At 39.5% G+C, this 60,948-nt stretch overlaps 1 protein-coding gene, 1 long non-coding RNA gene and 2 pseudogenes across 2 annotated transcripts in view; 1 reads left to right on the top strand and 3 right to left on the bottom strand.

The window, feature by feature from the left end:
• LOC145501452 (uncharacterized) overlaps positions 1-20 on the bottom strand; it is an 828-nt gene extending 808 nt beyond the window's left edge. Inside the window, exon 1 of the mRNA XM_081480928.1 lies at positions 1-20. This exon is cut by the window's left edge and continues 808 nt beyond it. Coding sequence (XP_081337054.1) covers positions 1-20 — 20 coding nt within the window.
• A 790-nt stretch (positions 21-810) lies between these two features.
• LOC145501184 (uncharacterized) lies at positions 811-6,492 on the bottom strand (annotated as a pseudogene).
• Positions 6,493-30,894: 24,402 nt separating this feature from the next.
• On the top strand, positions 30,895-41,062 carry LOC145499759 (uncharacterized; annotated as a pseudogene).
• A 7,390-nt stretch (positions 41,063-48,452) lies between these two features.
• On the bottom strand, positions 48,453-59,814 carry LOC145499754 (uncharacterized). The gene is made up of 3 exons (XR_014050979.1): positions 56,361-59,814; positions 56,163-56,252; positions 48,453-56,078 (listed from the first exon to the last, which is right to left on the bottom strand). It is a non-coding gene; the product is annotated as an uncharacterized LOC145499754 (long non-coding RNA).
• Between the last annotated feature and the right edge of the window lie 1,134 nt (positions 59,815-60,948).

Consider the following 60,948-nt stretch of genomic DNA (forward strand, 5'->3'; position numbering starts at 1 on the left):
ACAGGGGCCTTGAGGGACATGAACACCCGTAGCAGAGTGCTAAAGCTAGATAAACATGCCAATTTAGACCATTCGGCAATGAAGAAGTCGTCCAGGATGTGAATAACATGCTGGAGGCCATAGTTACTTTTAAGGATCCATTCAAGCCCATCCGACAGCTGATTTAAAAGGATTGCCAGTGGATACCCAGCAAGCTCCAGTCCTCCGGATGAATTGGTATCAGGCGGAAGGCTGATTTAAGATCAGTCTTGGCCATGAAGGCTCCCCTTCCCAGGGACTGGAGAATATGGATGGCATCGTCGACCCGGACATAATTAAGGGAATAGGGGTCCTTTGGAATGTAATCGTTAATGCTATCACCCTGGGGGTAGGAGAGGTGGTAGATAGTGCGCCAGTCAGTTGAATGTTTTTTGGGAACCACGCCCACCGGGTGACACTGAAACTTGGGTAGGGGCAGGGAGTGGTAGGGACCCGCTACCCTCCCAAGAGCTACTTCCTTTTGCAGATTCAAGGAAACTACATCCGGGTGCTGTACTGCCGAAATAAGGTTAGGGGAGACCCGGTCTGAACGCGGCCCGGAGTAACCAATGCGAGCGCCCTCCTTAAGCGTACTTAGCAAATTAAAAACAAAATTACGATCAGGATGATTAGTTAACTCTAATTCTAAGCGAGAAATGACAATAGGGGAGGATACTAGTGGCTTCTGCTGGCTCCGTTGCTGCTCTACTTTACTTCTTGCTACTCTCGCTGGGCTTCGTGGTCTTGCTAGTGGGGCTGGACTGTTGCCTGGTGCAGTCTGGGGCGATGTGGTTACTGGAGTAGCAGCGGCGACACGTGAGGGTAGCTGCAGTTGCGGTGCCGGGAACCGGAGGACTTGTTGAAGTCGAAGCACACGGTTTGGGAAGTACGCGGTTTTCTGTTGAGTTCAGCAGAAGGACAGACATCCTCAGCGTGATAAGGGCTGGAGCAAACGTTGCAGTGGGGCTTAGCCAGGCCCGGGAAAGTCACCGTCCAGAGTTCAAGGTAGACCTTATCCCAGCTTAGGGATAAGTTGTATGCCGCACGGCGACGGAATTGCTGGTCGTACGATAGCCAGGCCAAGCCCTTGAATTTGGCAACCGCTCTGCTAATAATTTGCTGATATTTAATCAGCTCGAGTGCCCTTCGCGGGTAGGCAGTGACGAGGACGATCATGTACACCATGAATGCGTTGAGCCACTTGAAACGTATCGACAACTGGTTTTTTCCTTCTAACCATGGTGACAGGGGAACCCATGGGGCCTGGGGACGGGTCGTCCAAGCGGAGCTGGATTTCAGGGGTCTGGGATTGATATTGATTGTCTGGCAAAAGCAAGGCAAAGTCAATGTACTCACCCCTGAGTATCTTGTCCTCCAAGCTTTTATCTACTGGCCTTGAGAGACCCAGAGGAGAAGCCATGCCAGGAGTGAATGGGCTTGGAGTTGTTGCAGGCGGTGTTCAGAACGCGGAGAATGCAGAGTGTACCGATTGTGTCACAATGGCTTTGATCGCTGAACGCTGGACGGGACTGAAGCCGGTGTCCTGTTGGGAACTTGGTACAATTGGGATGTCCGGCTCGGGATCGGACTCCAACATCTCCTTGATCGAGGACAAGGAGGCTCTGTCTTCCTGCTTGTGCTCGAGGCTTGATGGCACATTTCGCCTGCGTAGAAGGTTTACAGCTTCATCAGATGGTTGCGACTCGATGGCGGTCCTTTTCGCTGAACGCCCACGCCGAGCTTTGGCCTGAGACAGACGTTTTTGTGGCTTTCGCTGTGGTGCAGCCGCATTACCCAGCGTAGCCCGCTTGAGACGGCCTTTAGAGCCCGTGATTGGAAGATTGAGGGCCTGTAAACGGAGTTTGAGGACTTCGCTGGAAAGCTTTGAGAGATCCTCTCCCGGGTTTGTGTTCAAAGCACGGCGTGAGCGGTGAGCCATGAAAAAAAAAAATTTTTAACAATAGTATAGCAAGTGCTAACTGCGCTGTACAACAGAACACCAAAGTGAACTCTGAACAGTTTGTTTGAGCTTTTATAGCGAGACGCTTGTCTGCTGGGAAAGCCAGTAGAAAGAGCTGTACTACCGGACAGCTTAGCATTACACGTGTATACTCTTAGCCATGAATAGTGCTTTAATATTTTTGGCCAATGCTATCGGTCATTATAATATGCTAGAGGTAACAAAGCCATAATGTTTGAGCTAGAATACAATGTATCTCAGAGTCTGCTTGGCCTTGGGAGCTTGCCTACACAATAGCTTAATTGAAAACAACGCCACCATGAAAGGCTTACTGATTACGAGCGTCACGTTCCATTAACTATATTTTACTGACGTGACAGTAAAATTGCATTTATAACTTGTTTTTTAACATATTTATGGCTATATGCTAATTTAGCAAATTTTACTCACTTGAAAATGACCTTGGAGAGGTAGAAGCGTCGTGACTTTTTAGCGCTAGTTTTTATTTCAAAATCGATTTCTAAGAAACTACTTTTTAACATACTGCATTTCTATACCTAAATAAGAAAACCGGTTTTTGATTAATATGATGCAAATGGATTTCTCTATAAACTCACTTCCTTCAACTTAATGTCTGCTGATTTTTCATGCAAATAGCAAACCACTAGTGGTGATTGCAGTTACCTGTCTCATTCTACATAGCAGTTTTCAATTTGGTTTCAAAATTAACTTGCATTTGGGTTTGCATCACTGTGCTCTGTTTTGCATCCTGTACTTTCTTTGTTGTGTTGTTTGTAATATTGTTAATACTCTGGTTCTGGTTTCAAGGCACTTCAATGAACTGTTCAGACATCACTTACTTCCTATATGAGATGAAGTAATACAGTACATGTCATTTTTGGTCTGGGACATTGATGGGGATTCCTGGACAGGCTCCCAGAGGAGCTCCCATCTGCTCTCAAAATTATATCATTAGGCTAGCAAAACTAGTGCCAGTCCCAAACCCCGCATTAGAATTTAAAATCCTTAAAACTCGTAGTCTTGTTGTTATTGGGATAAGATGTTCTAGGTTCCGAACTACTGTGTCTGAAATACCTCACAAGATTAGAAGCCACAGATTTAGGAAAGCCATTCCCTAACAGGAACGTTTTAATCATTGTCCTTTGTTTCTGAAAGAGAGAGTCTATTTCACATATACCAGAAGCCTGGTGCAACAAGGCTCTAACCCAAGCAATTTTGTGAAGTCAACATTCATGACTAGAAAACAGGACATTCTGTCCAGTGTTTGTGTGATTCCTATAAATGTCAATGGATGTTCTTTTCAGAGAAATGTTAAAGTTAATTTGGCTAATAATTCCTTTCTATTTAAATATATGTTGCTTGAAAACTGTGATCTGGTGGCCCTGGATGTAATTTGAGTTTTTCTGTAATTTTAAAAAGTTAAGCCCCACTGTTTGTTATTGTATCAAAAGGATAACACCATTCTTATCATGGTTATTCTATTGATTCCATTTCATCATTAGTTAAGGTGGCTCTGCCGTTATTCTGGGCACACTCACCCATGTCAAAGTTTGCAACATAAATTTTGAGGCTTTGAAGTGTTGGTTAAGAAATTTTGGAAAATATTTTGTCTTTCACTTGGTGATAATGTTACTTAATTCCATGTACTGGGGATAATATTTATATTCTCACTGGTGTTTGACTGGACCCCATTTTTTGGACAACAACACTACCAGGAAAAAATTTGCTGGCATACTTTTACTCAGTTTCTGGAACCAGCTTATTTTGACTTAATACAAACCATGCCCAAGTTTTGCGGAAATCATTTGAGCAGAAGTTCGGAAGTATTAAGGTCAAAGACATGTAAACTCAACTCTAACATTCACTGAAAGTTTCTACATAGTTGACTCTCATTTCCGAAACAAGCCACGAACCCAAATTTTGTGAGAAGCTTGCTCCAGAGCTTGCTAAATCAAAGTGGCTGGTTGATTAGTGATCGTGCGAACCATAAAAAGTATTAATCCCTAGTTCTAAAAACACTATAAAATGCTTGATAACCTCCTTGAATTTTCAAAGATGCATTTTGCAACAGTACTTGGAAATAACTTTTGTGTCAAAGTCTTTCCACACAAATTGCATGGTACTGCAATATTTTGGCTACAAGTTTTACTGTTGTGACTCGAAAAGAAATGGGGCACTGTTGTCAGGATTGTAAGTTACTCCTGACTGATCTCTGGTGAGGCAGAGAAGCAGTTTCATTAATCTATGATTACAAATACAAAATGGGTACTACAGGCACAGGCTGAGCCATCTTTTTGCAGTTCCTTAATATATATTTAAAAAGACAATAATTAATAATAACAATAATAATAAATAAAAATAGCAATAGTAAAAACAACAATGATAAAAATAATAATAATATTAATGATAATAGTGTGCTTCAGGGCATGAATTATGTTTTCATTCATGACCGTTGGTTCATCGTATTTGACCAGTAAAAGTGCTTCACTGGGTCTGTTTGTCAGAAAGGTGGAGTCTCATCAAAATGTGTGGGCACAGTTCGTGGATGTTTAAAATCTTGTGAGGGATGTGCTCCATGACTGATTAACCACCCAATGAATCACTGTTGCAACACCAAAACAAGAAGGGAAGTTTACAAAAAAGTTGAGCATTTCTGCAAGTTGAAATTTTCTCATGAGTGCTAATGGGCAACAAAAGTCTACTAGGTAGGCAACTAAAGATACATGGGGAACCAACAAAAACAGAACTAGTTACCCAAAGGGCAAATTAGCAAGAAAGCTAGTGTCGAACACTGCATTAATAGCCGTCAAGCTCATTCTAAGAGCTTTGCGGCATCCAAAAGTTTTCTCTACTCTGCCTCCTCGACTCCTCAACCTCTCAATTCATTTATGTTTGCTGTACCCCAAACCATTGCAGGAAAGAAAGTGAGTGCTTTGCAGGCGGTAAGTATACATGTAGAATACAATAGGGGCAATTGTACATGTATGGTTTACCAGTTTTGTCATTTAAGTGCTGTTGGTTACTTTGTAAATGGCACTTCAAAAGTTAAGTTTGTTATTTGCTAACAGAGAAAGCTTAACTTGCTACAAGCTGTCTTGTTCACAGCTTTTGGGGTTTTAAATAAGAGACACAACAAAGAATAGAAAAAATATGTGCACGCGACAAATGCTTAAGTAGCTACATATGATATATGCAAATATTTTCTGTGTAACATGCAGCAAAAATTGGTTGTATCACTGCCATACATCTACACCTTAACCTATAATATACCACAGAACCTCCCAAACTACTGGTAAGTTGAGAATTGTATTTTATATCAATTTTAAAAACAAAATTATTTTGTTCTAGTGGGGACAATGGGTTGTTGACTAGTTTAATTTATACACAAGGACATTAAGCTATGCATTAAAGTAGTACTGTATCACTTCTTCCTTAAGATTTTGAAACTCCATCTACTAAACACTCCCTGTGCTAAATTTTAGGCCTTCATAGCAGGGATGAAAAGGAATTAAAAATTAGAAACTGGCTAATTTATCCAGGTTCAAAGAAGGTGTGTTTTGAAAAAAAACCAAAACTATAAGTTGGCTTTCTCTAACGCATTTGGTTTGCAATGTTCTTCTTAGTATTGCTGGAGTACTTGGGTGTCTGGAAAACCCGAATAGTGAATAGCGAATAGTCCCGAATAGTCCTGAATAGTCCCGAATAGCGAATAGTACAAATAGTGCGAATAGTGGCGAACAGTCTCGAACAGTGGCAAATAGTAGCAAATAGTGGCAAATAATAACAAATAGGGTACCCAGCATCTCGCAGTTAACCTCGTAGCACCTTAGGATGGGATTTTTCCGCTAGAAAGCACAGACGCTTATCAGGACAAAAGGTGTTTCTCGACGTAATTTCTTCTGTTTTAACCACTGCAAAAGCATAAATACGTCTTTATTAGGTTATCCTTGTGTTTTCTGTTTTCTTAATGTCGGTGATGGACAGCCTACTAGCCTGAGTCTGGAGAAGAAAAGGTAATAAATTCACTGAAATTCTGTTGCTTATTTGGATAATTAATTAACGCTGGATATTAGATCTAAAGCGGTGACTATTGACGACTATTCGTCACTATTTGCCACTTTTCGCGACTGTACGCCACTCTTCGCACCATTTGAGACTATTCGCACTATTCGGGACTATTCGCTATTCGGGACTATTCGTTATTCGGGACTATTCGCTATTCGGGACTATTCGCTATTCGCTATTCGAGTTTTCCAGACACCCGGAGTACTTAGTGTACAAGAGAAAACTCATAAGGTAACCAGATATTGAAGCATAATATAAGTTAGGACATAAGCCCTAAAATTCTTGAGAAAGTGCTGCCATTACAATTAAGACCCATTTACGTACAGGTAACAAAAAAATGAATTATTTTGGCAAGACACAACTCTAAAAAAGTTATCAACACATGGCAACTGATACATATCATAGTAAGGGCTGATGCTCACCATCCCTAGTCCCTTCTCTACTAAGACTTTCTTTGGTTTGTGTATGTTTTCCCTCGTCCAACCCAGGATGATCATCCATTACTGCAAAAACAGAAATTCAAAGCATTATTATTAAACACAAAATCACACAAATGCAATTATGTTTTAAGTTAGACTGACTGTTTTAAAGTAACATACAGCCTTGTAGATTAAAAGCTGTTCCTCAGTAAAGGGAAATTTAAAAGAAAACAAAATTCAATCAGAAACAACTGCAAGAGTAAGAGTAAGGTTTTTAAAGTCTTGTTCAACTGACAATGAAACCAAAACAGAACAGACTGAATCTCTAGTGGCAAAGTTTAGCTGGTGAGAACTACATCATATTTACCAAGTGATAAAAGACATCATTGAGAACAAAAATACAATTAGATAAACAAACCGTTTTCCCCTTCTGTAATTGTTTTTACATTAAAAAAACAAAAAACCTGAGCATCCAAAAACATGAATAAATTCCCCAGAAGATAACAAGAATGGCAATGGTCCTCACACAAGAGCTGACACAAAGAGATAATGGTAATGCCACCTAATGAAGACATGACAAGGCATTGGCATGTATCCCTATTATGTACTAATTGGACCAGCTGCGCATATAGAAAAGGAAACCTAGGCAAGCACTTCTTGAAGCAGCCTCATATGATGACTATATACACCGGGTGTCTAAAAAACATTGCTTCGTAATAAGTTGAGTGAAAATTTGCTCTGTCGGCATGACAGCGTTTCTCTATGCCCTTGACAGAAGCAGATCTTAATTGCAAAATACAAAACACAACAGTGTGGACTATACAAACTAGTACCAGCTTAGTTCGTGCCGCTTGAAAGCAACACGATCAACGATACTTAGGCCCAGTTCAGATGCCGGACTTTTCATGAGCCGAACTTAATTTGAATGTGGACCGACCCAAGTTATCAAAACTACACCTGTTGATTCAGACGTTGAACTTCAGTTCGCGGAACTTTGTTTAGTTTAAACCAAATTACATCGAAAATGTCAGCAATTTTCAGGCAAAGTAAAAACTGCTTGTAAAATACGTTATAATAATTTATGCATTAGGTTCAGGTCATGAAAAGTTCGACGTCTGAATCAAAGCTGTTCCAAAGCCGAAATTTCCAGCTGAGCTAGGCGGGAAGAACGTTCCAAATTCAAATAGCCATTCTTAACTGATTCAAACGCCAAACTTTTCATGTACTTAATTCAATGTATTTGGTTCGGCTCATGGAAAGCTCGGCGTCTGAACTGGGCCTTAGATTGCTAATGAACATGTCGAAATGGCTTCGTAATTAACTTGAGCCATTTAAAATTACTCACTCCATTACTACAGACAACATAAAACAATACACTACACTTCACAAAGCTTCTTACCAACAATATTAAGCTTCAAAGGCAGCTGTAAATGTGATTCGGAACCTGCAGAAAGATCCAGTAAAACACCCTGACGATAAAAGTCACAATCAATGGGTATCGAGCTTTCACCTGGCAAACACCGTCCCGTCCCCTAGTAAAATAATCTGAGGACACGATCAACACGCATTTTCATTGGAAGAAACAGCGACACGTACAATTGGTCAAAAGGTGTCTGCCATGCGGGACAAAAGTGCAACGCTATGGCTGTTGACCGGTCAGATTGCAGGAAAATTTGAATGAACCAATCAGAAGGCAGATTTTGCCCACATGACCAACAAAATGGCTATCTTGACACCCTCAAAGTCCCTCTCTGTCACAGTTGGCTGAGGGCCAAGGTCTGGTTCCCAGTCCCCTGAACAAAAGAAAATGAGTGAAATATTCAAAAAAAGGTTTTAATGTGGATTGAACAGTTTCACAAAGTGGTTTCCTTTTCCAGTTGGCTTCAGGTCCAGAAACCATTGTGTATCCAGGACTGAAACTTGGCAGTCGCCAGGTCGCCAGTGGCAACTTAAACATAACTGGGCGACTAAAAATTCAGCTTAATGTATTGCCATTGCAGTTAAACCCCACCCAACCACCACCCCTTTATTATGACCACTTTTTTTATGGCCGGGGCAGAAGTCCACTCATTCTCCTATCTGAAAACCCCATTATTACATCGAATGACCACCTTTTGGAGTGCTCGGTCCTTGTGTTCTTTATAAAATTATCCCGTTAATACGACCGGTTAAATTGACCAGTGAGGAAGCTGAATGAAGGCAGACACAATCTGACAGATAAAGGCTCTAATGGACATTTCACAAGAGGCCATATCCTGTTGAGGAACTGAAAGACGTCATTGCTTTTTCGCATTTCATGGAATCAGTTTTGTTCAGTTGCAATGAATTGCTGTTGTAAAAAAAGAAAAAGTGAAGCCTTGGAGCTGACTGGCTCATAGCTGCTGGAGCTTATGGCGGTTTCTGTATCGTGAAGTGGCTAGGAGTATTTCTTCTCCCTCTGGATGGGATGCTAGTCCATCGCATGTCACTCCCCTGCAGTTTGTTAGGTTTCCCCAGGAATTTGCCGGTACCCATTTATACTCCTGGGTGGTGAGAGGCATTGTTAGAGTAAAGTGTCTTGCCCAAGAGCACAACACAGTGTCTCCGGGCCGGGCTTGAACCTGGACCACTCGCTCCGGAGTTGAGTGCACTTGTTGTGCCTCCACACAAGGTTGTAAGGTTGTAAGGTTGAAGAATAATATTAAGAAGGTTGATTTATAACGGACTTAAAGGTATTCATGTGCAATACATGTTTAAGGCGTGCTGCATCATAATGTGACCCAACCCCATTAATACGACCAATTTTCCACTGTCCAAAGGTGGTCGTATTAAAGGGGTTCCACTGTATGAACTTGAAGTAAAATATAAGAACAAGTTGTTTATTTGGACTACTTTTCTTTTCTTTCCCCTTACTCCAATTTCTCCGAGTTCTGTGAACTTTTAGAACCAATACGTGAGATGACATTTTGATTTTTCTGTTGCCACATGATTCCAGTCTTTCCCAGAGTACCTTGCTGTCTGTATTGAATGTTGTCGCTTTCACATGCACAACAGTTTTGGAAAACTAAATCAGCAGGAAAAGAACAACAAAATGTGGAGATTTCTCTCTGGTTGCAAGCTGCCTTCAATGGAAAAAAAAGGTCCGTAAAGCGTACTTGCGTGGGCTTAGATTTACTTTTATTCCATTCGGTTGGAAAGCTAGTTTTAAATGTCAGTATTCAGGAGTTAAAGTACTACAAGTGAATAGGCCATCACTAGAAAGATAAAGGTATACATTTAAATAAATAAGGTAATATTGATCATTAGGTATCAACATAGGTAAGTTGTTATTAATTTTATTGAAGACTGTTTACAGATATCAAATTAACTTGTACATGTACTGTCAAGAGGGTTTGCTGTGATATCTAAGCCAGTTACAGAATAGACCTTTTTCATAAATGGCTGCCAATTATAAATTCTTTTGTAAGTATTAAAATTAGCCCGACTAACCTCGTTCTTGAGTTGATAATTCCAAAGAACTTTTACTCCCAAACAAGTTTACTGAGGCTAATTTAAATACATACAAAAGAATTTCAAATTGGCAGCCATGTATGAAAAGGGTCTATAAAGTCATCAACTGAGAATTCAACAGTTCGTCCCAAATAGACACCTTGTCAATGGTGTCAATTCCACTGAAGCTCTGAATATGTTTTGTCATGACTGGAAAGAAATATTGTCATGTGGAATAAGAATAATCAATTTGCATACAGGATGTAGGTTCTTTTTTTGATTGCCAGCTTTAAGATGATGCAAAATGCTGTAAAATGTTACTGTAAATGCAGTTAAAACAATGTAAAAAAACATATTGTTCATACAGTCCGTATGCTTCTTTTGATACATGTAGATCCTTGTGATGTTAATAGTATATGTTGATGATTGACTAGTAGTTTGCATAATAATTTCTGGATAGAAGAGTGCATCCATGTTTGTTTCTGGATTCAATATTAATCTTGAAGTGGCTGTTAGCATACAGTTGTATAAAGAGTTGTGTAATAATAATAATAATAATAAAGTTTTTTGGGCGCATTTAAAACACTCAATAGAGCTTCCAACAACTCACATGAAAAGTATACAGTACAGGTTTATCAGCTGGAACTTGATAAAAAGTCATTGCTACATGACAAGCATCAAAATTATGTCTAAAGGAGTGTTCCACATTGCTCAGTGTGCCTCACTCTGGTTTACCAGGTTCTTATGCTCACATGACCTGTTACAGATGTCTCTCATTGTAGGTGTTGTAATTGTTTTGTCAAACCCAATACTACTTTAATCAGTTGGATCTGTTTTAAAATACAATAAGATAGTAACATATTTTTTATCATGCTATTCACAGTGGGAAGTTAATTAAATGTCGTTTGCAGAACATGATGTAACTGTTATCAGCTTTTTTAGGAGGATTTCTTGTACACAAATTCATTCACTGTAATCACATTCCTGGTCGTGTTGAAGTTGTTGCATATCAGTTTGACAACCACAAATCAAGACATGTGCAGTACACCTTTCATTTTGAAAGGACCAGTCCATTTTTGTGAGTAAGACAATTGCAAATATAATAGGTTTTTAAGCTCTTCAATGCTGACCAGAGTGTATATCCCAAATGAAAGGGGTATCCCATGCAAATCCTTGAAGTTAAATTAAAAATATGTTAAAGCTGTGTTTAACCACATCGCCAAATATGAAGAAGAGTGTTTAAAATATAACACACAGCTGAGAATATTTGACAAAATTTGAGGTGTTGGAAATGTGATGAAATGTGGTCCTCGGTGTTTGACACACTATTATTATACACAAGTACACCTATCCTCTCAATTGAAACTAAAACTAAGGAAAAAAGGTGACTTAAAATTACAACATCTATGCCAAATAAAATCAGATATCCAAACACCATCACAGTTATGATTTACATTGTTTAAACTTGATGAGTTATTGATGAGTTTGAGAAAATTATTTGAAAAAGCTTGTGGAAGTGAATTTCTAAGAGACATAGGTTGGGCATTGTTTGATGTCAAGAGTAAGAATAATGAACGATGTATTAAATTGCATTTGTTGCATTGAATGTACATTCTGTCAAAAATCAAAACTATTCCTGGAATATTAGTTAACCTCATTGTTAAAGTTGACGGCAAATACACATTTTTTGTAGAGAATTAATATCTCGTAGAATTGTATAGGCTCGATCCAGTAAGCATATTCTGAGAACAATGTCTTCTATTTTATTGTAAATTTTAACAAAATCAAGCGAACATAATTTGCAACACACTGCTTACCAACGTTCACCAAAGTGTGCTTCTGTCAGTTCCTTGACTTGTGGCCAGCAGACACAGAGGTTGTTGGATTAGTGTTTTTAAATACTGCAGGGCCTGGATTGTTCTCTGCATCATTCACTTCCCCTTACAAGAAATAAGATGTTGACAAAATTTAGCCCATCATTTCTGTACATGTCCAGAATTTCAATGTTGTCAAGTAAAACACATTTAGCTAAGACGTGGTAAGAATCTATCCCCATTGAACATGTGATAAGGCATCCTTTGCTTCTGCGACCGGTATTGTTCAATTGATGTCCTCATACTTGCAGGTAATATTGCCATGAAGTAAACAAACAGCTCCAGTACATGTGAGTTCTGCAGTTTGACTGCATTCACAGCTGCTTAAAATGACTACACAGTAAAAGTACATGTATATGATTTAAGTGATAACAGTAGAGTCCAATACTGACACTTGTTTGTGTAAAGAATGTGAGTGCTTGCGAAAGTGAATACTTCTCCCGTACAATCCACACTGAACACGAGCTGAGCCTGGATAAGTTAATGGCTTTCATGAGCAAAGCAAATCTTGTATCGCCGGAGAAATTTTCTCATGAAGATCTAAGTGAAGTAACAAAGAGTACACAGTTCTTGAGGGAAGTAGGGAAAAAATGATAATATGTAACAAAAATGAGGCAAAGCGATTTAGAAATGGAAAATAACTTACCTTGAAAACTGCAACCAACTTGCAATGATAAGCTGTGGAAAATATTACTGTACTCAAAATGATAATGGCCGCTGTATCGAACACTCGCATCATATAAGAGACGGTGGTTGGTTTTTGAAGAAGATGCAGTTTTTTCTTCTATTTCCAAGGAAATGACAGCTGTGCACGTGGATTTTTTGAGTTCTTTTAGCGTTAAAATCTGATCAGCACACATTCCTGTAAATATAGTGGAAATCCCTGGCTACTTAATATTGACCTTGGGTGACTAAGAAAGTGAGGAAACTGGCCCAGTAGGCCACCAAGCACTGGAGTTAATTTTCGGCCCTGGTGTATCTGCGCTGTCCATATTTGTGTGAAATTGAATTGATTGTGACTGAAGTTCTGTTACATAGAAAGGGAAGTGTTCCATCTTCACGTTGTTCAGGTATGTGATGATGTTGTTTTTGACTGAACTGATAATTACCCAGGCAGTGAGGCCTAGGTTTAAATTTCCGCTCTCTTTTTTCCCCTTGTTCAGTCACAAATCACCGTCTGGTCTCTAAAGCGCATGCAACACCTGTGCATGCATACTGCACATGGACTTTACAGAGGTTGTCATCGTGAAAAGTTAGCACGGATTCCATGATTTCTAGGGCGATGAAATCACATACAAATGAACACTCCATTCGTGGTAGACCAACACTAAAGGATATTAAGCGTTTTTGGAATGGGTGGGTCTGCAAGCCTTAAGACTGCCTGGGCACACGCAGCAAAAACATCTAGTTAAAGATTGAAGCGCAGTCAGGATGAGACAATCAAAATTATGATAAAACGTTCGCTGGCTAAAATATTTCAAAAAAGAACATGAGCTCCTTAGTACATCACAAGGGAAGAATACTGAAATCAACCATGTCACTGATGCTCTACGAGTTAACAAGTGTTCCTCCTATGTTATTTCCAACATCTTAAAGCAGAAATTTTCCAAACCACCCACACAGGCCATCCCGACACCGGAAGAATTAGTTTGCAGCCTTTTAAATGGGCTCTGCCTCAAGAGAATCCTAATAGCTTTGCAGTCCTACTCTTCATCAAAGGTGTCATGCAACCACTAACAAGAATTCTTTGAAGGCACAACATTCAAGTTGTAAATAAGCCATTCAAGACTTTGCAACAAGAATTTCCTTCTCCCAAATTCAGACCATCTGTTGAACATCAACTCAACGTGATTTATAAAAATACCCTGTGCCAATTGTGATTGGTGTTATGTAGGAGAAACTGGCTGGTGTTTCGAAACTTGTAAGAAAGAACATATCAGGAAAGTCAAAACATGTGCTAAAGGATCAAACATTGCAAAGCATGCGTGGTTGTTTGACCATTGCATAGATTTTGATAATTCTAGTGTCATTGACAAAGGCTCTTTTCACATTAGAAAAACTGGAGGCTTGGCACACCTCTGCTACCAAGCATGCTGACAATAATGCTAAGCCAATTCCAAACCAGTATAGTATTCTTTGTAACAAAACAGTAGTCACCTAATTTACACATTTTTACTTTGCTTTTGTTCTTATTATTTTTATCTTGCCTTTTCTTGCATATATTTTATTTTGCATTCCATTTTTTATCTGTCAAAGGCTGTAGATTGACAGCTGAAAGCTCATGAACTGATAATGTTTTTGAAACTGATTCATGTGTTAATAATAAGAGGAAGATCGACATGGAGAAATTTACCATGCCTACAAGCTTGCCTGGAAAAACAGGTCAATGATTGTTCCACACCATAGGCAGCCACAAGTAATCGTAACATTAACACATCATACATTTAGATTTCGATCTAAAATATTTTTGTTCCCATGCTTCCCAAAAACTTCCTGTAGCTACAATTTCTTCCCTGCGTAATTAATGTCCCACAGAGACCCGTATCAGTTACTTTCAATTGGAGTACCTCTAAAAGAATAATACCCACAGTCAAATGGCTTTGGTCGCAATCCACAGTTTTACTTATCAAGATAACTGTTACAGCCATTCTGAGTCACTTGGGAACACAATTTGCCATTTTGAAATGAACAGTTAAATTCCTCTTTAACTTCCGACATTTGAACAGAATGTTGAAGTTTTTCTCTGAAAGTTGCAAATTACAGGCTGTAAGTACAATAGCATTGTTAGAAAGGTAGAAAACCTCATATTTTAACTAAACATGCTACTTTGGAGCTATTTATCTTTTACCAACTGACAAAGTCAGCCCTTAAATCTTACATCTGAATATTCAAACTGGCAATGAGATTTGAACATTTGATTAAAATTTTAAATTTTAAGACTGCCTTTCACATGTGACAGAAATACTGTGAGGATTTAGAAATCATATTTCATAATTCACAGCTCAAAATGAAATCCTTCAAAAACAGTTCATTGTAGTCATAAAGTGTATCAAATACAATAGCCATAAGAGTAAATAAGTCTTCAAAAGTGGCTTTAATATCAAGAGTGTTTGCATACAACCACAACTGCAGCATGTTCCTCAGTGCTTACCACTGATTACTTCACTGTCTGATCTGTGTGGAACACAGCCCTCTTATTTTATCTGTCACTTTCTGTTTTAAGCAGGGGATGGGTCTGCCTAAGTGCTGATACCTCTCTTTGTTACTGACTGGTGGCTTATTTAGGTCTGCAGAAACGTCCTGGACTGCTTCATGCTCTTCTGTCCAGGTCTGCTGTAGAGGTGATGAAGGTGTTAAGTCATGCTGATCATAAGATTCAGGGTCAACTTTTCTTTCACTAGATCAACTTTCATGCATAATGGAAACTAACTGCCTGGCTGGAAAATCAGAGTTTCCACACTTCTGAACTAGATGGTAATTCTTATATGCTGTACACTTGCTGTGTGCCATGTAGGCAACAACACTCCCCTTGACTTCTCTATTGTGGTTATGGACGGCAGTAGTGCAAGACTTCCTCATTAGAGTCCCATTTTTAAAACATCAGCTGCCACATTTTGTTTGTTGGATTTCTCCTTTCCCTGCCATGTCATTATGTTTCCAACCTCATGCCCAGTAAATAATTTAACAGACTTGAAGTTCTTCAGGTGTATAGGAATATGGTGAACAAGATAGTATGTGCAGGGTGTCACATCTGCTCTCTCCTCTCCAAATGCTCATCTTTAAGTGACATATATTGATCCAGTCCTTGGCTTTGATGAGGTACCGATTCGTCGTGTTGAGAGTCAGGTCACCGTTTGTAATGATGTTGTAAAGTTCGTTAAGGTCATTCCATGATTAGATCACAGTCTGGCGTGTATGTTCTTGTATGCATGTGCTAAGTTATCGTGTAAGGTCTGTGAGAAGCTTTTTCTTGCCACTTCCAAGTGGACTGGTGAAGTCGCAGTGGCCTGAGCCTTTGCTATGTGCATTTGTTTTTTCCCAAATATCAAATGAAACTCCACAAGATTGAATTGTGGACTGAATTGTTTTAATGTGACTTTCCTTTCTGGTCATCTTATTTTATTTAAAATTGTTTTGTTTGTCCCTTTCAACTGCCTCTTTTACCAGATTGTTGATAAGGACATCCATTATGCAAAGGAGTAGGTGAAGTTCATCCAGTACAACATGGTGTAGTTCTAATTTTTAAGTACAGGCTCATACTCACAGAAATATTTTTCTTGCATCCTTTTTATTGGGCTAGTTTACTCATCCCCTCTGCGGTATTAAGTTGGAGGAGGAGTGTTGTAATGACCCAGATTAAGTCCATTGTCCATCTGTTGTCTTTGGCTATCTTACACCAAGGACTGCAAATGCCTGTTGGGTGCTATAGCTCTCAGACCCTTTTACAATGGCTGTGATGACATGACATTATCCCCTGCTTTGTAGTAAGGAAAAAGAGAGCAAAATGAAACTTGAATTTCTTGTCATCCTGGCTCCATTCTCAGTGATCACTACAGTCGAACTGTGATTATTCAGGCTCGTTGGGACTAGATGAAATAGTCTGGATAATCGAGGGTCCAGATAATCGAAAATGTGAACATTAATGAAGAACAAAACTGATTAAATTACAAAAGCAACATTTAATTGTGAAACAACACTTATACAAATTGTTTGGAAAGCAATGTGGTCTACATCTTCACTGTTCGCTGTGAACACCTGTACATGTGTGAATTAAGAATTAAAATCAATGAAAAATGTTTTCACATTGGCCTAAAATGTTGAGGTAAGTCAATTTATATCAAAGTAGAACTTCATAATATTGTCAACATTGCTCTGTCTTTCCATCCATGATAAACACCTTTAAAAACATTTAACAGCTCTAGAGTTCGAAAAAGTTTTTCTCACAGCAACTCTGAACCAATCAGAACTCATTTGAATGTTCTGTAGTAGTTACGACGTGTGCGAGTGCTGCTTTTGCTCGTTGACAGGAAAGCAAACTTGTTTTTTGGCTGCACGTTTCAATGCTTTATATTTGAAAAGAAAATGGAAAAGAAAAAATATATGAAATGTGAAATACTGAAAAGAAAAAATATATGAAAAAGATCTTGATCATGACTAATAAATATTCATGACAAAATTGGGACTAGAGAAAAAGTTGGATAATCAAGAAATCCAGATTATCGAGGTACGGATAATCGAGGTTCAACTGTAGTTTTAACCAAAGCAATACAGGAGCTCAACTCGCTGTGAATAAACAAAGTCAAAATATGCCCCTCTCCACAAAACAGTGAATGAATGAACATCTTCCGAAGCTGGTGCTAGTACCACCATCTTAAAATATCTTGAAACAAATGGTGCCGCAAGAACTCGACAAGGTTCTGAGTACAAAGAAACAGAAATGAGAACGAGCTGGAATCCCTTAAAATCATGCAGAGTGCCATTGAACAGGCATTTTAAAGAGGAAAACTATCCACTGGGCATTGTGCACTCTAGGAAGTTTCACAACTCAAAAGAAATCCATTGCAGAATTACACCAGCTGCATACTTGGATTAGATGCTTGATCTAATTTGTCCCCCTATCTTTACTAATGAGGTCTCTGAGGAGAGTGTCATCATGAATGACAACCCCCTTTAGGTGCCCAAACGTGTGAACAGCCTGGGCTGCCTCCATGCTCAGCTGCCTAATGTTACAGTGAATTCCTGTTTTCCCTGAAAGATAGAAAAAGAAATCAATGAACCATGCTCCCAAAAATCAGATGAGCAAGGCCCAGCCAATTTAACTTAATCGAAACAGTTTGTTGTTTTAAATATGTGTAAACCTTCTCAATCCTTATCCTCCTTCATTATTCAAGCATTATCCCTTTTCTGTCTTCCAGTGCCTATACTTGGTGTGAACTCCTTTAATTCTTGAAACTCTAAGCATGTCATCTGCACCTTCCAAAGCGACCAACTACATAAATATATTTCGTTTTACCAGTATTTTCTCTTTCATTGTGATAGTGTCAATAACTTATAAAGCCTTTAAAAGGCTATTATCACAAATGCTTCGTATTTAAGTAACGTTTTACCCTGTGAGCAGTCAGTTTTTCCTACACCAAACAAGAGAGAAATCACTTCGAGCAACCGTCTGCTTTTCCATCAAGCAAGTGCAAGTTTTTCATGCCCCACATGATGCATTTCACGTCAGTTCCATTTGTTCTCTAGAAGGGTTTGTACAACACCAGTTGAAAGAATGCAAATTTCTGGCCAAAAGTGCTGACAGAAGAATGATCCAGACTTTCGTCTAAGTATTATCTAGTTTGTGGTCTAAATCTAAAACCTAAATGTAAGGCTTTCTTGACCTTGACAAACAACAACACAATTTTAACTGGGAGAAAACGAAGCGAACTCAAAGGACTAGAGGAAGAACTTCCAGTGATGTACAGCATAGTCTGCAATCATCAACTTACAGCATAGGTGAAGAAAGAATGTTACCATTAAAAACAAATAAGAAATCTCGTAAAATTAAAATAATGGAGAGAATTCACCTAATTCTAACAGCAAACAAAATAGTGAAATTATAGCGGAACAAACTAAATCTGCTTGAAGCGTGAGCAAAATAATACATAAATGATGGGCTAGAGAGACTACAATAGTCCAGTGATTAACAACGTTAAAAAAGCTAACCAGTAGTAAACAAACTAATTGATCTTACCTTGCTAGAAGCAAGTTCAACCTTTATCCTCTTCTTGTAATCTTTTCAGTTCGCAAAACTAAACTGAAATACAGGCAACTTATCCACTTCTTCTGTAGTGAAACATGCAAGAAAGGATTTCCTTTGCATAATTTAATTATCCTAAGGTGATAAGCTAAATTTTAGTGATAAAAATAACTTGATGAAAGGTAACCGCAAAACCCTGGTTCCACTAATGCATTTTAGTAACTATGTGGTTATAGCACAACTAAAGAAACATACTTAGCCTTAGCCACAGTAACTGCTTTCTGGTCTCTTGTTGGTATGGCCACAGTGAACTTGGTGAAGACATCAGTAAGTACCAACACACTTGCTCCGTTCTTTCTGGGCCTTGGTGTCCAAAGTCTTTGTGGGCTGCCTTCAGGACTTCACTCCACATGGCACTTGGTACTACCAGAAGCTGTTTTGGCTAGCCATCACTGTTGCACACCGTCCTGTACAGCACACCGTCCTCCTCTGTAATGTCATCCAGGTAGCTCACCAGTTGTAAGGTTTCTCCCGTCTCTTGTTTTCTTTCTTCTCGACTAGGCCTCCTCGTTAATTCCAGGTAATGCCTCAGTCTCGCCATCGCTGGATCCTTCTGTAGCATTGCAGCAATCTGGTCCCTCAAGATGGATGGAAGAGAGGTTGCCTGCTCAGCACACATGTTGGCTTGCTTCATTACTCCAAACTCTTCTACACATATAGCATCTTCCAACAATCCCAGCTGCATGTCCTCTGGAACTCTGGTAGTTCAGCGATGTTGGCTAGCATCTCAGCAGTCAGGGTGGTGTTCTCTGCAGTGTCCATCCCAGCATCCTCCTTTCTCTCTGCTTTGCTCGCGAGACGTGTCCCATCTAATCCTGCTCAAGGTGGGATTAGTACGACAAGTACAACAGACAAGTACGATCGATGACACATAGTCCCTCTGGCTGGACCAGGTGAGCCCCATTCTCCAGCAGATCCTGCAGATGCTCCTTCACCTCTTCGAACTGGTTGGGTGGGATCTGCCTGTGGCGATGATTGACTGGAAGGTCATCCTCTGTGTGGATTCTGTGATGCATGGTGGACATACAGCCAACTTCCTCCCTCTCTGGTAAATACATTAGCAAACTCTTGGAAGATTCTCTCCGCCTCTCTCTTTTGTATGGCAGTACCGGGGAAATCATCCAGCAGCACTCCCTTGGGTAGAGTGTTGGTTTTCTGTTGCTGTGCAGCTCTGCAAGGGGTCTTTGAGGATGCCTCCTGGCAGTCTACATCAAGTCCAAAGGACACACCACCTCGTTGCTTTCCATGGAAAATGCCAACTGCTCCCTTTTAATCACCTCTGCTGGTTAGACCATACCAAGGCACATTCTAGGTGTCAGGCTGACCCCTTGACTGTTGGGATTGATCAGCTGGACAGTGAAACATGACTTGGATGCATCTACCAGTGTAGTCGTGGCTTGCACTTCGTTTAAGGAGGGTACTGAGGGGTTCTACTACAGCATTTGCGCCACATACTGAGCCAGTGACATCCAAACAGCAAGGGTTTCAGCAACCCTTACCGGCCCCTGCTTGCGTGGTCTCTGGTCCTGTGCTTAACTAGGCACCTGCACTCCCTTTCATCTTCAGCAGCTCTGCCCACTGTGGGATCTTTGCAAGTAATGCCCATACCCCTCTTAAATCATCCTTTAGTTGTGTTTGTACCAAGTTTTGGTGTAGTTGTACCCATGGCATTTGTATGTCTTTGCTGTAGAACCATTCTTGGCCTAACGTTGATTGTTTTACTGTGTCTCTGTCGTGGAAGTCGAAGTCTTTTAGGCCCTGTCCACACGTATCCGGATATTTTTTAAAACGCAGATTTTTTTCTCCGTTTTCAAAAAAAATACATGTCCACATGTAGCGTTTTCAAATCTTATTCGCCCGTGCACACGAATACACTAAAGCCAGCTGAATACGCTAGCTCTCTCTATAGAGCATGCACTATGGAAGAGACTTGAGCCCGCGAAATTCATTTCTTGGCGCCATCTTAGTTTGTTTCGCGTTGCGTGGGTTGTAACCTGTTTTATCTGCTTTAAACTCTTTCAAAATGTCATCAAAGTCTGGTCAAAAAGCCACCACCAAATCCAAATCAAAAGGCAAGGGGAAAGTAGTCATTCATGTGGACAGATGACGAGGTGGAGCTGTTATTGAAGGCAACACTTGAATACAAAGTCAACCAGACAGCCAAAAATATCGATTGGGAGTTGTGTCAAACGAAATACTCGGACATTTTAGATCTCTTCCCAGAACAATACCCTTCACCCGAAAATGCTAAGGCGATGGAGAAGGATTACCCTCACAAAGAGGAGGAGATAACCAAAGTGATTCTTACAACAAAACTGAAGGCAATACGGCAAAAAATTTCGCTTGGCAGTGGACAGTGGTAGGAAGAGTGGGCACGGGCGGGTTGTCCTCCTTTACTTTAAAATCTTGCGAAGAAACATGGGGTGGCTCTCCTGCCACTACGACCATAGCCTCTGGAATAGAGTCTACAGAGATTCCAGAGGAGATAGAAGCTAACAGTTACAGTCCTGCTAGTTCAGAATTGACTAGTAGCTTTGATAATGAAGCTGAACAGAGTGAGAGCCCTAGCCAGGATCAGGAGAAGACGGAAAGAGAAGCAAGTCAAGGCGAAGAAACCCCAGGATCTGGCATAATAAAGGAGAGGAGAGATTTGCTAAACACAAGGCTAAAAGGCTACAAACAAGATAAACTTAAGAGGAAGCTTTCTGTTGATCACCAGCTTTTAAATTTGGCACAGGAAGAAATTGAAGTAAAAAACAGTTACTGGGAAAAATGAACAGCATGGATAAAGAGTATTCAGATCACATGGGTAGGCTAACCACAGAGGGCTTTACAATGCTCAGGCAAATGATGCTTCAGTCAAGTACTATGCCTCCGCATGCCCCTCCACATTTTCCGACACCACAGGCCAGTTATCAGAACATGGGGTACCATAACAATATACCAACACATCCCAGAAACTCAGGACCCAGCACAAGCACTGAGCAATTCTCATACACACAATCACTGTTTTCTAATGATGATTACAACTTTTAATTTACAATAAATCCAAAAGATGATTCAGGTTAATCATATGTAACCCACTACAACACCACCCCAACTGGATTTGTAGATACAGTAGGTTTATTGTTTGAATGTTACTTTACAATATGGAACCAGTAATATGGTTGGGTTACAGAAAGTCAGTCTTTGAAAATAATACATTGTTATTGTTTGCTATTAATGCAATTAATTATTTTATAATCAAAACTACAAAATTATGATCACATAAAGAATATAATATAAATGATTCAAGTTTAGAATTCTAAATGCAAATAAATTATTTTGAACTGAAGTTCTCATTCAATCAGTCTTTATTTACTTCACATATTCTACAATTTTTAGATTATTTCAAGAGATTTTGAGTGAAGTAGCAGGGTCCCACAGGAAGCTTGCTTGCATAGCAAGGAACCTAGATAAAATGAATAATTTATTATGATTTTTCATTAGTATTATCATGGTTGCTGAGATAATTTTAATCAAATAAAAAATACATAAAAATAGTATTTCAAAAACTTCTAAGATTCAGAAGTTACAGTTTAGATAACAAATATATAAACAGGAAACATTTACAATTTATCTAGAGGGTACTATAATGATTTTTGGGGATGATGATATTTCAGTTGCAGGTATTTTGGGACTATGTAAAATGTCCTCACACACAGAACATGTAAACAGGGTGAGGGAGATAAAAAAGTTTCTGATGTCATAATGGTAAACAAATTTTATTTTATAATGTTAGGCATATGTTTGGTGATTATAATGATAGTAAGATTCAATAATAGTATACTTAAATAATTTTAAACTCAACTCAAACTAATAGGCATACCATGAACTGTGTTTTCTTCTGTGTTCTACATTTTAGCCTGAATTTGCAACTAAAATGCAGGGGATTGAGGATCAATTGGTTTTTGGGATTGGAATTGTTTTAATTTTTAAGAATTTAATTTCTAGTCATCATGTGAGATTAAAATTGTGTGGGTTAGCATACCCCCACTCCTACAGGAAAAAGGAAGAAAGCTTACAGTATCTTGTTGGCTACCCACACTGCATTCTCCGAAGTCATGAAACAAATATTAGGCATATAATTTCTTTGGCAAATAGTTGCTTTGAACACCAAAATAGATTAACTTTTTGAGTGGGACTTGAGCATATTAAATTATAACATCAGGGGAAGGGGGTTTTCAAAAAATGCAAGAGAAGAAAAAAAAACTCTTTGTCCCCCTTCTAGATAGATTATAAATGCTCCTTAGCCAGAGTTATATCACCTTCCATAGCATTATTCTAGCATTATTCTAGCATTATTATATAGCATTATTATATAGCATTATTCTACTTTTCATAATCTTTTGAGAATAATACTAACTTTCAGTCCTTTGATAGGTTAATATTATTCTATATTTTCAATCCACAATGGTTGTTGACAAGCTTGATTAAAATCAGAGGGTCCATGGTAATAGAGCTGATCAAATTATGTAATCGAAGCAGAAACAGAAATGCCAGCATGGGTTCAAATGTTTCCCAAACAAAAACTGTGTGAATTTTTACAAAAATGCTAAGTTTAGGGACTTGTCAGAAATTAAGTGGGAAGGGGGTTGAGAGTTTCAACTGACAATTGAAAATTGTGATCCTCCCTAGCATTAGAAATTAAATTTCCTGACCTTCCCAATGGGCTTGGTCTATAACACTATTAAATATGATGCTTGTTATGGAGACCAAATTTGTGTGACCTTCCCTTTTTTGCCTTCTACTTTTTCATGACCCCCCCCTCAAAAATGTAAAGAAGGTTTGACCCCTGCTGCACTATAATTTCAGACAAGTCCCATTTTTCTAGGTGCACCATTTCCCAAGGAGCAACCTTTAGAGATCAAGATATTTAGTGAGTATCCTCCTTATTTTCTTTCCTTCTTTCTCATTACAGTCTGTTGAGAAGTTATTTGGGGCCTCAGCTGGTTGAAAGTGTTTGTTGTAATCTATGGCAGCTGTAACCTTTTCTTCCCCAATTCTCTCATTCTTTAGCTCACAGAAATTGTGTAACACAAAGCAGGCACAAATGATGTAAGGCAGCTCATCCAAATTTATATCCATAGTTCTTTTTAAAGCACCAAATCTAACTTTCAGGTGGCCAAAGGAGCACTCAATTACCATCTGTGATTGGCAGAGGGTCATTCCAAAGTATTGTTCCTGCGCAGTGGATCCACCATTTGAGTACTCTTTCATAAGGTAAGGCATGAGGGGATATGCAGGACCCCTAACAGAAAAACAGAAACAGGATAGGTGACCTGTAATTGTAAGTATGCTATTAGGCTTCAAACAAGCCCAAGCAACAATGAAACGAGGAAAGCTTTAGTGGACCCCATATTGGTTTTAAAGATGCAAACTTTGCGCGGGAAAAACTGGATCTTAAGTATGATGTCATCGTATTCAAAAACCTCCGTTTCGTCTGTCCACATGATACGATACGATAAATCTGATACGATAAATCGGCATTTTCAAAAATCTCCACTCTGGAGAGCGTTTTCGAAAACCTCCATTTTCAGTGATCGAAAACGCTGTATACGTGTGGACGGAAGGCTAAAACGGAGAAAAAAGTCTCTGTTTTGAAAAATATCCGGATACGTGTGGACGGGGCCTTAGTTTGTACATTTTTTCCCCGTCTGTTCCATGTATTTTTGGAAATTTCACTGTTCTCAACATGATGTCTCACTCCAAGTTTTCCCAACCATTTCATAGGTCAATGTTTCCTTTGTCTGATTTTATACTGTCATGGTATGGCAAGTTTAAGTTACTGTCAATGTATTGCCATAATGTGGGAGGGGATCCTGTTATTGCATCGAGCTGAACTCCTGCTGAAGTCACATGCTCTTTGTCATACAGGAATTGGAATTGTTCACGTTTAAATCCCACTTGTGTTAATCTCATTTTGTCAAAAGTTTTTATTAACCCTACATCCCGGGGCCTTAAGCTAAATCTCATGTCGTCGTACAGAATACAATACCACTTTGTCTTCCAGTAATCGTTTTCCTCTACTACCCTGGGCTTTGTGTTTTCAAAGTGCATCCAGAATTTGCTTTTGAATTTTTTAAAATAATTCTCCCATCCCATGATGGAACATCACTCAAATCTAAATTAAGTTCTGGGGGTCTATAAGTTCCTGCTCCCTCTTTGTCAGTCACGTCAGGCAGTGCATCTGTGTCGTTTTTAGACATTGCTTTTTCTGTAAAAGTAAGTTTCTACCTCTGTTTCAACTATCTGAATCATTGTCGTCAAGGATTCTTCTGTACTGCTTGTGCTTTCTTTGTTTTGAAAATGCACCAGTTGCTGGATTTGGATCTTCTGAAGTTGTTCCAAATGTTGCAAACTGGTGTTCAAGGATTGATTCCCATTGATTGTTACGCGATGTCCCAGCTCGATAAGGCTGAGAAGCTGGATCCTGTCTAAAACCCTCTCTGTGCCATTCTGAGACTGGGATGAATTGTGCTGCAAACTGCTGTTGTAGGGTTGGTTGTTCTTCTGTTTGAATGCTCTCCACCTTGTCCTTCTCCTCTGTCCGCTTATCTGCTTCTGTCCAAACTTGCGAAGGCTCCAAGTATTTATTGATGGTGTTCACTGCTTCTAAAAATAAAGCGAAATTATTTTAGCGCCATAAATTAGCATAAACTGCGAAACAAAGTTTTGCGCCACTTACCCAGACAGGCGTTGTTTTGATCCTCATCTTCGAAGTCGTGTATTATTTCACCGGTGTCGATTTCTTCCTGTTGTTTTTTCCACCATTACTTGTCAAAGTTTAACCATGCTCTCGGGTCAACTTTTCCTTTGCGTGCATATTTCGCTAGCCATGGTGCTTTTTTGCAGTAGAATATCTTGCATCTGTTTTTGGAATGCTTTCTTGTCATCTATTTGCGTGCATGTATCCCATGGGAGGCCGTTGTTTGTCATCAGTATGGGTGTTGGGTCAAGAGGTTGATTGGGGCCGTTTTTCACCACTACCATTATTCTTCTGGTTCCTTCTAGCAGTAGTTTCCAACTTTCTGCTTGTAGACTTGCGAATTTTGTTTCTTCTGCCATGATAACTCTTTTTTCAAATGCAGTCTTGGAACATGAAGTTGTTGTTTCCTTGGTAGATTTCTTCTACTTCGTCTTGGTTGAATGCTTTAATTATGCTTCTCATCACCATGCTTTTTCCGGCATTTGATTCTCCTGTGAAAATTATGCAGTTAATCTTGTTAGTCTTCTGATCCACAACTTCCAATACTTCTTGTATCAAAGATTTCTTCGAGAATTTCGTTCGGGTCTGGAATCCATTCCAAGCCATCCACCTTACCAGCAAACTTGTACTCTCGTCTATCGTCATGTAGCCCTTCTTCTGTGAGAATTGCTTCAAGCGCTCTCCCCATGCGAAGGTCCTCTTCCAAAAGCTGTTCAGTTTGAAGCACTTCATCAATTGTTGGTCGAAGTTTTTTCTCCTGAAGAACTTGTTGTTCACTAAGCTCCTCGTCTGTGCATCTTGTGCTTGTGCCCATTCCATGAAATCTCTTACCGTTGACTTTTGTGATGTTTCCGCCAGAGATCGTATCTGTTCGAAATCCCTTTCTGCTTGTGATTTTTTTCCTTTCCCTTGTTGGTATATGCTGTGCTTGTAATTTCCCATTCTAAGAGTTCGAAATAGCCCATTGCTTGTAGTGAGTCGAAATCCATGGACCATCTCATAAGTTGCCTTGGTTTTTGGCTGCGGTATTTTAAGTAGCTCTTGATATTTCCTACCTGCTTCAAGCTGTGTGGTGGCAATTGGTACGTCTGGCACAAGGTATGGAGTTGCTGATTGAAATATGACTACGATGCACGGTATTCTCGTCCATTCTTTGTACGGAACGGTCCTTTGATTAATATGTGGTAGTGGTCTCCCTTGCATCCATCTTCTGCCTGTAGGCCATACGATTTCACATCTCCGAAGTGCTTGTACCACAGGAATGTTTTGATGTCTAGATGCTCTGTTATTTGCTTCTTATTCACTTTTTCTTTGTGCGTACTGTCTCCTACAGCAATACAGAAGCTGTGCCAATTCTGGTTCAGGATTGTAGTGGGGGGACTCCTGACAATTCAACCATTTCTGTAATACTGTAGTTTTGAGCGGGTTTATACTCCAGAACCTGTTGTTTGCTACTTTGCTCTTGTTCCATTTCAGCACATTTTCCATTAGATTTCATTAAAACGTTAGTTGTAGTTCCTCCAGCGGCTCGTGTTCCTTCTTGCTTGCTTTTAGGAGTGTTTTTTAGGTCTTTTGGTGCATCTGTTTGGTCACATTGAATTTGTATTGTTGCCCCTGAACAAGCACACACACAGCATCTAATTCCTGTGAGAAGTTTGTTGGTAGCTCCAATTCCTTCACTAACTCCATCAGAAATGTCTTTGATTTGACTCATTGCGTGCAAAGAATCACATTTCTAGTTTGCATGTGTCTAGTTTTATAGGTCATTTCTGGCGCCAAATCTATTTGCAGAAACCTTAAGCCGCCAGGCTAGCTAGCTAGACAACTATTATATTACCCACCTCTGCATGCTGATGTAACACGAGACTGACTGAACCCAAACGAGCCATGAGAAATGGTGATGCCAACAATCACATTGCTGTACATCATCAACTGACAAACCACAACATTGACTGGGACTCAGCTCAGTGCTTAAACTACAGTACAAAATATTTTCAGTGACTGACTGTGGAAAGCTGGTACACTAACCTAGAACAAACGCCTCTTAACAGATGTCAATAACTACAAACGACTTATCCATGATGGAAACGAAACCGACAAACGGACTTTTAACAGACGGACCTAATTTGAGTAAGAATGGATGGACCAAAAACCGACGAATTTGACTAACAATAGATGGATCAAAACTGACCAATGACTGATGAGAAACTTAACACAAGTCAGCCACTACCATCATGGCTAAACTAACCAATCACATTCAACGGACCAGACTTATGACATCATCAACTGACAAACATTATTCACTTGACTCTGAAGATGACTTCCACTCAGGTTGTCGAAACATTAGTCACCAACAACAGTTCTTTTCAGAGCTACCGTGACCCACACTATTACATTATATGAACTATAAGTTTATTAATGGATGATGCATCTGTGCAAACTTCGAGGAGATTCAGGACTGTGTGGAGTCTTTGAAGACAGTTGTTCAAGGCTTTCTTTTCCATGTTACTTGATGTTAAGCCGACATGTGTTTTGTCAAGAACTTCTATTTCAATAACACACCCAGTTGTCACCTCCATTACATAGTACCAAAGGTTTTTGGCTGAAAAGCCAGGGGAGTCACACTGGCCATCACCACATCAGAAAGCTGCTCACTGGCAAATTGTGCCCACAATTCTTCTCTCATGTTTTGCCACCACTCATCAATTACAGGGGCATAGTACAGTTTCTGAACTCTTTGAAAAGTTGAGGCTGAAATGAATTCAAGTCCTAGGTGCTTTGCAAAATTTTCAATTTTTTAAAAAAATGTTTCCTTATATAAGAATTGTGGCTACAGCTTAGAGGTTATTTGACATGATGCCATTCACATCCCCTGATGTACAAAACCTTCCTTTGTGCCCTGCTGGACATTTCCATCATATTACTGCACAAGTACCCAACAGTGAGTATTCTAGTGTAGTCCGGTGAATGCACCCTGAATACTTGCATGGGCCTGCAAACTGCAGCAGTAATAAATCCAATGAGTAGATTACTTTTATTCCCTTAATATGACCAAGTTCTTCTGTATGCAGAATTTCTTCTTTTTTTGAAAAGCGTTTGCAAGGGCCATACTCATGCTGATGCTTTGGTATTGATGACTGGCTCATGTACTCATTACCTGTCTGGGTCCACACTAATTCTGAACCTGAACTTGGTTTATCTGGCTCCGTATTACTAGAAGTTGGTGTCTGCAGGACTGCTAAGCTTCCATTCTCGACAGGCACGGCTACGACTTCAGTAAACTCCATTATAGATGTCTCGTCCAATTCATCAACTTCACTCGCACAAACATAGTTCCCTTCACTAGAAATGTGAAAAACAGAGTGTTAGGAACAAAGATTTCTCACAGTCAAACATTCTACATTCTTCCATTACTGACCCTTCGACCTATAAGTGCAATTTGTGCATTTGAATAACAAACAAAATACAAAAAGTTTGTGGTGTCTACAGCTTTTAAAACAGGACAAGCTATCAACAATAAATTGTCCTCATTCAACATATCAATTCACTACTCAAATATTGTCATGACAGCCGGATCAAGTAGCTTAAAAATCAAAGTCAACGTCAGTGCAGGCTGCAAACAAGATTCTTCGTCAGCATGTGACAGAAATGAAACCTACCCAAGGGAACTCATTTCAGCAGTAAGAGTATTTCTTAAACTGTCTGTCGATTCCTTAATGTCTTGTTTTTCAGCGGTACATTTTCTCCCTTTAACCTTTTTGGCGCGGGTTTTGCCTTTGCTTTGTCTTTGGCATCTTTGCACACATTATGTTGCCATCCTGAATTGAACTCCACTGAGTGAGATAAAAAAAAAAAACATGTTGCAATGCAATGCTTTTCCCGGGAAATCTTGAGCTATTGTCATAGACACTAGGAGGTCCTGTTGTTCCATTGGTTTGCGGTTTTACCAAGCATGAGCTCGAACCCGGAACCACTTGATCCATCCACATGTGTAACTTGTACTGTTTCATTATTCAAATCTTATGTCGTATACAGAAGTGAGCATGTCTGATATACCTTTGTTCGTCATCACTTTAATTTCAAAGATTGTGTTTTATCAATAGTAATCACAGTCACAACTTAAAGTTTGGTTTCGTCAGAAATATGCATACAGAGCTCGTAATAAAGGGCTTAACTTATATGTACTGTTTCTGTATAGACTATTGTCAGCACAACGTACCCCTGCAATTTGTGTGATTCACACACTAGTATTATTTAAAAAAAACCAGCTTGATGGTTTCATAATAGAGGTTCTTAGATATGCAGCTAATACCAAGACACTGCCTTAATGTTCTGGAAAATTTGGCATAGCCATGAGCAGTTATAAATAAACGGCATGCAATGCATGCAGAAGCAATGATGTGGATGTGCTATTTCTAACATTGTTCCAAGAAGATTGGAACATAAACAGACAGGCTGGTGGTTGAACTTAATTAAAAGTAAAAGTAAGGTACAACCTGTGTGGGACGTAGCTGTATTGGAAGTAGCTTTGCATACTGGTTGGGTTTTGAGAGTCCAAGTGATCGCTTGCATCGCAAACTTACTTGTTCTTTTTGTTCAATTGTTCTTCTTTGAACTGAATAATGCAATTCACCTTTCTCTGTTTTGTTTACTTTTCGAAATGACTGGCAGTGAGACTTATCCATAAGTTGTGTGGACTAGCAGACAGTCGCCTCTCAACTTCAAGGCAACTTTTGTTTTCATCTGATAACCCATTAGATGACTAGCTTTCGCTTTTTCGCAGCTTTTTCCTCTTCACAGTAGTCTTCATCACCATCTGTGTTATCCTCCGTAGAACTCGCTCATTTCTCATAAAGTCAATCGAAGTCACGAGAAGCTACTCTTTCGTGACCAGTACTTTGTTTTCCCAGGACTGACATAGCTCACTCTTTTGCAAACACCTTTTTCATGATCACTGCTCTGGTATGGCTCTTCCCTCCAGTTAGCTGCCAAAGCAAACTTTTGTTTACATCGTACTCTGACTCCTTGTTTCTGCTGCTTTTTCAGCTATTTCTTTTAGTAATTTGGTTCTGTCGTGCTTAGATAGCTTATTGCACGCCACATTGCATGAATAGGTCAATTGTTTACTCTCGCATTACGGGATGTGATGCATGCTAGTATTGGTCCCAGCATGATGTTCCTTAGCAACCGATCAACAAAACAACCTCAGGAGGCTAAACTATGTCTTCAGGCCTATTGATCAGCAGAAATAAATTCAATATGGTGGAAAAACTGGCACAAAGGATTTTATCGACTGTTTTATTGATATTTGCTTGAAGTTTTCCTTTCCAGACACATTTTATGCAAAAAATATCATGAATGGAGTGGCATTCACAGACAAATTTCTGTTTTATGAAACAACAAAAGGCCTGTTTTCCCCAAAACTTGGCAGGCACTTTCGTAGGGTAATAACAAAGAAATGTGTGGTTGGGGGAAGAGACTAATGCAAGTGATAAAATGTGCGAGTCCCTGGAAGTTAATTTTTAGTCCTGCTACAACAACTTCAAGGATTTTTCAATTAAGGTCTTCCACAACCACAGAAAACTTACTTCTATTTATATTTATACATTTACGTTTTTGCTTTTGGACTTTTCTAGAACCATTGAGTACCCCACCAGGAGGTCTCTGACACATTAAAAAACGTTATGTTTTGTGTACCATACAAGTTTGTGAATATTATTTTGAAGCCTTTAAAGTGTTTTGGGACATACTGTGAACTGCATTTTGCATTTAAAATGACCAAAATTAGCCTGAGCAGGTACCTTAAATCAGGTTTTTCCCAGAATTTACCCTATGACCCCACCTCAAAATTTCAGGAATTAGTAATTGGCTCTGGTTTAATATTCATGCAAAGTGAAATAAAAATCTGTAAGACAGATTCTTCGCAAACTAAGAATATGTGAAATTAAAAATAGCTGAAAATCGGTCTTACAGATTTTTTTAAAATTTTGGCTCAAAACGTGATTCACCCCTATGAATCAACTGTAAAAATTTCATTGTGGGTTGTACAGTGGGTTTTCAAGCGATCCTTGATCAGACTGGCTTTTACAACCTTGGATGAGAGTTGAATTGCGCATGCCCTTGTATTTAAGCATGCGCACATGTGAAGCCATGTATCACCTGCAAGAAAGCCAGAGTAAATTAGGCCCATTTCAGACATCATGCTTCTGTTGTGCTGAACTAAATTCAGGAATTAAGTTAGACAAAAGCACAGCAGAAGCACGGCATCTGAATCAATCTTTTGAATTAAGTATGGCAAGCAATTAATTGCGACAAGCTCTGCCGTGCTACACAACTCTGGCACGGCAGTGATTCAAATGTTGTGCTTCTGTCATGCCAAACAAAATTCATAAATTACAATGTATTTTGGCAAGATTTTGTTCTACGGGGATTTAGGAGGAGAATTGTTACGAGGCATCAGTAAATCCTGAATTTGGTTCTTTTTTTTCGTATTTTTTTTGGCCCTAGGCTTAAACACGTGTTTGAACGGATTTTGGAAGTATTGCTAGGTATACCAAAGTGATTGAACGCCTTTGAAGTGCTGAAGTGGTTTTCATTTTTTCTTAGGGTTACTTGCATCATTTTTGCACGTTCGATTAAAGGGGAACTTAGGCCTATTTTAAGAGAATTTTATATCAATAATTATATTACCTGGAGTATTTTGGTTGGCATAAATCTTACCCACGTGAAATATTTTTATTAAAAAATTCATCCAAAGTTTCGTGAATGACCCGCCATCTTGATTTTGGAATGCGGGAGCTGAAATGGTCAGTGGAATGTCGACTGACGTCATATCGTGAAACATGATTGCCCAAAGTTCACGTGCTTTCAGTCGCAAAACTTTAGTAGCTCAGCTCATGAAATATTTATGTAGTTTTGTTTCCATATAATCTCGCTGTGGAATAGTGATAATGGTCCACTGCTGCGTGCCTGGTTGTATTAACCATTCGTCTAAGACTTCTAACATTAGTTACCATCGCATTCCCAATGATAAAGGATTACAAAAAACCTGGTTAGCGAGGATCAGAAGGGATAATCTTCCTCCATTACAAAACTGTTATGTGTGCAGTGAACATTTCACTGATGATTGCTTTGAAACTGACTTGAAAGCACAGTTAATGCCCGAGCTAAAGGTCAAAAGACGTCTTAAACGTGATGCGATACCCTCGGTGTGTTCTTTTGGGCCTGAACCGAAGAAACCTAGAATAAGTAGCGAGAATCATGAGAGCCGGCAGCGAGCAGAAGAGTTACGACAAGAGGTGAGTGTTGAATATCGAACTCAGACTTGTATTTTTCTCAAATATAATAAAATTTCCTGAACTAAAATTCTTGTCTCCTTTATTTCTTCAAATGGTACTATCCTCATCAGTCGATCGATTAATGGTGAAGTGTTAACGTAGTGTATTTACACTAGTTGTATTAATTTGATTGCTAGGTGGCATTTTCTTGTTCTTATGATATTTTGAGCTGTGCCACAAAGCACTGGTTGTATTGATTTGGTGGTTCTGACTAAATAAATTCTCAGTCAGTGAGTACCTCGGTATGCATTTTAAAATGTCAAATTCTTGTTCTTAAGACTTTTCAAGCTGGGCCACAAAGCACTCAACCAGAAGGAGCTTGCATCATTATCGAAGAACCAGCTGAGTCAGCCAGTTCAATGGCAACCAGCCCAGGGAATTTAAGTGTTTCTTTGCAAGATGCGAGTACTCAGTGTTGTGTGGGAGCAAGGTTTGTGATCACTCGTTCTGAGTACACACAAACCGATCCAGTAGTTTCAACACCAGTGCCACAGCCAGTCAAGACTTTTACTGATACTGGGACACAGGTTGAGATAATCAGGGAATCTCCTGATGGTGCGAACCCTTGCCCTTCTGGTCACAGTAGCCATGTAAAAAATGAAAAGGAAAAAAATTGTGGGGGAATTTACCCTGGCTTTCGACCTGTTGATTGTTATAAATTTGACAAAAAGAAACAGGAATCTGAAGAAAATATAAACACTGACAGTAAACCAAAGAAACGTACCCTGTTTGAACAATTCTATCCATCAGATGAGGAGTCCCCAATTGATCCACCATTGTCTCCCTTGGCTGTGAATGATGATGATGATGAGGAATACAAGTGTGAAATGACTGATAATGTAGGTTCATCTTCAGATGACACAGATTACGAGTTAGATTCAGAAGGACACCCTGAGCAAAAATTCCTGGTTTTTGAGTCGTGCCTAAAGTTACTTCTAAAATTCTGTTCAAAATGTGGTGGAACCATTTTTGAATCCACCGAAACAACTAGTGGCAGTATGTTTTCAGTGAAAATGCTGTGTGTCAATAACCATCTGACTTGCTGGAATTCACAGCCACTGATAAAAAGTATTGCAGCAGGTAATTTACTCTCCTCAGCGGCCATTCTGTTTAGTGGCAATACATTTTCTCATATTGTCCAGTTTGCACTCTTTCTAAATTTTAAGTTCTTCAGCCATACCACATATTACAATATACAAAACAAGTATTTTTCCTGTGGTACACAAAGCCTGGAAAGAGGAAAGGAGTTCAGTATTAGATGAAGTTAACAGGAAAGGGCCAGTCAATTTGATTGGGGATGGAAGGTGTGACAGTCCAGGTCACAATGCCAAATATTGCACATACACTATGATGACAGATGAAGGAAAGGTGGCAGCATTCAATGTTGTACAGGTAACAGAGGTAACTTCGTCTAATGTGATGAAAAAGGAAGGGTTCGAGAGGTGCATTCAAGACCTTGCCAGAGAAGAAGTCACCATAAAGAGAAGTGCCACCGACCACCATACTTTCATCTCAAGTTCCATTAAAAAGGACCATGGTGAAATCGACCACCAGCATGATGCTTGGCATTTGTCAAAGTGGGTGATAAAAAACTTTCCAAGAAGGCTAAAGTGAAAGGATGTGAAGATCTCCTTCCATGGATCCGTTCAGTGTCGAACCACATGTGGTGGTGTTCTGCAACAAGTGATGGCAATGCTGAAGTGCTGAAAGAAAAGTGGCAGTCCTGTTTCATGTGACAAACAAACACAAATGGAATGGCTACACCCACTTTCATGAGTGTTGCCATCCAAGACTGACCAGTGCTCAGATCAGGAAAAGGAAGTAGCTGAAGCCTGATACCCCTGCCTATGTTGCCCTTGAGGAGGGGGTGTTCAACAAGAAGATCTTGAAGGACATTGAGAAGCTGACTGAATTTTGCCACACTGGAGAGCTTGAGTTGTATCACTCTGAATATTTGAAGAACTGTCCAAAGTGTGAGCATTTTTCACACAAAGGCATGGTGGCACACGCACAACTCACAGCACTCAATCACAATGCAAACTGTGGAAGAAAGCAGGCAGTCATCGAATCTGGGCCATGTGCTGGTGAAGCCAGGTGCAAGGTTAGCTTCCCAAAGGCACAGTGGGTGGCTAAGCCAATAGAAGAAAAAAAAAGTCCTATGCACATGTTATGGTTTTGATGGACACTGTTACCAATGCCTGTGAAACCGGTGAAGTTGAAATTGAACCTGAAGCACACCATCTCCCCAAAAACATCTCAGGGAATGCACCTCCAAGAAAACAAGAACTTTTCCATAAACACCAGACCAGGTTTAACTAAAAACCCTACAATTTGGCTGCACGAATGTGGACTAATTTTCATGCAACTGTGATCAAGTACAACTCAAATGAATGAGAGTCGTTTATTACAGCTGTTTCCCAGGGGAATCAGTGATCTCAGTGCACTGAAGGGATTTGGATTGTTTTGAAATGACATTTTATCATCCATCATAATATAGATATGACCCTGGGCACGCTCTGATTGGTCAAAAACCCAGTTTTATCTGAGTAACATAGAAAAAGTGTGCTTTATTGTTTTTCGCCACATCACCTCAATATCATAAGGCAAATAAAGAAGGCTAAGCCATGTGTTTCACTGTGATAAAATACTCCGGACATTTGAACACTCGAGAAATGTAGAAAACACTATTCGCCTACGGCTCATGTTCTCTACATTTCCCTTGTGTTCTAAAATGCACGTCATCTTTTATCACAGTGTAATACATGGCTTAGCCTTCTTTATTTGTGAAATAAAACCAATCCCCCCGCAAAGTCAAAAAAAAAATTAGCATTTGTGTATGAGGTAAAAGACAGAAAATTATTTCCTGTTTTTACAAACAGTAGAACATGTATTTTAATCTTTGTTTCTTTGTGGGACTTTCCCTAAGAAATTATATAATTTGTTTACAAAACAACGATGACTTTGGATGACTGTAGATGTCCTAATGGTTAATATTATTGGTTTTTACCAAAAAAAATCAAATTTAAAACATAGAGTCAAAGCACAAAGGGTGCATAATTTTTTTGTCACCATATGAACCTGCTTCTTCTTATTTATCTGGAAAATGAAAACCCTTGAACTGGAAGTCATCTTCAAATTCTGGTGGAGGAAAGTGTGCTCTAATGCAACACACTGCACATGATGGCAAAGGGACTTATTTCTTTGCCAAGAATACCCCAGCAGCATCTGACAAGTTGACGATAGGCTATGTGCCTGTTAAGTTTATGTTGGGGACCTCCATAGGACTGAGAATACTGCTGCTTATATTGGTACCAGGCTGTCTGCAGCACCCATCTGTTGAGACAAACAGCTTGGAAAACAGCTTGGAAACCTGGATGCTGAGTTATACAAACTGGGGCTTCAGCAACCTCCCCCATCTCTACTGTGTGACTGTTTTTGTCGCACATTTGAGGAAACTCTAAATAGCACGTACGTTCCTCATTTCTGTTCAGTATTTGGCAATTTCCACATGTACACTTAAAGTAAATAAGCTTTGTTTGACTCGGATTTATTGCACACTAAAAACATAAGAACCAAACTTTTCGGGATAACTTAGAAGGTTTTTATCATTTAATGTCAGAGAATCTGGCCTAGTTATAGGTATGCAACAGGTTCTGTCAGTAATATTTTCTTTGTAGATTAAAAGGGGGCTGCAAACCTATCCTTTTGAAGAAGAATAGCAGAATCTAATCTGATATAACATTTTTGCGTTCTGATTGTGATAGAAAACAGCCTTACATGCGTTTTTCTCTGATTTCTAAACAAGAACCAGAACCACTTGGAAGCTCAAACACTGCTCAGTTTGTCAGCACTAGAACAAACCAAACATACAGGTTACTAATAACTAAATTAAAAGTTATTTGTTTCATTTCAGAGGTAACGATGGCAATCGTTCCTTTTCTAAAAAAAGTAGGTTAGCTTAAAAATTATGTTTCATAATCTTGTTACGGTTCTACAATAAATGGAGTATATTGTGTTGTTGATAGGAACAGGGATTCAGTATTACAGAATCGCGGTACAACCAGCTTTACTCCAGGAGGGTGATTTTAAACTGGTTTAGTAAGGTCTAAAATATAGCTTAGCAGTGGATATTGCCTCTAAATGCTTGTGAGATCACAATAGCTATGAATAAAACGAACAAAAACATGCAAGAGCGATTTTATTTTTATTCTTTTTTTATTGTGTTTGTTTACAATTCTCAAGCACATGAGCGTTTGATCTTCACAGCATTTGCAAAACATCAAACGCTGTTTAATTCATGGTGTGCCACGACGATTCAGTTAAATTGCATTGTTTAAGTTAGAAAATATATCTAGAAACTCTCACCAGTCTGAATTTCTGGTACGAGCATTTTCATCGTCGTGTTGATGCTCCTCTTCTAATTCTCCTTCTTCTTCTACACCTTCTTCGTTGGAAGAAAACTCTGGTTCGAACTGGTACGGCAGAATCACATTTTCAGGCATATTTTCATCATCAATAGAAAGATTTGATTGAGATGAATGCGAAGTGGTTTCGTCGTCAGACGTTTTGAAGCGGCTGAAACTAAACTAGCTCAATATACTCAGTTCAGCTCGCTAAACTCCCCAAGCAAAACAAAAGTGAAGCAATGTGGCATCACGATCTGGCGTCACATCTCAATCTGCTGGTCGTTTAAGCTCCTGCAATGAAAAGGAACATGGCGGGTGCAATCTGAAGCTTTGGATCGATTTTTTCATAAAATCATTCATCGTCAATATAAATTATCGCTGTCAAATTGATCCATCCTATGTTAACATCAATACAAAAAATAGTTAAAATTAGCCTTGAGTTCCCCTTTAACACTGACAGCAAATGTTTGGCTGAGTTTTGTTTTCATAAGAAGATGTTCCTGTCCTTTTAGAGACCTTGCAGCTCCCTCAGTCTTTCACTGTGATGGAGTAGAAGTGCTTTGTATGAAACTGAGACAATTTTCTTACCCATGCAGATACAGCAATTTAATTCCACAATTTGGTTGCCCAGTTGCAGAGCTGAGTATGACATTCAACCTCGTGATGGATACAATTTATCAAGAGCACAATCACAGACTAACTCAGTGGAATAATATGTTTCTAAACCCTCCACTTCTTGAAAGCTATGCCCATGCGATTGACTCAAAAGGAAGTCCATTATGCAATTGCTTTGGTTTTATAGATGGAACAGTAAGGCCAATTTGTTGACCCGACCAAAACCAGAGGGTCGTTTATAATTGACATAAGCAAGTACACGGTCTCAAGTACCAGTCTGTTGTCTTACCTAATGGCATGATAGCCAACATGTACGGCCCAGGAGGTAATTGTTTTAATTTAATTTGTTGTTTTTTTCTCTTTTGGGAGGGGGAGATTTGGAAGTATTATACCCTGACTTCACTGAAGTAAAATACTCATTAATCTGATCTCTTTAAGAGGGTAGAAGGCATGATTCAGGTATGCTGGCTGATTCTGGTCTACTTTGCAATCTGGAGCAGCATGCCTTCTCCACAACAAGAGAACCAATGGCCCTTTGAAAACTGCTGAAAATTTTGCATCTGCTGTTGTTGCTGCTTAGTTTGTTCTAGCAAGATTTTCATTATATCCTGATGTTGTTCTCTTGAGTGATCTTCCCGTTTACCCTCGACTTCAACTGGTTGCTTTTGCAGCTGCAATTCTTGCTCTTTCCACTTCTGAACAAGATAATTTTTTTTTAACAAATATGCAATTGTGTCACCTCCACTTCTACGAATTTTGTGCTTTAGTTTCACGTTCTCCTCTTCATTCTGTTACCTTGTCTGTGTTCTGCCCAAGCTTTCCAGAGCTCTGTTTCTCATTTCCACTGCTTTTGCGTTGTCAATTTTCTTATGGTCAGTTTCCTCGGAGTCTCCAGCTGCACTTTTTTTTTCAATTCCACTTGCCTTCTCTTCGTCTTTCATCTTTGCTTTAAATTTCTCACTCAGCAGTCTTTATCTCTTTCTAACAGCACACGTACTGACTTCGATTCAGGGAAACTTAAGGCCATTCAGATTTTTTGTAAATTTTTCCCAGATTTGGCCTCAAGAAATGCTTCCTTTGTTGTACTTAAAGGGTTCAAGTACTAAAATTTCTTGATACAAGCGGTTGTCACATTCCTCTGTCCACTGCATGTTTGATCTGAAAAATCATAATGATATTTAGCTTCAACAAACTTTTCCTCAAACAAACTTGGGTAAATTATTTAATTAAATTTCTGGTTAAGCTTTCATTAACAACAACTTACTGGACTGTTTTCTTTCTTTCTTTGGCATGGTATAACAGAATTTAAACCCTGGATGGAACCTGCTTTACTTTAACTGTAAATAATTTATATTGGTTCCTTTACAATGATATGCCTTTAAAAATATTTTACATAACAACCACTTAATATCACTGTGGCAATTTAAGCTGACACTTGTTAAGCATACTTTAAGTCGAAGGTTTCCATTAAAACTTTTCTAGAATTACCTGTGCGATATATGTACATGCTCTGTCTCCATATTGAAACACTTCACATTTTATTTTTGACCAAATAACAATCCAGCAACAACAGTATAACATTGAAAACATTATCTAAATTGGTGACTTTCAGCAGACTTTCAAGTGCAACAAAATTATCCTGATGACATGATGCAACCATTTGAGTCCATGTGTCACTTGACCAATGAGACGTTGATGACTATGACATTAAATTTACAACACTGATTATCTGGTGATTTTGTTCAAGTGTTATCAACATTAAATTTCTCTGGTTTTCCATGGTTGTGTAAATTCAAAATGAAGCTGTAAATTCAAGTGGAAATTGGAGATACTGGGCAAGTGTTCTTATAAATCTGCCAAAGAGTTTCATGAGTTTAATATTACAGTAACAGCAGCTATTTCATGTGAGATTGTAAAGACAAACTTTGAGTCATGGAATTTTGCTGACCCGATAGTAGTGAGCCCGTTTTTAAAGCCCGTGAAGCGGCCGACATTGAAATTTGTTGTTCCCAACCTTCTCTATAAACTCCTCGATGATTTCAGAAATTGACATAGATAGGAAGTTAGTTGAGTTCAAGGTCGTCTTCCTGTACAATCCTTCAAATGTCTGGCCTGGCAGTATCTGCACCACTATTGCAGTGCAAATTGTTTCAAACTCCACAGAATTTAAACCTGTAAGCTTAATTTGGTTACCTCCATCCTGTATAATTCTGTCAATGATTGAGAATGTGAAATCTTCACCTGATAAGCTTGATAATACACAGGATGAAAAATCCTGAATGAGAACTCCTTCCATACTTTGACATGTTTTGAATCTCCATTGCAAAGAAACACAAACCAAACATGCAGAGACTCAGGCAAAACTTACCTGGCAAGTGACAAAATATGCTAAACATTGTAAATTTCATGACATAGTAACCTTTCATTGGTCAAAAGTGACACATGAACAAACAAAAACCTTCAAAGTTTGAACAAATTTGTCCACTCACTTCATGACAAACATTTCACTTACGCCTGCAGAAGTTATGCAATTGTCCAGCTTGTCCGTCACCCTTTGTTGTTTACATATCGCAAGAAACTCTTTCTCTTCTGTATATTGCCAGGAATTGCTTTTTTGGGCCTGTACTCCTCATGGATAAGGCATCAACTATCACATCCAAGCATCTCGAGCAAGCGTAGGAAAAATTTATGCTTGTGCAGTGTGAGTTCGTGTCTTACGTAGGCCGCAAACAAGATGTAATACCATTTATACAAGTGGCTTTGTGTCTTACATAAGTTTACTTAAGCCGAGTTCAAAACCCTTGTCTTACACAAGCTGCAGCTTATGTTATCTGTGGCTCGTGTAAGACATGAACTGGCTAAAATGTACCGTTTATGCGGCAAGTTCATGTCTTGTTTAATCCCCGGTTTGTGTAAGCCGCGGATTATTTTTCTCGTATAAATGGCCCTAATGTTTTCTTGTGGCATACCGTGAATATCCCACTCGTGGAATATTTCAAGGCATGCCGTTCGAAAACATTGCATAACTAGTGCAGTATACATATATACATATGTTGACATCAGAATCAAAAATCTCATCCCTGAAACCCACCCCGCTATTATCAATTTACTATCACCCATGTACCTGGACTTGAGGAAGGACGTCCAGTCTTAACAGTCCAGCTGTTTCATCTCGCAGACGATGGACAGTTTAAGCTGGTTTGCCTCCCTAACCACTCTGAACCAGTCTTCAGGGAGGTGCACTGTGGCATTTTTTTCCTCTTCTCAATCTGGCCAAAATCGATGTCATTTGGTAGGAACATGTGTCCCCTCATGAGGTACTTGTGGTTGAGTACCTTATTTTTCACAGCATGCGCAATTTTGAAAATTGGCAAATATCACGCGGATATCTGCCAGTCTTAGCTAGGGGAATATTCAGTCACATGAAGAACTTAGGTCAATGGCATGCAAGTGAAAATATTTGATGGATCATAGTGTTTAAACACACAGCTTGAATCTAATGGTTACAAATAATATATCCACAAGAACAAATAAAACCAAAACTAGTATTTGGCAAAAGTGCAAGTGTCATTTTTGCAGGAGTAAGTAAGTAACTTTATTTCAACTCAGGTTGATGAGGCTGATTAGGCCCCTAGCAATACAGTCATGCTAATATGCCAAGAAAAATATCAAAAATATCTAAAGAAAACATACATGATCAATTAACGTCAGGTCAAGGACGCGCGCATCAGGTCAAGGACGCGGCATGGGGACGCGGAATTTATGAGCGTGGGGACGCGGCGTCATGACGCTAATTAATTATGCAGACGCTAACCGAGATTATATATTCTCGGAATCACTGATTCGTGTCATTCCAAAATGGACGCTGTACAGGTCGGACATATGCAAATCGTGCCTGCTGTGGATGACCGCCCACTAATTGACAAGCTACTTACAGGTCAGACTATACGCTGGGACCGTGACAACCCTGAGCACAGGAATCTGTTACTCACTCTGATGGATGATGTATACAGTGACACCTTTAATGAAATGGCCAATTCCCCGATGGTTGACCTAATGGACTTTCCTCACATTAATGATGTCAGAACTGACGTAGCTGTTACTTACAGTGCTTATTGGAATCTTACGCATTGTTACATGGCTGAGTTGCGCCACGTGCTTAACTGCGGGGGACACCGTGGACGTATCGTGACATATCCAGGGCGTGACATTGAAGTTGGAATGTGTTACACCTGTGATGGATACTTGGAATGGGATCATGGACCTGAGGAACTGTGGAACAGGATTATCCGGAGTATGATGCAGCGTTTGTTAAACCCCCTAGTTGTCATGCCCTCATTTACCACAGATTTTAATGACAATGTATATTTAATGTTAACTTCCGCTATGCCTAGGATACACTTGCCAGTATAATAAAATGGAATACATTAATAAAACACTCATTAATAGGCAAAAAATGTAATAGTTAATGATTAATAAAGTTCTAGCTTAATAGCTAGCTAGGCTGAAGGCTTAGGTATCTTCTCATGTGAACTTGATCATCAAGTTGTCTGGATAGTCAAAATACTTATCCCTGTCTGGGTCATGTGCATTTTCTTGTAACAAGTTGTGCGCAATTACAGGATACCAATTCTCCCAGTTAGTCTGGAGAAAAGTTGTCTTGTAAAAAGCTAAACGCTCGTAAACATCAATAGTTACAATTTGTTCTGCTTGTCTGAAGTACGTTTGAGGATACGTTTGCCAAAAGCTGGTATGTTCTAGTACATGTAGTTGATGACCTGTAGTTGTCATCGCGTGATTAAGAAATTGAGTTTTGAAGTCGTTAGCCGGGAGTTGTTGAAAGTGGCGGTATCTAAACTCTCTAGATATCTTAGACCAGGTTACAAAAGGAGGCTTAAACAAAGCCCTTTCTCCTGGTGGATTGTCACGTGTGTCATACTGAGTCAAAAACATTTCACTTGCTGTGGTAAAACCAGCATATCTTAATGGAATAATCTTATCTCCCAAATTTGAAATGGGATCTGCAGTTGCTATAATTATCTTATCACCAGTTCCGTGCGGTGGATTTAAGTCGTTGTCCACTAGTTTGTACAAGTGGTCGCTCGTTTTGTATCCGCTGGTAATTTCCATGAGATTAGTTATGCCACTGATATGCTTAGTTATGATTATAGTATTTGGAGTGCCTGGAATGGTTGTCTCCACTTTCTGAACTTCAATTCTTACTTTCTCTACTTCTACTGTCTTAGTCTTAACTACTGTGTTTGTGATGACTTCGCTGTCATCATCATCATCATCTCCAAAATCTATGGGGATAGGCCCCGGAATGATTATAGGAAACCTAGGATTAAACCCACCACCTCTGCCGCCACCTCCACCACCATCTGGGTCTGGATCAGGATCATCATCAAAGGGGTTTGGCACCCTCTCGTCATCTTTTCCTTTTGGTTCGACCGTCTTGTTGCTGCATCTGACAATTGGAATTAGCTTGGAGGAAGTCATGTGTGGTGCGAGGTATTGTTGGAGTGTTTGACGGTGGTTATTTAGTATATACTCAGCTAAATCATCTGCACCGCTGTCTAAAGCGGTTTGCAAAGCGGATCTTAATTTACTGTTATTCGGAAACTTAATTTCTAGCCACACCATTATTTGTTCCCAGAAAAGTTTCTTTAAGTCTTGGCACCACAGCCAGTCTGTCTGTGATGCTGTTTCTACGTAAGTTGGAGGCTCTGGATTCTTTACGCATAGCCAGGAGCCTTTAGGTAATTCATAGTTAGGATTCTTAAAGTCACTAAAGTCATTTACTGTTCTTTTCTTTCTACTTGGTCTGAACTCTATGTGCCATCCCTCTGGGCATTCCATCTGTGGCAGGTAGGGCATCTGAAATTAAGCAACTTTGTTAGGGTTTGTCGGAACGAAAGGAATTACAGGGTCGCCTCGTGTTAAACTTGGAATTCCAGGTACTTTATCTCCTTTAACCTTAGTTCCCATGTTGTAGTTTCTCTCTCCTGCCCAGTGCTTCTTTGGATAGGTGTCGTGAGTGCCATAGAGTCCATCGTTGGTTGCACAGGTTACACTGGAGTAGAATGTGAGCCAACCACTGATCGTCATGGGCACTGGTGTGTTGTCGTATAGTAGCAAGGGATTCAGGCGTATCATTGCCAGCGGAATATCTCCCCCCCCAGGGACTTTGGGTGATAGAGGTATGCTGTTCATTGCCTCGTGCAGTGAAAGCTCTCATAGACCACAAGTACTTTTCCTTAGCCAACATACCTTCTGCATTAATGGCTGGAAGAGTCCAGTAGCCTCTGAGATCCCCCGCTAGTTGAGTTTTGTATCATGTTTTGATTCAAATTAACCCATGGCATCGTGATGTTATGCGTGTAGGAGAATTGTTGAGTCAGTGTGAGTTGTTGGCATTGTCCTCTGTTGAAGAAGTCAAAGTCCATTTCGTCGTACAAGTCAGAGCCACTCATTTTTAGTTTTGGGAATTTGAGTGTTTTTAATTCCCTCCCATCTTTTTGAGGGTGAATGGATAGAGTGGTTTCCAAGTCTTCGTTCATTTCTATTAAGTCGGCGTAAGGTAAGTTATTCCCCGAGTCAATCATTGTCCAGAGGGTGGGTGGGGAATTGTAAACTGCGTCTAGTGACACACCCTCTGCAGTCGCGTGTTCTTTGTCGTAACTGTGTTGAAACTGTTCGAAAGTAAACCCACATGAATTTGCTTTCATTTTGTCGTAAGTTTTCATCCACATTACGTCGCGTGGAGTCAGTGACATGTGCATGAAATCGTAAGGTATGCGATACCACGGAACCTCCCAGTGGTCTCCCATTTCTGTAACCCAGGGTACATTGTTTTTAAATTCTACCCAGATTCTTCTTTTGAAAGTGCGTTTGCTAGTTGTCTGCTGAAAACTACCCCCTAAACCTAATTCGCTAGTGGATAAATCTAACTTAGCTGGTGCTGATGTGCCTGTCCCTTCTACATCTTTTGGAGTACTGCTGCTGCCGCTGCCGCTGCCTTGGCCTTTGCTCATTTTTTAGTCGTCAGCTGGAAGTAGGATCCTTCTTTTTCAGGGTGGGAATTTAATACAATCGTCCGAGTCGCTGTCACTGTCTGCTGGCCAGTCGACGGTTCTGTAGATGAGTTCTCTTTCGGTATTCGGACTTGCTGCACTCTCTCCGCTAGGTCCAGGATCTCGTCCAGTTGCTGCTGCTGTAGGAACTTGGTGTTCCTCTGCAAGCTTCTTGTCTTCTTCCTCGCACTCATCTGATGAGTTTGTTTCGAGCACGTAGTATTTATCCAGTGTGGTCTGTTCTGCGTCTGTGAGTAACAAAGCCATTGATTAGCTATTGTCTCATTCTAAAAATAAATGTACTTTGTACTCACCTAAGAGTTGTTTGTCGTCTGCGTCATCGTCAAGGGTCAATGCGTTGGCGGTGTCCACGTTGCTGTCATAATGATTGAAATATGTTTTCCAGAAGTTTGGTTCTACTCTCAGCCAAGCTTGCGGATGGACTTTTCCTTTGTTTGCATATTGCCTCAACCACTCCATTTTCTTGCACTTGAACATCGAGCAGCAATTCTTGAAAGCTTGGACATCTATGTTCCTCGTGCAGGTCGCCCATGGCAATGAGTTGCACGTGATGACCATGGGGGTTGGGTCTAGACGCTGATTGGGGCTGTTTTTTACTGCAACCATTACGGGTCGTGTTCCTTCCATCATTAGTTTCCAGCTCTCCACGCTGAGTGAGGAAATCGAAACTTCCTCTACTAGGATGGCTCGTTTTCCAATGCAGCCCTGCCACATGAAGTTGTTCGCTACTCCCTGGTACACTTCTCCCACTTCTTCTTGCTTGAAGGCATCCAATAAAGATCTTGCTATAATACTCTTCCCGGCGTTTGACTCCCCGTGCAGTATTAGGCAGTTGACCTTGCTTACCCGTTGGTCCAGTATAGACGCGGTAGATGATAGGAACGTGTAGGGATTTATCTTCTGATTTAGTAGCCATGTGTTGAGCAGTTGTGTCGAGTCTTCCAGGGACATGAATTCTTTGTTCGGGCTGATCTGCTGTAGGCGTATTCCCCATGCATACTCCCTTTTCTTGAAGGCTAGCAACTGCACTGCCTTTTGGAACAGTAAACTGAAATCTCTCTGTCTGAAGAACTTGTTGTTGACTTTGTGTGTGGTGGTTTCGTCTTGTGCTTGTGCCCATGTCATGAAGTCTCTTTCTTGTGTGGTGCGCGATCTTTCCACCAGTGATTGTAACTCGATGAAATCCTTCTCTGCCGTGTTTGAACCTTTGGAGCGCTTGGCGGGATTGTCTGGTAAGTCCTGCCATCTGTAGCCCTCGAAAAATCCTGTCGCTTGTGTTGAATCGAAGTGTGTTGACCATTGGATTAGTTTTCTTGGCTCCTGGCTCAGATAGCGTAAGTAGCTCGCTATTTTGCCAACATGCCGTGAACTGGGCTGCCCGGTGGATATGTCTGTGCTAATGTTTTGAGTTCCTGCATCAAGTAGGATTGAGATGCTCGGTACGTATTCCCCGTCTTTGTCTTGAAAGGGCCCATGATAAGGAGATGATAGTGATCGCCTTTGCATCCAGGATCGGAGTCCGGGTCCTGTGACTTTGGATCCCCAAAGTGCTCGTACAACAGCAAGGCGCGATTTCCAACTATCTTGCGTATGTCTTGGGTGAATTGTAATGGCAGCGTAACTTCTGTCTTGGGAATTGCATAGCTGTGCCATTCTTCTTGACATATTTGCCTGGGTCCTCTTTGCATCTTTTGTCCTGTAAGAGAGCACTGTTACTCATAGCGCTACCAATGACAAGGAAATCACTGTCATTGGTTAAAGCTATTAGTAAAAGCATTCGCTTACCTTTCTCTAGTTCTGTCTCCTGCTTGATCCACCATTTTGATTGTTGCCATAAGTGAGCTTTGGATGCTGCATCATACGTGCGATGTAGTCCCAAACTCGTGTTCTGTGGCCATTTGTGGTTTATCTGTTCGCTGATTCTTCTTGGCGTCTGTTTGGTCGGATTGAATATCAATTGTTCCCCCTGAGCACGCACAAACACAACATCATATTCCTCGGAGTAATCTACTAAGATTTGTTCCAGTGGCGTCGATTGCTTCGTTGACATCTTGAGCATTCATAGTTGGGTAGCTAGCTTGCTCGGCGCTTTTATGCGTGCTGTTTTCGTGATGTTTTTCTCGTATGCTAATGAGCGGCGTGGGAAACTGTCTGGCAATTATGCAAATTCTTGTTTCGGGTCAGTGCGCCGCGAAAGCCATCACGTAGAGGAAACCTATCCTCCACCCAGCTATCTAATCTACTTTCCTTAAAATTTCGTAGTTCCTCTCCACAATAGCTGGCACATTGTTTTTCTAAGTAGTTGAAGTAGATTCTTTCTAATGACCAACCGCCCTCTGGGTTGTTGTTCCTGGAATAGTGCGATGTTTGCCTCGGAAAGGAATTGATGTGGGCTCTGACCTACATACCAAAGCACATATTTAGAATCATCCTAGGCATTTGACAAATAATAGAAAATGCTACACTGTAAATCCTTAATATCAAGACAAACAAAACAGGGGCTTAGGTGAGATTGAATCGTCCATATGTACAAGAGTTCCCTGTTGCAGCAAATTCCTGTTAACATGTAAGTTCAACAAGAACATCTCACTAAACCAGGAAATACTCCTGCGTTTTTATATCAAGTCATATCAAAAGCTCTCCACAATTTCAGAGCTGGTGATGTAATTTTTATACTCTGTTACGGACTAGACTCTATGTAAGAACCTCTCCCAGTTTTCGGACTAAAGCAGCGAAAATTTACACTGCATGACTGAAAAACCATACCCATCAAGTGACACAAACCTATTTGGTGTAATCCAGTCACCGATCAATTTAAAAAATAATTGAGTGAAAGTGACTTATTGATAGATTTGAGTTTTTGGATTCTGGCTATTTTGCTTGCATGTTTCCCAAAGGCAGTCAATTTAACAGATCTTGATGATTTAGACTACGAGTGAGGCACAGCCTAGCTAGTTGAGTATTGTTTATAGAAAACGAGGGTGAGTAGCCTAATTGTTTTAGTAGACACTTTCAATTGCACAACAAAGCATAGCGATTCAACACGTAATAACTGAGCTACTATGCTATGATTGGTTGATGCCTGTCATTTATTAGAGTACAGATGCACAGATGACATCACTGTGTAGTGTGACTCGTGCATGTGAGCAGAATTCATAGTCCATGTCAGCCTTACAGGCTAAGATTTTCAAATAGTAAAGGTTAGTTTTTCCCATTGACATTTCACTGTACAACATTCTGTTAATTGATGGTTAAGCAATTGAGTTCTTTGTAATCACAGAAAACTTTAGCGTAAAGTGAAAACAAAAGGTCTAGATAGCAGCAGACATGTAAAGATTTTAAGGAAAACGACCACTTTTTTAAGTTTAAAAAACATGTTTCGACAGAACTTCTGTCATCTTCAGTTGAATGAATGATTACAAAGCAAGTTGAATAATAAGTAGGCAAAAATGCTAATTAAGACAAATAGTAACAACAGAACGTGAAAAGGTGTAAATTAAAAGGATAATCTTATTATTCAACTTGCTTTGTAATCATTCATTCAACTGAAGATGACAGAAGTTCTGTCGAAACATGTTTTTTAAACTTAAAAAAGTGGTCGTTTTCCTTAAAAAGTGAAAACAACTTTAGCCAGCTTTTTCAAGTTACTTTTTTGTCCAGTGGGTAATGAATAAACACTGAAGATGAAGGACTTTTCTTAAAGTCTAGTGGCCTTGTTTTAGAACTGAAGTCTATCACAAACTGCCCTGGTAGTGCACGCGAGTAAAATTGTGGATATCCCAAAGTAAATTTTGTTTAACACAAGTATGATCAAGGACAATACGTAATATACAACGTCAAGTACTAATACCCTTTTTAACTTCAAATTTTCTAGAAAAATATGAGACAAAGTAAAGCTAGACGTTTGTCCCTGATGACAAAATAGTTACCAATCTGGTGAAAAATAGGGCATGCTAAACCTCAATCAGCATTTAGCATGAGGTTGAGGTTTGTGACGTAAAGAGGAGGGTGTGTGTGAGGCTGAAGTCATGAGGAGGTGCTCAGGCCGAGGATGTCATGAGGGGGTGTTGAGAGGGCCTGATGACGTTATGAGGAGGGGGTTTAGCTCAAAGGGAATTAGAACAAATGAAACACAAACGCATTCTTTTCTCTTTTGGCAGTGGTTATGATCTAAAACACCCTTTTCTACAAATGGAACGTATGTCTCTCCCTTACTGGGAGAACGCCCAGCATTTTTACAAAAATGATTTGACATGATTCAATGGATTCATGGCATCAAAATTATAACGCAAAAGTACTTCTCTTTTCCTATTTTCTTGATTGATATAACACCCCATGATTCTTACAGATTACACTACAGACGCACATGATCAGAACTGACCTTTGCCTTGTGAAACGCTACCCTATCTTACTGTATGTCGCGCAATCCACACGTAATTCTCATCGTTGTCCCATTAACTACAATTTATGAAGACATAAACAGGTCTTTATGGTATGTGTGAATTAAAAAAATGCAACAATGAAATAAACTGAGAAAATTATTTGCTGTTGGATTTCCACTGTAATTTTAAACACTAATTTCTGACCATTTTGCCTACCTGCCGAGATGGCGTCGAAATCCATGATAAGGCCTATTTGCTTGCATTAAATTTCTTTGAGCCTGGAAATGTTCTTGGTGGAGAAGAGACTGTGATGAATCCAATGATCTAAAATCACTAGCATTTATTAATCCAGCAATAGCTTTCCAACCCACCACTGTCTGGAGTTGCATTAGCTTCTTTTCACATACATCCTTGGCATTGTTAGGAAGTCAACTTGTGCATTTTCAGGTAAACTCAAATATTGTTGCATTCTTTTGTCAAGATGTTGCTTTGGATAACCACATCCATAAATATGTCCTTTCTCATTACTGGGAAACGCATTTTTTTTATAACTTCTTCCCCAAGAAGTAGTCTCTTGACAGGGCACAGTAAACAGTTCAAAAGTTGTACATGTTAATAGCAATAATTCAGTGCCAAATTAAACTCAATGTGTATAGCAGACATTTTGGGCCTAGCCCTTCCTCAGTGCCAAGTTTAGTTTTGAATGGGATGCATCATTGAAAAAATATACAGTTGTACACATCACTCTAACGGATAGGTAAAAGTGCACACATGCCAAGCTGTTTAAAAAATAAAATCCATGTTTAGTCCATGCAGCCTAAGGGTACCAGGATGAAAAATTAGGTGCATTTCATCATTGCATCTGGCATTATTAGTACCCCTGCATTGTTTTGAGCAGCAACCCTCCATATCATCTAGTCCCTGTCCAGGCTTATTGAAATGTTCTGCAACAGGGAAACCGGGCGTGTTTCTCATAATGGTTTAAAGGTGTTTACTGTGTGTTTCCTGAGCATGTGCCCAGTTTCCCCAACATACAGGTCCAGGCAGCAACGACATGAAATACAGTAGACCACATTGCTGGATTTACAGGTGAAATGTTCTTTTATGGTGTTGTTGTGTCATGGTCCTTCCAAGATGGTGGTGACTGATACATCAGTGGACGAATGACATCTGGGAGCCCCACAAGGGTATGTGCCGGGTGGAGACCCAGACTGACTTTGCATGGAAGTGTGCACAAGAATATTGCCAATATTTTGGTCTCGTGTGCTTTCTGCTGGAAATCACACTCCACACTGCACAGACATCTGATTCAAAGGAGGTGACTGTAGGGAATACTCTTCTTGCAGTGTAGGGGATGTGATGAGCAGTGATGGAGAAAGTTATGGGTGTTGGTTTGCTTGTAGTGTACAGAGGTAACTGTTCTTTCCTCTGAGTCCACGACCCAACTTATCATTGCTGCTGAGTAAGTCCTGTGAACTGAGGATAGTGGCCAGAATCCTTACTATAAAGGTGGAATACTGGGTAGAATTTAATATGGCAGACTTTGTGAGTAAAAATCCCAGATGGCGGACAAGGCGAAGTTTACGGAATCGCTTCAGCCAGCCCTATGGTGAGCTAAATTGGAATGATTAGGAAGAACATCAAGTGGAGATGAGATAAAGAAAGTCAATGAATTTTTTGCAGAGCTTGAGAGTGCAGTGGAAGTGTTGGAGGATAAATTTAGCAAGCATGTGCAACGTTTATTGCCTTTGCGAGGAATGGTGGCAAGGGTACTAAGAAAGATATCTGTCGCCTATCTACGAGGCCAAAACTGGCAAAATTGTGGGCTGGAGATTTCACTGTTGACATGACTGGAGAGATCTTTACTTGCATTGCAAGGATGTAATAGATAGGACAAATTTTAGGCATCAGTAATCCGAAACAAATTCCCAAACTATTTAAAAAATAACTGATGAGGAAGCCTGTGGAATTTCACAAAAACAATGAGGTTTTGTGTGTTCTATGGTTACTGGAACAAAAGTGGTGTTCCACAGCATTAAAAATGTAAGTACTTCACGTGAAGCAAAGCCAATGTGTATTAATTTTGTATATCTGTATCAAAGTTCAAAGTACGTACATCTATTGGAATTGTAATGACCTATAATCCACTCTTAGCAAACTGTTGATTTGAACATTTTTGTCATGTTTTGTAACTAAATAACTCAGGAGTAACCAAATTCAAATTTCACGAGTTAATACAATGCTGATAACTATAAAAGACAAGCAGTGGAAGTAAATAAAGAAAATTTGACTAAGTTCATTGTCTGGATTAACTGTCTTATTCTCAAAACAATTAAAGGATTATTAGCCGAAGGCAAAGTGAATATTGTTGAATAATCCCCAAGGCAAAATCGACAGGATAATGCGACGATATTCACTGAGCCTGAGGCAAATAGTTGTTTTAGTATTATTTCAAAACTGAACAACAGAAATTCAGTAATCATCATATTTTACTTCTGGTGTAAAAGTCACATGCGCCAGCAGGAGGCCTGTGTGCAAGTGATCAATAAGATGACTCAAACTTCAAACAGACTTCGTATTGCGTAAACTTTTAAGCTTTCAAACAATACAGACAACTAAAAGATGTCTCTAAGCAAAAGCTACACTCAAATTTGGAGTGAAGTGGTACTTTAGAAGATGTAATTTGAAATAAAGTAGCTTAACATTTGTAGGATGAAAGAAGTTTCATCTCATCATTTGTTCATGTTTAAGGTAATGTTGAATGAACAGGTGTGAAAGCTCCCCTATGGTAGAATCAACTTGGGCTAATTCCATTGGAAATTAGGATGTTTCATCACTTTGAAGGGTGGAGATGCTGGTTTCTCTCAGTGGAACAATAACTTGAGATGGAGTGCTTTAGGCCATCACACCTCTCTTTGATTCTGAAGCCGAGGATCTGGATGCAGCTCTTGCTGGTGTATTTTCTTTCATGTTGATGAAAGAAATTAGTATGGATAACATGTGCTGGAATTGATGCAAGGTGGGCCTTTCGCAGTAGCTTTCGATGCCTGTGTCCCCCTTGTGGCCAGTGACTACTTTTATTTGTCCAGTCTCTGCGTTCTCTGAAGACAGAATGGGTGACCATGGTTGCTCTGAGGGAGTGGTTGGTGAAATATGGCTGGATCCTGGCTGTCTGCGACATGTTTGTAAGTGTGTTTTCAAGAGTGTTATGGCCTAAGACTTTCCACTCGAACCAAGCACTGTCTTCTGGATTAAACCTTGAAGATTGCAACTTGGGCCATTGGATTAAGAACTCTACCTACAGATTGAGATGTGAAAGATACGACTTGATGGTCTGAACTGGGCATCTCTTGAAATGGGGGCTTGAAAATATTTTTCCATCGGCATGATGTTCAGTGCCTTCAAGGCTGCCCATGTCATTTTTGGTGGAAAGCAATGCCCCTGGTTCTTCTTTGTTGAGCTCAAAGTATTCACCTGAAGCTGCAACTGCCAAGCAAAGCATGGGTTTTTTTTGTAAGACGAAATAGCAAACCGTAAAACCATGTTGTCTGCAGCAAACCCTAAGGTATTTTTGTTTCTGTGGTTGCCAATTCTCTGCTCTCAAACAACTTTTGGACGCTTTCAGCCATCAAAGAATTCTTGTGGATTGTCCCGGCAATTTTACTGGTGCTGGCAAGGTGCTTAAGGTAAGAATGTAAAACTTTATTTGCTTCATTAAACTGAATTCTGTCGGAAATTGAGAATTTCATGTTGAGTGGAGGTGAGTGTAGATAATATTCTAAGACCACCCTGATTGACAACAAACTTGTTTTCTTGTAATGGCTTCCGTCTTGCTTTCTTGCTGATAAATAAAACTTTGAAAGGCTCATTTCTGGGATTTCCATGCACTGAAATTCTGCTTTGAATTCGGTTTGTTGTGCAAACCATTCTGTGAAAGGTAAATTATGAGTTACGGTTAACAGTTCTCCATTTAAATTTGTACTTCTTCATTTAAATCTGTACTTGTAAATGTGATAGTGTTTCAGGGAATATTCTGCCTGTGATCCAATCAGGACCATCTGTTATTTATGTGATCATATAGTAATATGATATCTTTCTCAAACGGAATATTCCGTATTTTAACCAATGAGAGGTGTCATTTTGGCACAAATCAATTTACACTTCTACAAAGCTAATTGTTAGCGACACAGAAATTGTCGATGCTAACAATTGCAACATATCAACTGACTCAGACTTTTTTCTTTCATAGAGTTGACTATTTTATGTTCACTCTCGATCTACAGGCTATGTTTACATTATTACGCCATTTCATTTACATCTAAAATGGCATGCATGCTGTTTTTCAAACATGAACTCTGTCACTTTCTGAGGAATATTCCAGTCTTAAACCAATGAGATCAAGAAGAATCTGTTCAATGTCGGCAATTGAATACGACTTTCTGCGGCACTGTTTCTAATCTTGCTCTACGATTTCAAAGTTGCACGACAGTCTAATGAGACTCGATCAGTTTGTTTGATTTTCTTTCTGCTTGAATGGTCACATTTTGTCACTGCTATTGTGAACGCGTATTAAAAACAAATAAAACCACACCCCCGCTACCCAGCCGCCTGACGTTAGAACAGTTTTCAGGTTCGTAAAAAATGTAATTTCGCTAATTTTGTTTCTCCCACAATATAAAACTAAAGATATTCATTTAGAAGTAGTTTTTACATAAACCTATCACTAATGGTAACTGATAAGTTGAGGCTTACCTTTGTGTTCATCCCGTCACACTGGGGGGCTGGGGCTCTCTATCTCGCAAGTTCTGCAAGGTCTCCAAGACCATCAAATCTCTCACATTAACTTCATGTTATGTGTTTTGACAAGCTGATTGACACACTAACATTGTTTTTGTCCTCAGATTTCGCCAGTACTTTTTATGTAGCGTTTTTCCTTCAATATTTTCGGGCAAGGTTTATTGTGCTTTTCCCGCCCTGGTGTTCATTTGGCACCTTCATTGCATGGCAGTCAATATTCCAAGATCCAGTAATACACTCATTCAAATATGAGTGCTACACGAAGCATTGTGTTGATTGAAATTCTATTTTTGTTTTGAAATATGAAAGACTGTTTTCCAACTTGAACTAAATTCTGCAAGGAGGCAAAGTTTTGCTGGGAAGTTGCGCTCAGGAACAATGCGCAGCCCCAACAAAGGTCACGCAATGCTAATGGAATGAAATTTACTATTTTATTTTTGCATCGTGATACCATATTGTAAACAAATCTTTCCGATAAGAGTATAATTTTTAGCTGTGCAAAAACCATTTCCTGTTATGTTAGAACAGAATTGTCCCACATTTTCACAAACCAGTAGCATAGAATGATACAATGCATGTAAGGCGATAAAAAATATGCTTGCTTGCTTAAGCCTTTTGATTCCCTGAGGAACATAGGGCCGTGATAAAAAATATGGTACCTTGCATTTTCATAACATTCCTGGCAGTATTAATAGAATATTGCAACGTGACGTCATGTTTTGCATGTGACATTTTGGCATTGGTTTATAGGCAAAATGTTCCGCCGATTTTAAATCATGTAAAATGATACGTGGTGACAGTGCATCAGTGGAGTGTCGTGGATGGTTGGTATATTACGGTAACTGTTCTACATGGAAGATAGGAGTAAAGTTATTGTTTCGGAAAGTGAAACAGAAGAAGAAACTGTTTTCCCACTAATTAACATTGGTTATGCTGCCGTCTCTCCTTGCTGTGACATCACTACTGCTTCCACGAAGGTTTCCTTACAAAGAAGCAGTTTTAATGACAAACTTGTGTTGGAAAGTGATCCTGAAGATATGGAGGACGAAAGCTCTTCTGACCTACACGTAATAGTTATGGGTCCTGTTCCATGCGTTCCTTTTAAAGAGACTTTATATTCTTTGGGTTCTAAATCATTTAAACTGACAACACATTTTCTGCTTCAAGACATGCATTGCTCAAAGTGCTTATTTGAAGCTTTCAAGTTCAGAGAGAAGGTTAAGAATCCGATTGCTAAGATTTAGCTAGTATAGTTCGTGACTGGAGTGGCTGTGAAATGACATCTGTGCTCTTTGGAACCGACAATTTCAATTATTATCATTGCCCATTTCCTGACTGCAACAAGAAGTTAGGAAAGAAACACAACATGAAGGCACATCTAGCCACTTCTCACCGCGGGTCCTTTTACTGCCCTAAAGCTGACTGTGGTAAATGGTTTAGTTCTAAAGCCCCTTCGCTAACACATTTATCGCAAATTAAGTAATTATGTTGCTGTTTAGCGAAGTGCATTTTATCACTTTGTAGTTTTGTTCCTCTGGTCAATGCTTTATACATGGAGGCTCTGCCTCAACGTCCAATCCTTTATCTTTTTGTTTGCCTGCATGTTGTTGAAAAAGGTACCCCCTTTCTTCAAATCGCAAAAAAGAAGCATTGTCATTTTAATGTAGTGCTCGATAAATTAAATGATTTAAATGATGGAAGGCCCTTTAAATACCTAAGTGACAGATTTTGCTACCTTTTCAAATACCTCCACTTCTGTAATCCCTACCCTTTTACCCTACACCACAAGCCTGGGAAAAGTATCCCTTTTGGGCGGGCCATACCCGTATTGGTCATCGTGATAGTGACTACCTTCCCTGGGATTGTGATATCATGAGGTCACTACTTTCAGCCATTTCTTTGATTTCCTTAATTTAAATGAAAACTTCTCGGTGATTTTTGTTGAGATGGCGGGTCAATGTAGACCTACTTTTAAAACATAGACGCCGCAACTTTTTGCATCATCTTGTTGGGGCGTTTGGGGTGTCTCTTCCCTCCATGAAGCTGCATTGATCTTCCATGCTCTGAGTAGTTTTCTGTATGCATCAAACATGTGAAATTGAAGTTAAAGTTCACAAACTAGCAATGGTAATGTACAGATAGTATTATTCATCACTTACCTCATGCATGTAAAAAAGAACTCTTACTCCAGAGTTAGTGTCAGCATACCTGTCAAAATGGAGCAGCGTTCGCTTTCTTTGTTTCACAACCTACATCGTTAAGACAAAGGAATAATAATCATCTTTCCTGTGAACTTCTGTAAACCAATTTCACCTTGCTTCCATATACATTTAGCAATTAACTTGAAAGTGCCATACCCCTAACGTCCAGTGGTTGCCATGGTTGACAGGAACGATGATGAGTATCATCTCCCTCTTCCTCTGATTAAGGCCTAGGTGGATGACAACATTATAAGTCAGTTCTTAATGTTTGTGGTTTAAACAAATGTGTCTAGTAATGAGAATTACTATTATTATGTTTGGAACACTGTTTGGAAATTCTGGACTCTGGTTCCAGTAGCTTCCAGTCAAAAAGCAAGGAAGCCAAGCACAATCTTTGGAAGCAGCATTTCTTTAAATGTGACCCTATTTTGGAAAAAGTGGTAACCCTTTGGTGACACCCCCTAAAAATGGCCATTTTTGACATGTTTTGGTAAAAAATGACCAGCTCATGTTGTATTCAACCAATTTTGTTATGCTATGTCATTTTAAAGCTAAATAGATGGACATCAACACTATGTTGTCAGTTTCTTTGAATCTCTTTTAATTAATTAATTTAGGCATTTATGCTAATTAAAATGTCATGCAATACACATTTTTTGGGAGAAAATTTTTAGTGACATCTGCTCTTTATGTAGCATTGAAAACTGAACAAAGAAAAGTTGTTTCCCATTAAATACTCTATATTTCCTGAAAATTTGATTGAAATTCAATGAAAATTCACAGTTATGCCTATTTCTTTCAGGTGCCCTCAAAAGCCCCGTTTTGCCCTCACTGCACCCATATGGGTGCATGGGTGATACAAGTGCTTATTGCCTACATGAGCACAATTTGAGTTAAATGCCACTCATTTCAAATATTCTAGTTGTATAAAATAGCAATTAGTTTTTAAAAATCAAAATCAAAATACGTCATCGTGCCACATGGCACAATATTTGGGATTGTCGTCACCAAGGAGTTAAGGGTGAAAAGGGAAAAACGTGTTTATTCACGTTTCAGACCAAAACGCATTTAAACACTTTAAATGGGCTAAAAAAACGTTTAAACCTGTTTACAAAATGTTTTAGCGTGTTTTTCCTTAGGCGAATGTTTTCTTTAAATGAGCGTTTAAACGCAATAATTTATTTAACAGTAAAGCTGTTATGACAGATTATTCAGCATTATCGTTCCCATGCCTTTTGAAATCATGGCGTTATTAGAATTACTATGCCAAGCTGGTTTACTGGATGGTATGTAGAACTTATTTTCGCCATCATTCTCAGTCAAAGTGGAAACTTATTGTGTTGGTGAAAATACAAAATAATGATATGAACGCTTCTTGATATCATACTAAAAATGTAATGTAAGTTATCATCTATACAGTGAGCCAAAGCATGAGTCTTCAGCAACAATACACACTACACTTCACATTATTATTTCCAAGAATACGCCAACGTAACATCATCCAATTTACGAAAAGAAATGTGTTGCTAATTTTCTTGTCAAAAATATTTGCACGTAGGTACGATCTGCTACAATTCTACAACACGCGGGAACGAGTGTGACTTTCATTTTGTAATATCACAGGGAACCTTTGTGCTTTAATTAGCCTGTTCATATATATGGCATAAAACTAAATGATTTACCTGTGTGTTTGTGTCTTTCTTTGGTTGTCTTGTGGAGTATTTGCATCATGCGGAGATGGCCGTTTCTTCGTGTGATCGATTCAATTCGTGCGTGGCGACAGATGAGTGTCTCGAGTTGCAAGTATTAACCACATTTCAATCTTCTCCCTTGTTAAACAAAGGGCCGAAACTGTTATTCACAGCATAATGTTTGTAATGCAAAGGAGAACCACAGTTTTTTCTACTTGAAAGAAGTTTACTATTTCATGCAGTGTTGCAAGCTGTCAGCACACGAAAACAAACTCTGTATCCATTAAGGTTGATCTGGATCGGCTACCCGTGTTGCATTGCATTGCTGTCTCTTAGTTACTATGTTGTTCTGTTGCTCCAAGCAAACTCAACAGATTGAATAATTGGTCATATTAATCGACTAGCCAATGAAATTTGCCTGTTCCCACAGTTAATATCTCACATAAGAAGAATGTGTCTTCACGTTTGCGAGTGGCATGAAATAAATGCCCAGGAAATCGCCAATTGTTTCAGTGCGGTCATCGAAGACGATTGTAAACAGGGGGGCTAGATCACGTTTCACAAAAATTAGAAAGTTCCTCTCAGAATTCGTGGAAAATAAAAATACGCATTTCACGCACCACGAAAAAAGTTTCTCCTATATTCACAAATTATTCTTGCTTTAAGCTTCTTACAGAAGATGTAATAAAACCCGGGATTAATTCAATTATCGCCCCAATTCTCCTCATCCATTCTTTTTCGTTCAGTTGCCAATAGCTTTTACTCAAAAATGTGCAGTTTTAGCTGGTTGCATTCTGCAAATGAATTGTGGAAAAGTTCGACATGAATTGAGAAATGTGCATTTTCCCCTCAAAAAATGGGCGATTGTTGAGACAGAAATCGGGTTCGTGATCGTTCACATGCACTCTCTCACGCACCACCTTTTCCAAAATAGGGTCACAAATTTCCAAGTTAAACATGTTGATTCATTCCTTTTATACTAATTTTCATGTTTTTTCTGTTCTGCACCTTAATCCTCACTTACTCCTATTTTCATCACACATTGTTAAACTATTAATTGCTCATGTTCAATTGGTATTCAACTGACGATGGATGATGTTTCATCCAAAGCATGGGTTTCTGAAAGCATCATCATCATCATTATTTGGCACATATTAACCCACAACAAATTTATTTATGTGTTAAAACACATTGATTAAGTTTCCTCAGAAGCCAATGGCTGGTGGCTGCAGAGGAATTTGGTGAGTTTTTGGAAGGAGTCGTTTTTGGGAATGTGCGCTGGAACAATACTTTCAAGTGCCAAGAAAACCGATCAGGGCTCAGCTCTGGTTGTTTCCTCCTCGGTCCTTGTCTGGATTGAAGGAATGACTGGCATCGTTGGTGCTGTGGTTTTTCATTTACGTTTCCTCCACTAGCCAGAGCTTTGGAGTTTTGCTTGCAGTTCCTCTCCATGACTGGGAGAGTCACTTGTCCTTGCTGCACTCTGGTAGACAGATAGCTAGAGAGCAGTTGGCAAATGTGCAACCTTACTGACTTGGAGTGATCAGTGTTCACACAGCCGGGCATTGAATCGCCACTCTCTAGTCAGAATCTTAACTGGCCAGGACCTCCAGTTCACTGTTAGAATTGGAACTGCTGTCTGACTTGCTGTGGTCTGCATTCTCCATTTAGGATCTGATTCCAATGAACCAAACTGGTTCCTCTAAGATCACTCACTTGTTGAGGGGTCAATGCTTTCATTGTCAAGAAATCCACACCGAAACGGTGCACCATGTCTATCAGACACCCAGGTTTCCGTTTTCTGCCTGCATTCTTGAGAGCACTCAATCTGGCCAGCACAAAGATCAGCGGACAATACTGAAAAGTGTTGCCACAACCACAGGATCTTTCTTTCTTGACGAACCAGACCAGGATGGGTTGACTTGTGCTCCACTACCATTGACCAAGTCATTGATTGATACTTCCAAAATATTGTTCCCAAGAAGAGTAAAATTACCACTTGCCATAAATTCTCTCAGTTGGTAATGCTAATCAGTGGACACTGTGGACCAGTTTGCCACTGCATCAAGAGAGGGTCCAAATATGTGCTGAAAGCCTACAGAAAATGTTCTTCCTGAACAAAAGGCCATGTTAGCATGCATAAAAGATTTGAATAATCATGTGATCGGGCAAGACGATCATACAGTATGTCATATATTATATATTAACTATGGCATGTTAATGTCATCTGTTTGTCTTCTCAGTTCTTTATGCTGTGAAGGGCATGTTCGTGGTCCAACCATATCCACTTGAACAATGGGTGACAAAGGTTTTTGGTTGTAAGAAACAGACTGAGGTAGGCTACAGCGGCTAACTGTATTGCTCTGTGTAAGACTAGGTAATGGTAATAGGGAGAGTGGTTTCCATTGCTTTTCTTGGGACACTGATGCCTTCTGGAACAGTTGGAAGACCTGTGATATCTTTTGGCACATTTTAGACAGCTAAAGCATGCATGGTTCTCCTTTACCCTTTATCTAATTCTCTGGACTAAGAAAACAAATGTCTCATGCTGATTGGTCCAGTGACTTGAATTTTTCCAAAGCCAACACTTGAATAGGAGACCTGTCATCAATCAGCTGAGAGGGTTGTATGGCTCACCTAAGAGGAACAAATGAAACTTAATAATCTTAATCTTTGACTATTAAGCATCATAAAAATGTATGACAGCAACTATAGAACAGTAGCTTTCACTTTGTAAATCAAATTTTAAATTTGCCCTTCATACCCTCCTTTTGATCACCAACTTGGATTTCTTAAAAAATCTTTAATAGGGTTTATTCTTTCTTAAATGCACATTTTTTTGCCTAGACATATTGAGATATTATTTCAGCATTGTTTACCATTAATCAAGCCATGATGATGTCATAAATGACATCATATTGACTGCCATTTTGTTTTCTAACTTGTGTATTCAAGCATTATGTGAAATAACTGAATTACCATTAAGGCATCTACATTACAATGCTACAAAAAACTTGCTTAGAGGTATTGCTTTTTCTACATTTAGCTTAGCA

The sequence above is a fragment of the Orbicella franksi genome, chromosome 10 (assembly GCF_964199315.1).
Source record: "Orbicella franksi chromosome 10, jaOrbFran1.1, whole genome shotgun sequence".
NCBI lineage: Eukaryota > Metazoa > Cnidaria > Anthozoa > Scleractinia > Merulinidae > Orbicella > Orbicella franksi.